Source organism: Macaca fascicularis, chromosome 17 (assembly GCF_037993035.2).
Source record: "Macaca fascicularis isolate 582-1 chromosome 17, T2T-MFA8v1.1".
Lineage (NCBI taxonomy): Eukaryota > Metazoa > Chordata > Mammalia > Primates > Cercopithecidae > Macaca > Macaca fascicularis.
Window position 1 is genome coordinate 78743737 of NC_088391.1, and position 60948 is coordinate 78804684.

The window sequence follows — 60948 nt, forward strand, 5'->3', positions numbered from 1 at the left end:
AAAACCAAGCGGTCAAAGAATTACAGTTAGTTTTTTATTCAGAAGGCTTCTGGTAACTATGGACCAAAGCCTGTAGCCTGGGAGCTGTTCTGTCAGACTGCTCTGGCACAGGGCATAAGTATTTCAGCTCGCTGCTTATATATAGGTAGTGGGAATTCAAAATCACACCAAATTTGCTCGGAAGTTACGTTGAAGCAGAATCACATCAAGGTTTGGAAGAGTACGTTATAGATTCTTACAACACACTGTAAGACACTTTGGTTATAGATTAGAGAAACATAATCATTAATCCCATCAGACATCATCTTATGTGAAGGAATAGGCAAGCACTACGGTTAGCTGTCAAAGGAATATAGTGATTCAAGGAAGAGATGTGGGGTGCCACGTGCTATATGCTATTTTGTCTTCAAGGCATTCCTCCAGAGAGCTGCATTTCATCACAGAGTCAGGGGTACAAGCCGAAATGAGCAAACATGGCTTCTTACATTTGCCACTTTGTCTCACAGTTGGGTTTTGTGTCAGTGGGATAAGTAAAGAGTGGCCTTTATCATAACCACATAGGGAGAAACAGTTTTAATTAGGCCAAAGGTGTGCCACTGGGTCTCAAACAACGTATGTCAGGCCTAAAAATGAATGCTAGGGCAGCAATTATATATATTAAACAAATGTATGAGAGAAAGCATTTCATACCTTACACTGTAGACAGGTAGGAACAACCTGAAACACGGGAGAAAATTGTAATTAATATTACTGTTTAAGTGGTTAGACTAACAGAATTCGAATTGGGCATTAGGTCTGTAGAACTTGATGCTTTACTGCAGTTCGTTCAGGGCATAGCGTGGTCTCTTCCAGCAGGATTCTAGCCTTGATTTTGTATTTTTGTTTTTTAAAGATTCTTTATGATAAAGCTTATATCCACATTAGAAATTATGGCATGGCTCCCCAGAGTTAACTCATTAGATTTTTTTTTCTATCCTTCCATAAAGTCTTGAAACGTTCAATTAATGCTTTGGAATAGTCAAGGGCAATAACATCTAATATACTGTGAACATTTTGCAAGTGGCAGCCACTGAAATAGCAGAAGGTTCATGAGCCTACCCATTACAATTTATCCAGAAAGGGTGAAACTAGCTCTTTGATTTGTAGATCTCATGTTGCTGAGAACTATGAACAGAGTGTCTATCCACATTATTTCAATGTCTGTACATTTATAGTCAATTTATTTTCAAAGTCTTGTTCTTATATTCTGCAGCTCCAGCTGAATTTCAGAAAAGAAAATTATTGCTGAATCTGTTAGTATTTGGTCTGTAAAGTTTCTGTTATTGTAAATGGAAAATATAATCCTAATATGAGGATGAAGTGCTTTAAATATATTTTCCCTATAGTAAATCTATCAGGTTTTGTGCCTAGATGTTATTAAGCTATATATACATACTGATGGTAAAAACATATCTCCAAATAATTTCAGATTTAATATTTTTACGTGATTAAGAAGGGTGACAAAAATTGTTGTTCTTTTCTTATAAAATGTAACTGTATTTTGAGCTTGACAAATAAAATAATTACAGTGCTGAGGCACACTGGAAAAAAGTGAAATATGCCATTTGCAGCTAATCCTTTCCATAACCTCAGTTGTGAGTAAAAGAGCAATGTGAGCCCCTTAGTGTGACTACTCAGGCATTTAAGATTGTCTTAATTAATTTGGATAAGGAAATCACCATGATAGTTCCCAGAAGCTCTTATCTGATTTGGTGGCCTGAGCCTGGAGTAGGACAATGTCAGGAAAATTTGCCAAAGGGAACTAGTTGGTGGATATTTATGAGAGCAAAGTTGTTCGTAGAAAATAAAAATCGGCATTGCTTTAGCAATAATTCATTTTCTCATTTGGAATCATGTTATGATTCTTGACCAGTAACATGTTGTAACAGCTACAGCAAAAAATGAGTTAAGGCATGTAAAAAAGCGTCAACAGAAAGACCATTGCAGATATTTTACTCGACTAGAGGTAAAAAAGCTACATTCCTTCTACAATCATCCAGTCATCTAAAGTCTAATGAACAATTCAACAATTATGGGCAAGTAATCTTTCCCTTAGGAGACAAAGAAAAATTTCCATAACTTAATGAACAATAAAAGTCGCAAGGCCAATATTTTTGAGAATGTCAGTATTAGGAAACATCAAGATAAAATATGAGATACAACTTTTTTTTTTTTTTTTTTTTTTTTTGAGACGGAGTCTCGCTCTGTCGCCCAGGCTGGAGCGCAGTGGCGCGATCTCGGCTCACTGCAAGCTCCGCCTCCCGGGTTCACGCCATTCTCCTGCCTCAGCCTCCCAGTAGCTGGGACTACAGGCGCCCGCCACCACACCCCGCTAATTTTTTGTATTTTTAGTAGAGACGGAGTTTCACCGTGTTAGCCAGGATGGTCTCGATCTCCTGACCTCGTGATCCGCCCGCCTCGGCCTCCCAAAGTGCTGGGATTACAGGCGTGAGCCACCGCGCCCGGCCGAGATAAAACTTTTTAAGAGGCCTTTATAAGAACTCATTTCAAAGTTGTACAGTGTAACCAATACTTTCAGACAATCAGAAAGTTTTTGACCATGGTCATTGAATATAAAGAAGAAAAGTTGGTAGGTGTGAGGTGAGGTTGTAGAGCTGTGCTACTGGACATATCATGAACTCAGCATTGAAAGACATGTTTGAGTCTTAGGAGAAATGCTGATGGCCTGTGTAGGGCAACTTTAGTTAGAGATAAATCTAGGCGATCGATAGAAATATGCTAATGCTACTGGTTCCAGGAAAGAAGAATAATAAGAAATTGTAGAATAATAGTGAATAAACAGTGGACAAACACAGCTTAAATAAAAACTTTCAGTCTACCTGGTTAGGCTTTCAATCTCTCTCTCTCTCTCTCTCTCTCTCTCTCTCTCTCATTATTTCCCTTATGTTATCTGGTTTGTAAACATTCTTTTGAATTTTTTCTGAATTACCTCATTTTATAGACGCTACAGATGTTGTTTAGTATGAGATGGTCTTCATTATCAAATTCCAAAATCACACCTCTAGCCTCATATCACTTTTACATCAGAATTCAATATAAAGTACAATGTAATATACAAAGTATATTGCACCCCTTGTCACATAAACTGCAATTCCGTAAACATGTCTTCGTTCCTCAGACTTGGACATGCTGCTTACTCGGAAATTCTCTCTCCACTCAAGCTCTAAAAGGAGCTGAAATCTTCATCCCCAAGATTTCATTAAAATACTACCTCTTCTCGGAATTAACCTCTGACAACTCAGGGTGAAATCTGAGTTCTTTGTGTTTCCAAGTAGATACGTTTCCTCACAGTACTAATAACTCAAGTAGATTGCACTTCTGGGATTTACTTTTTTTTTCCGTTTTTTCACTCAAGTATGAATTGTTTGAATGCAGAGACAATGTTTCATTTCCATAGCCTTGATGTCTGTATTAGAGAGTCTGAAATTGATTCAAAAGCTCAGACTACTACTCATAAAAGTTTTCTTCAAAAATCAGGGATTAATCACCAGCCATGACATGTGCCCCAAATCCCCAAATCTCTGCTTTAGAAAACCTCCAACAGTCTCTTCTTTCTGCAGATTTGGACTTTCTGTATCTTTGTTCTGCCTCTCTCAATGCAGAGTGAAAGGAAATGAAGGAGGATAAGTGAGATTTAAGTTAGGCTGTTTTGTCTCTCCAGTGGCCACGCTATTTATGTAAAAAAAATACACTCAGATGTACTCTTCCTGTATAACAACTTCCTTTCAATTGTCATTTTCAAAGACTTTTGAGAGGCATGAAGGCTTAAATGCAGTTTGATCAAGCCAGTAGGGGAGATTTTTCTCTCCGTGGGATGTTTTCTTGCAAAGACCTTTTATCTGAGCCAGCCTCTTCTCATGCATTGTGTATCGTCGTGTCTCTTTGCACAGGGAGTAGAGCAGATTCATCATACTCATGCTACCCAATATGCAACAGCACATAAAAATTTAATTTTGCTACAGTATGTATACATTGTCCTACAGGGATACAGATGCTAGGCTCAGCAGGAGAGATGCTGTGAGATGCAATAGAGCAGGAGTTCAACTTGCTGTAAGGAAGAGGTTAGAAACTGCCTTAACATGAATCAAGGCCAAAAAGTTTCCTGTATTAGCTAGAATACATTAGGACTTCGTCTCATCAATATAAAAGAGAGTGATCCCAGTTCAGTAAATAGATTTACTTCAAAAGTGGCTCATAATAAAAGACGACAAAACAAATAGTGGGATAATGGTGGATATCTTTAAACAGATTATGAGACATTTGTATACGGCAGGATAGCTCCCACTGTCATCATCAGTAAATAACTTAGCATTAACAGCTCTTAGTTCTTCAAGTACATTGCAAGAATGCTCAGAGTGAGCCACAAATACTAATTTACGTCATTAAGCCAAGGCATTATAAGAATCCTTGAGTGTAAACTAATGATCTATTTTTAGGTTGCATTTCTTTTGTATACATAGCCAAGTAATGACCACAATTACAGAATGCTTTGAGTGTTCAGGAAGCTTTCTCAAATACTATGTATAGAAATGTATATTGGTACAATCTTTCTGGAAAGCAAACTGGCTTTTTATAAAAATAATTGATAAAATATTCATTCTTTTTTTACCAGATCATTTAAATTCTAAGAATATACCCTCAGGAAATAAATAGAATTATATTCAGATTTTAATGGATGATGATAATGCTCTTCTCAGATTTATGCATAATAAAAGTATAGCTAACGTAAATGTTTAAAAGTAGAGAAATGTTTAAATAAATAATATCCAGTTATATAAAATGACTATCAGGTAAACACATCATCTTTAAAGAATATTTAATAACAGAAGAAAAGATAACAATTGGGAAAATATATTTTAAAAATTTTAAAAATTAATATTTACAATATGTACATACTTATACATACAAGTAAGCACTAGTATATACTTCCGAAGAGTAAGTTAAGAGTTAGATCGATTTTTTTACATTTCCCATATTTTCCAAATTTCCCTAATGGCCTTTATTACTGTTAGGAATAGAAAAGATGCAGTGACCTTTAGAACACTTCTACATCAAAACATCATGAAGTAGGTATAATACTTGCAAGACTGACTTCAAGTAGCAAGTAACTGGAAATATCAAAGACCATCAACTTCAGGGTAAGTATTTAAAAAGGATAAACTCTGATTAATATTTTTAAGGGTTTGTCTTTTATAAGTAAAAACATGATAGTTTGGTTACATCTTGTTTTTTAAACGTTTTTAACATGGTCATAAAACCTTGTTAAATTCCTTTTATTTTACTTTCTGCTGAACACAAATCTTAAACTGCTTTTATTTTACTTTCTGCTGAACACAAATCTTAAACAGATGACACTATTCATTTGTTTAATTACATACTTTTCATGCATTGTTCTTTCAGTGAGGCAAGCAGTTCACTTCGGGATACAAACACTATTACATGTGAATAGATCTTGGCCCTCCTATCGACACCCCAAAATAAATATTTGATTGATTCTGATTCCATTTCATACCTAAACATGCAGTTTAGGCAACACAGATTCTAAAAATGGCCCAGCATGATACCAGAAGAATTATGGTTTGGTCATGTTTTTATAGGGATAGAGTATGGCGGGTATAAAAATTAGTATGAGTTAGGAACATTAAATCCAAAATTAGAGCCAAAGTGAGGAAGAAACTGACACATTTTTGAGACGTTAGAAATGTGATCACATAAGAAACTAACTTTATTAGTTTGGATTCATTGCTGGAACGACAATTTTCAATGTCTCACATGGCAGTATGAGATCTTTATATTATAATCACTTAAAGGTGGTGATAAAATACACATATATATGTGTGTGTACATGCACACATTCTAAAGTATAATTGTATTATTCTGAATAACAATATTATTCTGAATAGCATGTATTGTTCTGGGCTGTATTATTCTTAATAATATTGTTTATTCTGGATCATAATATTGGATTATTCTGAATAATGTATAATTATGTATAACATGGGTAATAATTATTGTGTTATTCTGAATACCATGTATATACATTTAAATCTTTATTATCAGAAAAACATACTGGCTATAGTTGATAATAACCATGCTTTCCTTATATATGGCAGTATAAAGTGAACATTTGTGCTCATAATTGTTTTTAATTAGGTAAAAACAGATAGTGCAGGATGAAAGTTCATCAACATAGAGTTGATTACTAAATACAAGTGATTTTTCTAAAGATGTGTACATATGTTTGTGTGTGTGTAAGACAATTGAGGGATATAACCCTCTACAGTTGTTTAGTAACATTGCCAATGCTGGAGACTGCAGAGGAAGTTGAATCGAAATCTCCAGTGGGAAAGATAATTCAATTTGAAAATGCAAAAATCATGTAAGATCATTTTGATCTATGATATATACATATATTCTTTTGCTCCTGGAAAATGTTTTAAGTAGAAAATATAAATCCCTAAAAAAGGACATTTTTTCTTAGACTGACATTTAAAATATAGTTGTATTTAAATACACAAATATAAATTCATAAAATAATATTAAAATTAATAAACTTATATTTAATATAAATGTAAAGGTAGGTGCTTAGTTTTCTTTCTGTATTTTCATTCTGATTATATATGTACATACATGTATATATAACATATATACATTTGTGTTTCTATGTAATATATCTTACACAGGATTTTTTGATGTCACTTCGACAGCTGGAAACTTCTGTGGCTGGTGGAGTCTCTTTTCATTTGTTTCTGTCACCCTGGGCTGGCATAGCTGCCTGGCACTGGTGGATGACAAAGGGCTACAGTGTTACAGTCTTTTTCATACCCGCATTTGGAGGGTCCCAGGTTCTTGTCCCACATCCAAGAAGAATGAACTTATGCAGAAAACCAAAGAGTGGTCAAGGTGGAGAAGAAGTTTATTGAGCAACAGAAGAGCTCTTGATAACGAAAGGAGACCTAAAAGCAAATAGCTCAATGTGTGACTGAGTCTGGGTGTTTTTATGGGCTGAGAATGGGGGAGTGCATGCTGATTGGTTTGTGAGTATGCAAAAAAAAAAAAAAAGCTTAAAAAATGCACCACTCAAAGATGGACACAACAGTGCACAAAACCAATTAGGGATGGATAGGTATTTGTAGAATAGGTGAAGGGTGGGAATCAATAAGAGGGAAGTTCTCCAAACTGGAAGAGAGCTTCTCAATCCAGTCGATGGATTTATCTGAGATTTGCAGCTTGGTTTTCAGGCTTAACACTGTCTTTGGCTTGGAGATCAGATTTCACTGAGGAACAGCCCTTGTCTGCCCAGAATTTGTCTGCCTCCTGCTGCTATCATATCCACATACATTCATACACACACAGAGACACACAGAAAATGAGAAAGGCAGTAAGTTAGAAGATAGAGATTGAGAGACAAAGATACAGAAAAATCCTGAAAAGGATGTTTCTCTGTATGGATGGATTCTCCCAATGAAGAAAGGATCCTCTTCTTTATACATTATGTTCATCCATTTACTTATTCGTTATTAGGTAATTATTAATTTTATGGTATGTTATGATTTAGACTTTCGGAATATAATGAACAAAATTTTATTTCCATGATCAATACATGAGTTATAGTTTGGGAAATCAATGTGCAAATTAAATGTCAAAAACTGACTGATGCTTAAATTTTCCAAATAAACAAAATAGGTCATATTTTAAGTATTATTTACTTACATAATATATCACATACACATGTATGTGGAAATAGATCTAAAATTTACTATAACTATTTTTCTATTTTGTAAACTCAGATTATCATATTTGTTGTAAATGTATCTGCAGTTAGGACTTCAGTATATATTTGTGCCCAAGTGTAGATATGAATTCTCACTTTAGTTTGTTAAAGTTAATGTTAGAACTATTAGAAAGCTAACCCAAGGGAAATTCTCTCTGTAAACAATTGAATAGATTACAACATGATATGCCAAGTAGCGCTAGTTATCAATTCATCACTTCTTGCCTCCAAATCCAAGTTAAACTGGCAGTTCTGCAAAACTGGGGGTAGGCCTCTAAATATATATGCATGTACGCCCACACATATGTATTTGCCATATGGCTAGATATTAACCTTTGTCAAAAAAGGAGGATGTAGCAACAGCACTGGACCTTCTCTCCAGGTTCTAGTGTGCTCCCGTTGGCACCAAGGGGCTTTTCTGGTGCCTTCAGTAAAATGCATTCCTCGTCCAGTGCTCCACACCTGCAGCATGTGTGACTTTCTTGTATTCTTGCAGAAGGGCAGCTTCTCCAAAACCTGTATCCTCTCTCTAGGTCTGGGATCCCACAGAGAAAGCAACTGTGCCATCGTCCAACTTCTTCAGTACACAGTTTACAGAACTCAGAGGCCAACAGATTCCTCTGGCACTCTTTCTGGGGTGGTTTTGGAGTAAAGTGGTTTGGAGTAAAGTGCCATCAGCGCGACATGCTCTCATGAGGAGCTTTTTCTGGCACCCTGGAGAGCAGATTTCCTGCCAGTTCTGCCATCAGAGAACGACTGACACCTCTGCGATATTCAGTGAGCCATGGCCATGCACTCTTCTACAGAGGCTGGATCTAAGTCCTGGAGAAGGAGCAGGTTTGCCTCGCATGTTCCAGCCCAGTCCAGAAAGCAGTGGTTGTACTTTCTGTCTGTGGTCTCATGTTCTTTTTTTTTTTTTTTTTTTAAATTTATTTATTATTATTATACTTTAAGTTGTAGGGTACATGTGCATAACGTGCAGGTTTGTTACATATGTATACTTGTGCCATGTTGGTGTGCTGCACCCATCAACTCGTCATTTACATCAGGTATAACTCCCAATGCAATCCCTCCCCCTTCCCCCCTCCCCATGATAGGCCCCGGTGTGTGATGTTCCCCTTCCTGAGTCCAAGTGATCTCATTGTTCAGTTCCCACCTATGAGTGAGAACATGCGGTGTTTGGTTTTCTGTTCTTGTGATAGTTTGCTAAGAATGATGGTTTCCAGCTGCATCCATGTCCCTACAAAGGACACAAACTCATCCTTTTTGATGGCTGCATAGTATTCCATGGTGTATATGTATAACATTTTCTTTATCCAATCTGTCACTGATGGACATTTGGGTTGATTCCAAGTCTTTGCTATTGTGAATAGTGCTGCAATAAACATATGTGTGCATGTGTCTTTATAGCAGCATGATTTATAATCCTTTGGGTATTACCCAGTAATGGGATGGCTGGGTCATATGGTACATCTAGCTCTAGATCCTTGAGGAATCGCCATACTGTTTTCCATAATGGTTGAACTAGTTTACAATCCCACCAACAGTGTAAAAGCATTCCTATTTCTCCACATCCTCTCCAGCACCTGTTGTTTCCTGACTTTTTAATGATCGCCATTCTAACTGGTGTGAGATGGTATCTCATTGTGGTTTTGATTTGCATTTCTCTGATGGCCAGTGATGATGAGAATTTTTTCATGTGTCTGTTGGCTGTATGAATGTCTTCTTTTGAGAAATGTCTGTTCATATCCTTTGCCCACTTTTTGATGGGGTTGTTTGTTTTTTTCTTGTAAATTTATTTGAGTTCTTTGTAGGTTCTGGATATTAGCCCTTTGTCAGATGTGTAGATTGCAAAAATTTTCTCCCATTCTGTAGGTTGCCTGTTCACTCTGATGGTAGTTTCTTTTGCTGTGCAGAAGCTCTTTAGTTTAATTAGATCCCATTTGTCAATTTTGGCTTTTGCTGCTGTTGCTTTTGGTGTTTTAGACATGAAGTCTTTGCCCATGCCTATGTCCTGAATGGTACTACCTAGGTTTTCCTCTAGGATTTTTATGGTATTAGGTCTAACATTTAAGTCTCTAATCCATCTTGAATTAAATTTCGTATAAGGAAAGGATCCAGTTTCAGCTTTCTACTTATGGCTAGCCAATTTTCCCAGCACCATTTATTAAATAGGGAATCCTTTCCCCATTTCTTGTTTCTCTCAGGTTTGTCAAAGATCAGATGGCTGTAGATGTGTGGTATTATTTCTGAGCACTCTGTTCTGTTCCATTGGTCTATATCTCTGTTTTGGTACCAGTACCATGCTGTTTTGGTTACTGTAGCCTTGTAGTATAGTTTGAAGTCAGGTAGCGTGATGCCTCCAGCTTTGTTCTTTTGACTTAGGATTGTCTTGGAGATGCGGGCTCTTTTTTGGTTCCATATGAACTTTAAAGCAGTTTTTTCCAATTCTGTGAAGAAACTCATTGGTAGCTTGATGGGGATGGCATTGAATCTATAAATTACCTTGGGCAGTATGGCCATTTTCACGACATTGATTCTTCCTATCCATAAGCATGGCATGTTCTTCCATTTGTTTGTGTCCTCTTTTATTTCACTGAGCAGTGGTTTGTAGTTCTCCTTGAAGAGGTCCTTTACATCCCTTGGAAGTTGGATTCCTAGGTATTTTATTCTCTTTGAAGCAATTGTGAATGGAAGTTCATTCCTGATTTGGCTCTCTGTTTGTCTGTTACTGGTGTATAAGAATGCTTGTGATTTTTGCACATTAATTTTGTATCCTGAGACTTTGCTGAAGTTTTGTATCAGCTTAAGGAGATTTTGGGCTGAGACAATGGGGTTTTCTAAATATACAATCATGTCATCTGCAAACAGGGACAATTTGACTTCTTCTTTTCCTAACTGAATACCCTTGATTTCTTTCTCTTGCCTAATTGCCCTAGGCAGAACTTCCAACACTATGTTGAATAGGAGTGGTGAGAGAGGGCATCCCTATCTTGTGCCAGTTTTCAAAGGCAATTTTTCCAGTTTTTGCCCATTCAGTATGATATTGGCTGTGGGTTTGTCATAAATAGCTCTTATTATTTTGAGGTACGTTCCATCAATACCGAATTTATTGAGCGTTTTTAGCATGAAGGGCTGTTGAATTTTGTCAAAAGCCTTTTCTGCATCTATTGAGATAATCATGTGGTTCTTGTCTTTGGTTCTGTTTATATGCTGGATTATGTTTATTGATTTGCGAATGTTGAACCAGCCTTGCATCCCAGGGATGAAGCCCACTTGATCATGGTGGATAAGCTTTTTGATGTGTTGCTGAATCCGGTTTGCCAGTATTTTATCGAGGATTTTTGCATCGATGTTCATCAGGGATATTGGTCTAAAATTCTCTTTCTTTGTTGTGTCTCTGCCAGGCTTTGGTATCAGGATGATGTTGGCCTCATAAAATGAGTTAGGGAGGATTCCCTCTTTTTCTATTGATTGGAATAGTTTCAGAAGGAATGGTACCAACTCCTCCTTGTACCTCTGGTAGAATTCAGCTGTGAATCCATCTGGTCCTGGACTCTTTTTGGTTGGTAGGCTATTAATTATTGCCTCAATTTCAGAGCCTGCTATTGGTCTATTCAGGGATTCAACTTCTTCCTGGTTTAGTCTTGGAAGAGTGTAAGTGTCCAGGAAATTATCCATTTCTTCTAGATTTTCCAGTTTATTTGCGTAGAGGTGTTTATAGTATTCTCTGATGGTAGTTTGTATTTCTGTGGGGTCGGTGGTGATATCCCCTTTATCATTTTTAATTGCATCGATTTGATTCTTCTCTCTTTTCTTCTTTATTAGTCTTGCTAGTGGTCTGTCAATTTTGTTGATCTTTTCAAAAAACCAACTCCGGGATTCATTGATTTTTTGGAGGGTTTTTTGTGTCTCTTATCTCCTTCAGTTCTGCTCTGATCTTGGTTATTTCTTGCCTTCTGCTAGCTTTAGAATGTGTTTGCTCTTGCTTCTCTAGTTCTTTTAATTGTGATGTTAGAGTGTCAATTTTAGATCTTTCCTGCTTTCTCTTGTGGGCATTTAGTGCTATAAATTTCCCTCTACACACTGCTTTAAATGTGTCCCAGAGATTCTGGTATGTTGTATCTTTGTTCTCATTGGTTTCAAAGAACATCTTTATTTCTGCCTTCATTTCATTATGTACCCGGTAGTCTTTCAGGAGCAGGTTGTTCAGTTTCCATGTAGTTGAGCGGTTTTGATTGAGTTTCTTAGTCCTGAGTTCTAGTTTGATTGCACTGTGGTCTGAGAGACAGTTTGTTATAATTTCTGTTCTTGTACATTTGCTGAGGAGTGCTTTACTTCCAATTACGTGGTCAATTTTGGAGTAAGTACGATGTCGTGCTGAGAAGAATGTATATTCTGTTGATTTGGGGTGGAGAGTTCTATAGATGTCTATTAGGTCTGCTTGCTGCAGAGATGAGTTCAATTCCTGGATATCCTTGTTAACTTTCTGTCTCGTTGATCTGTTTAATGTTGACAGTGGAGTGTTGAAGTCTCCCATTATTATTGTATGGGAGTCTAAGTCTCTTTGTAAGTCTCTAAGGACTTGCTTGATGAATCTGGGTGCTCCTGTATTGGGTGCATCTATATTTAGGATAGTTAACTCTTCCTGTTGAATTGATCCCTTTACCATTATGTAATGGCCTTCTTTGTCTCTTTTGATCTTTGATGGTTTAAAGTCTGTTTTATCAGAGACTAGTATTGCAACCCCCGCTTTTTTTTGTTCTCCATTTGCTTGGTAAATCTTCCTCCATCCCTTTATTTTGAGCCTATGTATGTCTCTGCGTGTGAGATGGGTCTCCTGAATACAGCAGACTGATGGGTCTTGACTCTTTATCCAGTTTGCCAGTCTATGTCTTTTAATTGGAGCATTTAGTCCATTTACATTTAAGGTTAAGATTGTTATGTGTGAACTTGATCCTGCCATTATATTAACTGGTTATTTTGCTCGTTAGTTGATGCAGTTTCTTCCTAGCCTCGATGGTCTTTACATTTTGGCATGTTTTTGCAATGGCTGGTACCAGTTGTTCCTTTCCATGTTTAGTGCTTCCTTCAGGGTCTCTTGTAAGGCAGGCCTAGTGGTGACAAAATCTCTAAGCATTTGCTTATCTGTAAAGGATTGTATTTCTCCTTCACTTATGAAACTTAGTTTGGCTGGATATGAAATTTTGGGTTTAAAATTCTTTTCTTTAAGAATGTTGAATATTGTCCCCCACTCTCTTCTGGCTTGGAGAGTTTCTGCCGAGAGATCTGCTGTTAGTCTGATGGGCTTCCCTTTGTGGGTAACCCGACCTTTCTCTCTGGCTGCCCTTAAGATTTTTTCCTTCATTTCAACTTTGGTGAATCTGGCAATTATGTGTCTTGGAGTTGCTCTTCTAGAGGAGTATCTTTGTGGCGTTCTCTGTATTTCCTGGATTTGAATGTTGGCCTGCCCTACTAGGTTGGGGAAGTTCTCCTGGATGATATCCTGAAGAGTATTTTCCAACTTGGTTCCATTTTCCCCCTCACTTTCAGGCACCCCAATCAGACGTAGATTTGGTCTTTTTACATAATCCCATACTTCTTGCAGGCTTTGTTCATTTCTTTTTTTTTTTTCTTTTGGTTTCTCTTCTCGCTTCATTTCATTCATTTGATCCTCAATCGCAGATACTCTTTCTTCCAGTTGATCGAGTCGGTTACTGAAGCTTGTGCATTTGTCACGTATTTCTCGTGTCATGGTTTTCATCTCTTTCATTTCGTTTATGACCTTCTCTGCATTAATTACTCTAGCCATCAATTCTTCCACTTTTTTTTCAAGATTTTTAGTTTCTTTGCGCTGGGTACGTAATTCCTCCTTTAGCTCTGAGAAATTTGATGGACTGAAGCCTTCTTCTCTCATCTCGTCAAAGTCGTTCTCTGTCCAGCTTTGATCCGTTGCTGGCGATGAGCTGCGCTCTTTGCCGGGGGAGATGCGCTCTTATTTTTTGAATTTCCAGCTTTTCTGCCCTGCTTTTTCCCCATCCTTGTGGTTTTATCTGCCTCTGGTCTTTGATGATGGTGATGTACTGATGGGGTTTTGGTATAGGTGTCCTTCCTGTTTGATAGTTTTCCTTCTAACAGTCAGGACCCTCAGCTGTAGGTCTGCTGGAGATTGCTTGAGGTCCACTCCAGACCCTGTTTGCCTGGGTATCAGCAGCAGAGGCTGCAGAAGATAGAATATTTCTGAACAGCAAGTGTACCTGTCTGATTCTTGCTTTGGAAGCTTCCTCTCAGGGGTGTACTCCACCCTGTGAGGTGTGGGGTGTCAGACTGCCTCTAGTGGGGAATGTCTCCCAGTTAGGCTACTCAGGGGTCAGGGACCCACTTGAGCAGGGAGTCTGTCCCTTCTCAGATCTCAACCTCCGTGTTGGGAGATCCACTGCTCTCTTCAAAGCTGTCAGACAGAGTCGTTTGCATCTGCAGAGGCTTCTGCTGTGTTTGTTATTGTTTACTGTGCCCTGTCCCCAGAGGTGGAGTCTACAGAGACAGGCAGGTTTCCTTGAGCTGCTGTGAGCTCCACCCAGTACGAGCTTCCCAGCAGCTTTGTTTACCTACTTAAGCCTCAGCAATGGCGGGCGCCCCTCCCGCAGCCTCGCTGCTGCCTTGCCGGTAGATCACAGACTGCTGTGCTAGCAATGAGGGAGGCTCCGTGGGCGTGGGACCCTCCCGGCCAGGTGTGGGATATGATCTCCTGGTGTGCCTGTTTGCTTAAAGCGCAGTATTGGGGTGGGAGTTACCCGATTTTCCAGGTGTTGTGTGTCTCAGTTCCCCTGGCTAGGAAAAGGGATTCCCTTCCCCCTTGCGCTTCCCAGGTGAGGCAATGCCTCGCCCTGCTTCAGCTCTCGCTGGTCGGGCTGCAGCAGCTGACCAGCACCGATCGTCCGGCACTCCCCAGTGAGATGAACCCAGTACCTCAGTTGAAAATGCAGAAATCACCGGTCTTCTGTGTGGCTCGCGCTGGGAGTTGGAGACTGGAGCTGTTCCTATTCCGCCATCTTGCTCCGCCCCCTGTGCACTCATGTTCTTTGCAGTTCTCTTTACCACTCTCTACACCTTACTAATCAATACCTCTTTATTCCAACTGCCTGTTATAGTTATTCATTCTTTATCTCAAACTTTCCTTGTTCAAATTACTATGTGGTTTCTCAAATGAAATAGATATATTATTGAATAATTAGAATATAATAACAGACTAAAAATGATGATGTGGTTAAGTTCTGTTTACTGATGTTATTTCACTTTCCTTATACTAGACAAGTCATAAAACATGGAACCTGAGAAAATTACAATCACTTCAGCACCCATATATGTATTTTAAAAACAAGATTGTTGAATGAAGAAGCCCTGTTGATGGTGGTCACAATGGTGGCCATCTCCAAACCAAAATATATAGTTGGACAATTCAGGATGTTTCTCTGGAAAACTTAGAAAGACGTATCTATCTTCAAATATTTGAAGCTTTATTATATGTCTGAAAAATAAGATTTGCTGTAGAATTCCATGAAGGGAGCAGTGGGTAGTACTTACAGAAAGACAAATGTTGCCATAATAATAAGGAAGAACTTCTAATAATTGTCTGGGTTAAAATGCAGTAATACTTTCTCTGTCACTAGGAATGTTTAAATTAACTCAAGGTGCTTGCTCCTCTTAGCTATTATTGAAGCACAATTTATATTATAAAATATATAACATTATAATAATTTTTCAACTATAAAAATCATGAATCTATACATCTTTTGTCATAATGTGATTGATAATTATAAAGTGCAATTTGTGGTTTGTGAAAGATTTTAGCTTTATCTTTGAGTTTGTATATAATTTACAATTTTGGTTGACATCTATCTATTTCTTCTGATCAGTTTAGGTTATGCAGGTAAATGAAAAGAGCATTTATTCAAGTGTAGTTTTGTAACTGAAGTTACTTTACTTGAAATAAATAGGTGTTCAATAGTAACAACAATAAAATCAGAAGAAAAGACTCATTTAGGATTTATATAATAGGATGTTATGGTACAATGACAAAGCTTCTCTTTCTGAATATTACAGTCTTTGTGTAATCTCATATAAAATTATTTTTCTTTACTCTACATTTTTCTGTTATCATCTTTGGGAAAATGGGCACTGATAGATCTCATGAGACATGTAACTACTGCCTAAAGTGTAAGCTAACAATTCAAGCAAAATAGTGTTTGACTCTAAACTTTAGAAGTAATTTAAGGATACTGAATAAAATGAACTAAGTTGGCATCTGTCCCAGGAACTGGAGTGACATGAGAGCTTCACTGAACACAGTCAGTTGGGAATCTGATTTCACTTTTCATCCTTGCCACTTATGCCATTTTTTTTTAAATTATAGTTTAAGTTCTAGGGTACATGTGCACAATGTGCAGGGTTTTGTTATATATGTATACATGTGCCATGTTGGTGTGCTGCACCCATTAACCTGTCATTTGCATTAGGTATATCTCCTGATGCTATCCCTCCCCGCTCCTCCAACCCCATGACAGGCCCCAGTGTGTGATGTTCCCCTTCCTGTGTCCAAGTGTTCTCATTGTTCAGTTCCCAACTATGAGTGAGAACATGCGGTGTTTGGTTTTTTGGTCCTTGCGATAGTTTGCTGAGAATGATGGTTTCCAGCTGCATCCATGTCCCTACAAAGGACATGAACTCATCCTTTTTTATGGCTGCACACTTATGCCAGTTTAATCACTGTATCATCCCTGGGTATTAGTGCATTTCTGACCTTTATGAAAATGCACCATCTTATAATTCACCAGTACTATGATGTACTTCCCTTAAGTGTGCTTTAAATCTATTTCCTTTTTTATTGTTAAATTAAAAAATTTAGTACTTTCCCGTGTGTGTATCTATTTCAACTAAGGCATCTGTACCACACTAAGCAGGTAGAGACGTTTGACTTTGCTTGTCAAGTTTTTCCAAATCAATGACCAACTTAATAATTCAAGGCCCACAAAATATTTCTAAACTGTATTGCATGCACCCATATATATATTTACTTACTCATAGAAATATTCAATCAATCTTTACTTAATGACTGCTACATGTTAAGAATTTTGTTAAGTACAGGTTATACAATTTAATTAAGTACTGGTTTTATACATACGCAAAATTATGTTTGTCTTTTTCTTGAATACAAAGTCCCATCTAGTTTGGATAACTGTTGTAAAGGCTGAATTATAGAAAAATAGTGGTAGAAGTGTTATGTTTAATTTGCTATGAAATAGAGAGAAAAGGTAAATATGACCAGTGTCACAAGGCCAAGGTGTCATTTAAACAGACTTTAAGTAGACTATTTGGAGAAGGTATAAGACAGAGAGAACCTTATGGATAAAATATTGTGCATGCAAAAAATATGGCTACATTTAGCCTGCTATGACTGGAACCTGAGGTAGAAGTGAGAAAGTGAGATGAGATAAATCTAGATATGTAGAGAGGTGTTAGAAAGTGAAACACCATCAGTTCTGGACCAGACCTGATACTGAATTTTTTCATGTCTTTATACAGGGAGCAACCAATATTCTATTTTATTTTAAAAACAAACAAAAAAAGCAAACCCTTGAAATCATCTTCAACTCCTTTCCATATCCTTCCTTTACTTTCACATATGTCATAGTCATAGATGGAAACAAATAGCCCACCCAAATTGAATAATTTGAAAAGCACCCAATAGAGAGATAATGTATGTAAAAGTGCAAGCGATGGATAGAGGCTGCCCATATAAAAAGTGTTGCACTCCAAGACAAGTGAGATGTAGAGATAAGCATGGCAGGGGCCTTAAGGTGAGGGGAAGAGTCAGGCCGAAGGATGAAGATGGGGAATGCATAACTCAACTCACCCTACATCCTACCACGTACCTATTAACAGTGCTACCCTTCTACTCATTAGCTAAATTGTTATGGTCTGAATGTCTGTGTCCTCCCAAAAGGTAAATGCTGAAAGTTAAAACCCAAGATGATGGTATTAGGACATTGGACCACTGGGAGAAGAATAGATTATGAGGGTAAAGCCTTTGTGAATGAGATTAGTACCTCTATCAAAGAGATGGCAGAGAACTAGCTAGCCCCCTGTGCCTTGTGAGGTGACAGTGAAGACTGATGTCTAGGAAATGGGCCTTCATCAGACATTGAACCTGCCAGTGCCTTGGTCTTGGTGTTCCCAGCCTCGAGAATTGGTAGAAATAAGTTACTGTTGTTTATAAGCTGCTCAGTTTATGGTAGTTTGTTATAGCAGCCTCAATGAACTGGGACATAAGCTCAACAGGAAACCAACGGACAAAGGGTCTAATGACCATGATTGTTCACTTCCACTGCATAGAACCTGCTAGAAGATTGTGAAGACTGATCCAGAAGGGCAAGCAGAAGACATGCAGTGCCTTGTCCTGCACATCCAAACCCACAAGAATTTTTAAATTTGTCCCATAAATTTATCTATTATCTTTGCAAACATACATGTGCATAGTTATTTGAATTTTATTCTATACAAAATGGGGTTCACTGAAGGTCTTCTACAAAGAAAACCACATCATCTGATTTCTATTATAAAATCAGAGATTATATTATAAAATCAGAGATTATAATCTCTATAATGTGGAGAATGGTTTGAGATGTAAAGCTACTTGCAGTCAATAATCCAAGGAAATGAAGTAAATCATGTAAATCATGTCAAGAGCATTGAAAATAGGCAGTAAAAAGCATATAGAAGATTATCAAGAACTAGGTGAAAGAGAGTTTGCCAAACAGTTTTTGTGTCTGGCCAGGCTGTAATCCCAACAATTTGGGAGGCTGAGGTGGGTGGATCATTTGAGGTTGGGAGTTCAAGACCAGCCTGGCCAACATGGTGAAATCCCATCTCTACTAAAAATACAAAAATTAGCTGAGCATGTTAGTGGGTGCCTGTAGTCTCAGCTACTTGGGTGACTGAGGCACAAGACTCACTTGAACTTGGAAGGTGGAGGTTGCAGTGAGCTGGGATCATGTCACTGCACTCCAGCCTGGGTGAAAGAGTGAGACCCTGTTTCAATAAATAAAACAAAACAAAACAAACAAACAAAAAACAGTTTGTGTCCATATCTGAATGAGAGTGTCTGTGTGAAGGATCAAGGTGTTAGTAAAGTAGGAAATTGAAACTGATTTCAAGAATTCATCTTGGAGTTATGACATTGACTTAAATACAAGGGAATAAGGGGTTCTTGGGGAGTTGAAAGTAAATTTAGTTGGGATGTTGAATTTGAGATGGCTGTGAAATGTACAGATGGTGATTAGTGATAAGTAGTCAGAAATATGTTTCTAAAGCTCAAAATCGGGGTTTGAACTGGGATATAAATTGAAGTTGAAACCATAAAAATGAATAAGGTTGCCCAGGGAGATCTATTGAAAGAAAAGAGGTCATACTTGTATCATTCACATTTCCAAATATACTAGATATAAGAAAAAGAAATAAAAGAGCTAGTGATTTAAAAGACAGAAATATAAAATTTTATTATTCACAACTGAAAAATTACTGTTTTAGAATGCCTAAAGCAGATAATTCTAAAATTGCTAGAGGAAAAATGAAACTCTAACAGATCCAAGTAATTTTATAAGTAAATTTAGAAACGTTATAGAATCAAAATCAATTATATATCTATATACTAGCAATAAAAATTTGGAAAATAAGATGTAAAGGATACCACTTATGATAGCATCCAAATACATAAGGTATTTGAGATATATTTAATGAAAGTTTTTTCAAGATTTTAAGTAAAATATTTAAAAATATGACTGAGATAAAATTTTTAAAAGTTCCCAAATAACTGAGAGATAGACAACATTCATGAATTAAAAGGCTCAAAAGTGTTACATGTTCCCCCAAATGCTCTATAGATTCAATATAATTCCAAACAAAAATCTCAAATATTTTCTTATAGTTAATAGCGAACCAATTCTAACATGTATTTAGAAATACAAAAGCTCTATTATAACCAAAACAATCTTGAAAAAGTAAACCAAAATAGAAACTTCCTCTTTCTGACTTCAAGTTTTACTATTAAGTTACAGTAAACAGCACAGTATGTTGTGAGCATAAAGACAGACAGATCAATGGAAAAGAATAGATAGTTCAAAGATAGGTCTGCACACATGTGATGACTTGTTTCAAGGATATTAAAATAATCCAATATATAAAGAAAACTATCTTTAACAAGTGTTGTTGGAATAAATGAATATCTGCATGCAAAACAAAACAAATCAAAACCCTGATCTCTAACTTACATAATACACAATTTGATTCTAGATGGATGATTTTGAATTCAATATGTAAACATTAAAGCTAAATGCAAAAAAAAAAAAAAACAAAAAACAAAAAACAAAAACCTGTCAACCTTCTAGAAGAAAACATAGAATATATTTGTGACCTAGGCAGGCAGTTTGTCTTTTCTTCCATAAAGAAATAGTTATTTCCACATCATCGTTTAAACTTGAACTGATATTTTACAAAAGGAAATAAAATGTAAATGGCAAATAAACACAGGAAACAGTTTTATATCATTAGTCTTTAAGGAAGCACTACTTAAAAGTACAATGAAATAGCATCCTTTAGAATACTAAAGAAAAAAGAGCCATTCAATATGGTCAGTGATGTGGAGCCACTAGAAATCTCAGACACACTGTGGTAGAATGTAAAATGGTACAACTATTTTGAAAAAATAAAGTGTCCATTTTGTACAAAGATCCATTCTATGACAAGCAAGTTCATTCCTATGCACTTAGCTAAAATAAGTGAAAACATGTGCTTATAAAAAGCATTGTGCTGTAATATTTATGGTAATTGTACTCATAATTGCCCTAAATTGGAAAGAACTCAGATATCTATTGACAGGAGAATGGGTAAGCACCTATTGTAGTGCAGACCCATTCATGGAATAATATTCTACAATTCAAATACCAAAATACCAACACTCTGCAACAACATAGACATAGTTCATAAAGAGTCACTTGAGTGAAAGAAGTCAGACAAAAAATGGAATATTTTTTATGATTATTTTTATATAACATTCAATAGGAATCATGTCAGAGGTTGCCCAGAGTGGGTAGAGTGAATTTGCTAGAAGGCAACACAAAGAAACTTTCTGAGGTGATAAAAATTATTTTGATACAGGTATGAGTTACAAAAATGTACACATTTGGCAAGTTTATCTAACTATACACTAAATAGCCATCACATTGTATGAAAACTACACTTCAAATACAAAATTAAATGAACATTTCATAGTTTATTTGGCATTTTCTGCACTAAAAAATAAAAAGCAAAAAAAAACAGCTTCTTGTATCTTGCTTACCACTCTGTACAAAGAAATAATACTCTTACTGCAAAGCAATAGATTTTTACTTTGAAAAATTATGATATAGGCACTCAGGATATATTCAGTGCCTAACAGTCATTACTTATGTATGTGCTTGGTATTACTGTTTGACATAACAAGTCAAATATAATTAATCAAAGAAAGAAACAAAATGAGTCTGATCAGCTCCAAAATATTCCCTCATATTTGTATTAAAAAAAAAAAAGAAAAAACCAGGCTGGGTGTGGTGACTTATATGTGTAACCCCAGCATTTTGGGAGGCTGAGGGAGGCAGATCACTTGAGCCCAGGAGTTTGAGACCAGCCCGGGCGACATGGCAAAATCCTGTCTTTACAAAAACATGCAAAAATTATAGGTGTGTTGGTGCACACCTATAGTCCCAGCTACCTGGGAGGCAGAGCTGGAAGGATTGCTTGAGCCTGAGAGGTTGAGGCTGCAGTGGGCAGAGATCATACCACTGCACTCCAGCCTGGGTGACAGAACAAAACTTGTCTCAAAGAAAAAGAAAAGAAAAAAAGAAAAGAAAAAAAAAGCCAAAGTTGGTAAATACGCTGTATATCAATGTGTTTTCAAAATGTCATTAGAATATTGGTTGCTGTCATTATAATCATACTTTCTTGTCAAAGAGAAATCTGGATTTCAAATTCAAAACATGACAGAAGATGGAGGGACTTAACAATTTTTAAATAGTTTATTAAAAGAAATTTTAATATATTCTGATGAATATTTTGTGCTAGATGTCAAGGAAGTAAAAAAGCATAGTTAATATTCATAATTTATTTTCTCCATAAACAAACAATAAATAGCTTTATCATGGGATTGCCATTACTGCTTTGAGGTGAGGTGTTGTGTTGATCATTGATTGGCTCCATCTTTGTGAACAATATACATTCTTCCAGACTGTCTTTCTTTTTTGTAACTATACAATACTGTAATAATGCATGCCAACAATAATTACCTATTTGTTAAATATCATATCTGGAGGTTAAGGACTTTGAGAGGGCAGTATTAGCACTGGTAGGCAGACTTCAATTACATAAGATAAAGAAGAAATTTAGGACAAATTCTGAGGGTGTATTTGAAGTGCCAGTAAAATAAAGAATCAGAGTTGGGTTTGACTAAAATTTCTTCTGCAAATATTGTTTCTAATTGAGAGATAAGAGAAAGATAAAAAGATTTACCAGTAGTGGTGATGGTAAATTTTACTTGTCAACTTGGCTGGACCACAGGGTACATGGATATGGTCAAACATTACTTTAGGTGTGTCTGTGAGGAAGTTTTTGGATGATATTAACATTTAAATCTTTAGACCGAGTAGAACATTGACTTCCCAGCATGAGTAGCCCTTGTTCAATCAGCTGAAACCTTGACAAGAACAAAAATGTTGGTCTTCTCATAAAAAAGAAGGAACTCCTTCACTCTGACGGCTTTGAGCTGCGACACCTGTATTTTCTGACCTTCAAACTTGAACTGAAGTATTGGCTCTTCTTGTGTCTTGAAGCTGCTGACTTTAGACTAAAACTACATTGTGAGTCCTCTTGGCACTCAGGCCTTCCTCCTGGGTCTCTAACTTGCCTACTGCAAATCCTGGGACTTCTCAGTCTCCAAAATTGTGTGATCAAATTTCTAATAATAAATCTCTTTCTACATATGCATATGCATCCTGTTGGTTCTGTTTCTCTGGAGAACCCCAAGTAATGCATCAGTAATATTTCCAAACAGCAAAATCCTGTACTAGAGATGAAAGAGGAAGACCGTCTACTTCTCAAGAGCAAATTCTAACACTATTGTTCCTGGTACTTCCCACCTTAAAACAGATTCATAGATAAGAATGTGATCTATTTCTCTTCTTTACCCAAGTCTCAAGAAGGGTGATGATGGAGGTATAAAACAGAAGTCAGGGAGAAACTTAAATAGTTATTCACACAGAAGGGATAAATGTTAACTGAAACATCCCTAGTGTTCCTTAGAATAATTTGAAAGTTTGTTCAGACATATGTTGACACATTGCAGCAGTCCTTCCTTCAGAGTTAGTGTTTATGAAAGTTATTTAATGAGGGTGACCTTGGCTTTTATTTAGTTATTTTGAAATAGATAAGTACATACAAGATATAGAAAATAAAGTAACAATTATAATCATGGTACCCAGATTAAAAAATAAAGTTAAAGTCAAATTCCCCAGTGTTTTTCTCCCAATCCACGTTATCCTTCTCCTCCCACTTATCTGAAATTTGGTATGCATCTGTCCCATAGGTGTTTTCAAATGTTTTTATGTATTTATCACAAAACAACACAGAGTATGGTTTTGGTTGTTCTTAATCCTTGAAATGAATTTTATTATATTGCTCATATGCTTTTGTAACTTGCTATTTTTCACTCAATACAACGTCAGGGAAATCCTTCCATGTTGACACATGCTGCTTTGGTGCACTCATTTTCTCCATCTTAATTTTGCCTAACAGTTGATAGGGATAAGATGGTGAACTTCCATTTTGATCATTTTGCCTTTTTTCTTTTCTCTTTTAGCAAAATTGAAAGTACCCTGATGAGTATTTCAGGCAGTTTCTGGGTGAGAGAACTGACTTTGGCAGGAGTTTGTATGCCACAGTTGTTTTCCCCTTTCAGAGCTGAGCTGAAGTGTTAATTACTTATTCCAACTGGCAGTCTTGCAAAAATTTCTTTGAAAGCAAGGGCTGAAATTGTGGAGATAGTAGCTGTGAAATAAGAGCATGGTAACCCGCATTCATACCAAACAAGGTAAAAGAAACAGATTGAAGCGGTGTCCCTAAAACTGACCCAAAGTCTTAAACAGAACAAAAGAAAATATATACAGATGCGAATGTGATTGACAGTGGTATAGATGACATATGCTTCTATCATTCTTCCATTTAATCCAAATAGAGGGATGATACTCTTTTCTCAGCTCACAGAATGTTGGAGGTTTTCAGAGATAGAACCAAAAAAGTCTGCGTCAAGAATTCTCTGGCCTCCATCTGTATGCCCAAATAGTGTAAGATTTCTGTGCATAAATGGACTGATGATGATAATAATAATAATAATAGCATTATTTGAGTGCTTATCCTGAGTCCAGTAACATTGTAAAAACTAACATATAACCAATTTATTTTTCACAATAGTCTTATGAAATAAAAACTATTATTGTTTTTTTCCAATTTACAAGTGAGGAACTTGAGCACAAAGAGATAAACTACTCTGCCCAAGAATGAAAATCTTTAAAAAAAAATAAAAGCCAAATTTAAAATCCATGCTCAATAATGTGCTCATTTTTTTCAGATACTATTGACTGATGCATTACTACTTACCATTTCTGTTAATCCTTTAGGAGGAATTCTATACAGTAGACATAATCTCATTTAGAACCCCTTCCAACCTGTTCAAATATAGGTCCCTTAGATGTTCTGAAGACTGAGACAGTTTTTCCAGATTAAGTAAAAAGAGCTTGACCTTGATTAGACATGACTTTGTTGTAAATATACATCTATCATTTACTAAGACTGACCATCAATTTTCTCAGTTTTAGAATGGAACAACAGAAGTACTTCATACATTGTTGTGATAACTAAGTTAATATATACAAAGTTGTATTGGGTGAGACCCACAGTTGAGAACACAAATGTGTGAAGGTCCCAATGTTGTGAGTTTAGGAAACTATCAGCTATTAGATCTAGCTAAAGTCCCAGAGATAGTCTTGGAGTATCATTTCAACAGAAACAACCCTGCCACCACCTCTGTCACCACCTGAAGGAAAACAAGTGTAAAAATAATGGCGATCATTAAACACTCAGGACACAATAGACACTGGAGAGGATGTGGAGAAATAGGAACACTTTTACATTGTTAGTGAGAATGTAAATTAGTTCAACCATTGTGGAAGACAGTGTGGCAATTACTCAAGGATCTAGAACCAGAAATACCATTTGATCCTGCAATCCCATTACTGGGTATATACCCAAAGGATTATAAATCATTCTACTATAAAGACACATGTACATGTATATTCATTGCAACACTACTCACAATAGCAAAGACTTGCAACCAACCCAAATGCCCATCAATGATAGAATAGATAAAGAAAATGTGGCACATATACACCATGGAATACTATGCAGCCATGAAAAAGGATGAATTCATGTCCTTTGCAGGGACATGGATGAACTTGGAAACATCATTCTCAGCAAACTAATGCAGGAACAGAAAACCAAACACCTCATGTTCTCATTCATAACTGAGAGTTGAACAATGAAAACACATGGACACAGGGAGGGGAACATCACACATAGGGGCCTATCAGGGGGTGGAGGTCTAGAGGAGGGATAGCATTAGGAGAAATTAAAACAAAATCATAAGGGGCTAGGGACAGCATTTGAGTGGGGCACAGTTGATAAAAAGAAGCAATTCCCTCACATTTCCTTCTATAAAGGTTCAAAATATCAAAAGAAGATGTCATGAAGTCTGTAGCAGACTGCACAAAGAGTCTATCTTTACTCCCCAGTTGAATGTTTGCTTATTTAAGAAGTATGCTGATTCTTCTCAGGGCTTCCAGATATGATCAAAAACGTGGAGAAGACTTGGCAGGCAGGATGGCCAGGGGAAAGGAGAGCAAAAACAGCTACTGCCAAACCCCAATCACGAAAACTCACAGATAATTGATCCATTTCTCCTCCACAGGATTCAAGGTTGTAGGTCATAAAGGGGAGTAACAATAGGTTTATGGGTGACAAAACAAGCAGCGAGCTAAAAAACAAGTGTCTCTGAATTTGTCACTTTATTTGACATGGCACTTCCAGCTGGGGCAGTCAGACATTTGTTCAAACTGTCAATGAGCCAGTAATATCCGGTTAGAAGAGTTAGGATTCAGCTTTTATCATCAGGACTCTCTTATGATCATCAGTTCACCATCAGTTCACTGAAGCCATAGAGAATGAAACCACAGCACAGTCATTATGAGCCAACAAGGATCAGACCTCAAATTTATTAGAGAGAGCCACAGAAGGAGATGATGTTTGTTTTCCCTCAAAAGCTTCCCTTCCACAACCTGAATGGGAACCATAGGGAGAAAGGGGGGCATGGGAAGGAGCAGATTTTGACTCCCATCATGCTCCAGGTTGCTCTCCCGCTGTTTAGTTTGCGCTGGTGGGTGGTGGGGAATTGATGCTGAGAAAGGAAAGTTTCAAACAAAATGAGAATTTGAAATATGAAACAAAATGACAATTCTGTAAGACCTAAAACTATCCGTTTCAATAATCTTAAGTACCTGAAATGTATAGAACTACACTGAGATGCCGTTAAGGAACTCAGCTACCCAGTGGTAAAGCTGGTAAAGCTGGGAGGATTGATGGAACATTGCTGGTAGCCATCACTAGAGAAGTAACAACATAAGTGAATCTTCAAACACCTGCAAGTTAAAATTGCATACTTAATCAGTATTCCCGTTATTAAGCTGACTTTCACTCTTAAATTGGCTTTCCTTTTTTTTTTTTTTTTTTTTTTTGAGATGTAGTCTCGCTCTGTCACCCAGGCTGGAGTGCAGTGGCGCGATCTCAGCTCACTGCAAGCTCCGCCTCCCAGGTTCAAGTGATTCTACTGCCTCAGCCTCCCGCGTAGCTGGGACTACAGGCACCCGCCATCATGCCCAGCTAATTTTTGTATTTTTAGTAGAGACAGGGTTTCACCAGGTTGGCAAGGTTGGTCTCAAACTCCTGACCCCAGGTGATCCACCCGCCTCCGTCTCCTGAAGTGCTGGGATTACAGGCATGAGCCACCGCACCTGGTCTGAACTTGGCTTTCTAAACTCCATTTTGTGTTATTGAGACTTGGACTATGGAAACCTCAGTCTCTCATTTGACAACTGGTTCCTTGCAATGTTCTACCGACAGGGAGACATAGAAAGAGATGGAAAGATGAAAAAGAAAAGACATGCCCCGTTTGTTTGTTATGCTTGTCACATTGCCTCTGCAATATCCCTTCAACTTTTTACTAATTCCGATTCTAGCTTTTTTGGTATTCTAGGCACCAGCTGGACAATGCCACCCCCATACCCCCAGAGGTAAGAGCCACAGATCCATGGGACACCTCCCAGCTTCTAGTTTCTAATAATCTCAAATTCTTACCTTTCTTCTTCCAGCTTTAGGGATGATATTTGGTTGTTAAAGTTACTGTGACTGTGTTAACCTGTGTTCATTTTTCTTTTCCAGTTTTCCAACACTAGTTTAAGCTTTTTACATTAATAGTTCTCTTAAAATATCTGATGTTTCTTTTGCTTTCTTGATTGGCCACTGATTGATAAAACCTGGTAAAAGTAGCTACAGGCTTGATAGATAGTAGGTACTCAGCAAATATCAGTTCTTTTTCCCTGGTTGTTGGTGAAAGTGGAAGTTGGAATTCTACTCCTTAAATAATTTTGATATGATAGTGAATGTGTGTATTCTCTATAGATAATACATATTATCTGTCACATTATACACACCACTATATATGTATGTATCAATGGGTGGACCCAGACACATGTATGTTAAGTATATGAGTGTATGTATATGGGCAAGAGCAAAGAAAATAAGGGAGCATTAATTTTAATAATGGCAAAAATATTTTTTTCTTAAGATTTCTATAGTGTGCTTAGACAAACGGTGTTAAAAAGTCATGTATTATTTAATAATCAGAGATTTAATAGTTCCTGCATTTTAAAATCTTATTTCTAGTGACAGTAGCAATGTACATTTCTATGCCTTAAAAATCACTACATAGGTCATTCAGTAACCACCTTAAGGTTTCATCCAGATGTAGGAAAATGCAAGGAATGTGCTTTGGAATCATGCCTCTGAACTTGGTACCTGTCTTCTGTCAGATTTCATGGCCCACTCTTGTGCCATTGAAGAGCTTGGCTACATCTACATAAAAGCTTTCTGATTCAGGGATGTGGATTTCCTGATATTATATTTTTATGTTCAACCATTTTAGTTTGATTTTATTTCCTGCCTGAATTTCTTTTTCTGTTTCACCTTATCATAATTGTTCTTTTTATTCTGATGATTTCACCTTCCTTGATGAATAGCTCAGACATCTCCTGAGAATGATATGAACTCCAGTTATTTAACAAAGTTGAAATTTCATTCTGTAACAGAGAGACAGATGCTGCTTATGTTGCCCCAGTGAATCTGAAATCTGTAATCTTTGAGCATTTTAGGTTTTGGTACCTGGAACCCCTGGGTAACAATTAGTTTATAACAATGTACTTCAATCTTCTTATAGCAATCTCTGATCACTCATAATTTCTATCTGTTCTCATAGAACAACAAATAAAAGTGAAATAGACCTGCCTTTCACTACCTGTAACCTCCAAAGGAGCAAATTTTTGACTTTCTACTGTCCTGAGGCTTCTTACAACAGAAATAAATATTCACTTAACTTGTTGCAGAGGGTTATGTGGTGGCGGGGTAGAGGGGTGGCAGTGGGAGAAACGTCAGTGGTGTCAATGGATAAAACAAGAAAAAAACAACAAAACAATAAAGAGAGGAGAAAGAAACTTGAAAGCCAAAGATCATTTGTTATCATATAAAAATATATATGCATCTCTGAAAGAGATCCACATATACAAATATATGTAGATATGTGTGTGCAAAATATAATTTTTTTTTCATTTTCTATGTGCTTTGGCACAACTAATATGGATCAAATACTAGAATCTACTATCTGACATTTGTGGAAATATGTTAACCTTTTTTAGTATTCTCTCTCAGGGGTGCATTGTGAGGTATGTGAAAGCAAGTCCTAGGGCCTATAGGGTAGTAATTATATTAATACATATGTATATAGAGAGATGAATTATATGTAGGAAAAACATATATTATGATTGAATAAACCTACAGGTTGCCTGTTGACTATTAATTCATTCATTTATTTGTCATATATATTTTAAGTACCTAATTTTTGCAAGGCATTGTAAATAGAGCAGGAAAAGAATTCAACAATAACAAAAACACGGACCAAAACTCACTGCCTTCATGATGCGTATATTCCAATTGGATTATATGGACACTATCAAATATGTCATTGAAATATGTAGTGTATCAGATAGTAATGAATGTCACTGAGAAGAACAAGGCAAGTAAGGTGGATAGGGTGTGTATGTGTGTTTGTGTGTCTGTGTGTGGTGGGTGTAATTTTTAAAAGGAGTCATGGAGACCTCATTGAGAAGAGGCTTTTGAATAATCACCTAAGGAGATGGAAACAAAATGGGTCTTGTAAATAAAGGTAAAGGAAAGGGCAAGGAAAACAGCCTTGAGGCATCAGTGTGTCAGGAGGGCTTAAGAACCAGGAGGAGGTCCATGCATCTGAGGTTGAATGAGCTAGAGGAGGGTACAGTAGAAAATATGACCAGAGGGGCAATTGGAACCTAGCTCTGTAGTTTTCTGTTAGCATTACAATGACTGCAGATTTTATTCAAAATAAATATGGAAACCACTGGAAAGTTTTGAGCAGAGGAGACTAATCAGATTAAGGGTGGAAGCAAAAGCCTGGGTAAAAGGCTATTATTGCTTGATAATACAATGTCACAGGATATTATAAAAATTGTGAGATTCTGTGGCATCTTGAAGGTACTTCTGACAGGATTTGGTTATGGGTATGAAGTGGGCTATGAGGGAAGGAAATGAATCAAGAGATATAAATGTTAATAAACAGTGATGAACTTATCACTGTTTTAAGTGTTTTACTTGTATTATCTAATTTAATTTTATAAAGAAAATATAGTATTAGAAAATAATGGTAGAATTCATTATTTTTCTCATTTTACAGATGACGAAATTAAGATATGTAGAGGGACAGTATCTTGCCCCAGTCAGATGCTTATACTTGACAGATCATGGATTCCAATGCAGGCAGTCAGGTTCCACTGTCTAATTCTCAATAACAAGGTTCTGCTGCTTCTCTACAATGGCATTTAGAGTGTTAGTTTTGAGAAAATGAAAGAATATTCCCTAGGGAGTATTATGTGCAAAACTAAAAAAATACTTTAGGGAGAAATTTAAGCATTGGGTTCTGGAGACGTTAAATTTGAGAGGTCATAAAGGAAGTTGGACATACAGGTAAAAATGGGGGTTCCAGTTGTAGAGATTAAAGGTGGCATCCTCAGACTGCAGAGTTAAGCTAATAGGTTTAGGAATAGGAATGAAAAGGAAGTGAGTCCAGATAGACTGTTCTGTTGCTTCATTTTACTATTTTACTGTTTAAAGCCAGATGAAGATTTAAGAACAATAGCAATCACAACCATACAGAAGCAGAAACAGCATTTGGAGCATATTATTATCTATAGTATTAGAAATGTTCTCCCTTGTGCATATTTTATGGATCTGTTCTTTGTCATGCTTCCTGTAGCTTAAATGGTTAAGAGCAATTGTGACCAATAAGTGCCTGCTTATTCTCTTTTATTTTGATATATTAAAATAAAATCATTTTGAAAGTAAAATTAAGTTTTTACTTTGATATTTATAAGAATGAAAAGGCAGAGCTTTTCTTTCTAACAATGATAAAATAATTTGAAAGCAAATACATCATCTCACACAATGAATGAGCTGTGGAATTCAATATAAGGTTAATTCTTATGCAACATCCATTAGGCATGTACGTCACAGAAATATGAGAAAATCTGACTGTAGCACTGTTTTATTTACCATGCAATTTATTACCTAATGAATATGCAAAAAAAGGAATAAATCTGCACTGAAATTCTTTTAGTTAACCAATATATCATAGTACATATGCTGTGCCAATCATTGTCTAAGCAATTTAAACATATTAACTCATTTCACCCTCCGACATTCCTCTATGGTAGAAACTCTATTATTATTAATTCAAAGGTGAATAAAGGGAGATACAGAGACAATAAGCATGCTTAGAGACAAATATCTAGCAACTTGTGCTGCCAGGATTGGAAGTCAGGCAGACTGACACTGGATCCATGATTTTTACCTACATGAAAATGTTATTATAATTGATCACTGTCTTTTTTCATAATTACATTATTTATATGTTGACAACTTGGGTGTATATGTCAGATTCAGGAAGAAAGATTTTCATTTTCCTTGCTTAGTCTTTTGATGATGTATTTCTTTCACCGAAGTGCAAAACGTGATTGTATTTCTTCAGCTATTTTGGAGAAAGGCCTTGCTTTGTGTATTGATCTTTATAAATTCTCATATCTATTTATACTTAACACTTTCTCATTCCTGACCCCATCCTCTAGAAAATTGAGGAAAGTAGGTGTGGTTAACTACATTTATTTATTTATTTTTTCCATTCTGAAGAACTATCAATAGTCAAAACAGAAGCAAATTAAGATGGTTTTTCAATCCAATTTCCCAATTTTTCTTAGGAGGAAACTGAAGCAGAACATAATCCAAATCTATTCAGATAATACTTTGGTTCAATGAGGACTTAATCAAGAATAGTGTCAAAAGTCTCATTCTGTACAGGCCAGACAGTAAATATTCTTTGTGTTTTGGGTTACATATTGTCTCCCCTGTATTCTTCATTGTTTATTTTTGAGCCATTGAAATTGTAAAAATTATTCTTTCCTCTCTAGAATGTACAAAATCCATCGGGTATGGTGGCTCACACCCGTAATCCCAGCACTTTGGGAGGCCAAGGTGAGTGGATCACTTGAGGTCAGGACTTCGAGACCAGCCTAGCCAACAAGGTGAAACACTACCTCTACTAAAAATACAAAAATTAGCCACCTGTGGTAGCATGCACCTGTAATCCCAGCTACTCAGGAGGCTGAGGCAGGAGAACTGCTTGAACCTGGGAGGTGGAGGTTGCAGTGAGCTGAGATCACACCACTGCACTCCAGCCTGGGCGACACAGTGACACTCCGTCTCAAAAAAAAACAAAAAAAAAATATGTACAAAATTGGGCTGCAGGTATGACCAGCCCACAGGTAAAAGTTTGCACCCTTGTGATCTAGATGTGTATTTTTTCAAAAATTACCAATTCCAATTTCACAGTGTGATTATAACTAGAATTTTTCCCTTCCTCCATTCAACTTTCTGCAAATATTTATTAAGCACCTAAGACTCTCTGAGGCCCACCCTCAATGTTGTGGATATAGTAATGCATCAGGCTGACCAACACTCTATGCTTACTGAATTTTCCCTGCTGTAGGACAAGAAACAAGGATATCTGAAAGTAAATAGAATAATATAAATGTAGATATTAATAAGTTCATGAAGGCAACAAAACAAGGCCCTAGGGTAGGTTGAACGTGAAGTGTGGTGCCTTTTTATTTGGGTGGCCAGGGAAAGTCCCGCTGAGAAGATGTCATTCAAGTGAAGTTATAAATGAACATATCTGTAGAATAAGAAAAATGCTAGTAAATAGGGCTGTTGGCATTAGGTGAGCAATGTAACACCAAAGGCTAACACTTAAAGCTAAGTTATCTTTCTTGAGGGGCCAACCTCCTGATAGCTGTCAACGTAGAATTTTTACACTTTTAGTCTGAGTGAAAGAATTCAGTCAACAAAGAACCTGGATCAGGGTTGAAAGTGTTCAAGAAATAGGCAAGAAGCAAACTAATATCCCTGGATCATAATTAATTGAGAAGCATAATGATAAATGAGGTTGGGGAGGTGGAAATTACGCTATTATGGGATTTACAATTTATTTTAATTGCAATGGCAAATTACGGCAGGATTTAAGCAAGGGAGGAATATTATCAGATTCAGGCTTTAAAAACATTACCCTGGAGAATGCAGTATGAGAAGGCAAAAGCAACATTTGAAAATGTAGATGTAATTCCTCTAGAAAAAAGTGCAAGCAAAGGCATAAAAAACACTCTATGACATAAAATTTACTTTCAGAAATAAAGATATAAAGACTGATTTAACAATCACTGTTTGTTACACACACCAGAATTTCAGGCTTCTCTTTCAAAAATAAAAAAAAAAAAAGAGAAAAAGGGGAGCACTTTTTTGGTATAAACATGAAAAATACAGCAAGAAGAGTTTTCTTATTTTTAAGAGTGTTTCTCAAAATATTAGAAATTAGCAGATTCTGTAAACACAGGTGGTACATCAAGTTGTATTGATTTCCTTTTGGTAATTAATTTGTGTACCTTTATAAAGTACTATAAAGTACTATTTAATAATATTTTTACATAAAACTGGAAAAACTTAACAGTGGTTAAAAGGACATCTGATGTGCACTAATGATTATTCTTTGCATCCATTGATTTCTATGTTTGTAAGCATGATTAGTATATTTTGCTTAAAACAAAAATGAGGTTCTGCTTGTTTGTCTTTCCAAAATTATGCCTGCATATTAAAAGGAAATAAACAGAAAACAAATTAGAAAAAAAAAACAAGAAAAAGAAAGTAATATAAACAATATTAATCAATTTCTGACGAAAATAATTATTTAAATTGTTGTTTATGTGGGGCATGCTTGCTTGATGTACCAGTAGGAAACTAAGTATCTACTCGTTGTCAGATACATTTCATTTTAGAAAAACTGACTTTAAGCCTGTAACCTGTCTAGTGTTTTTCCATCAGTAAGACTCCTAAGAGGTCTAGCTGCTTCTATTCCCTTCCTCAGTACGTAATAAATATACTTTATAGACACACTAGCTGCAAGCGGAGTAATCTGTTCAAAATTCAAACCAGAACTGTAAGCATTTTTGCTTAAAATTCTTCCACATCATAGATAAGCTGCTGGACAATTCAAACTCTCTACTGTAGTCTACACTCCTCAAATGAGTTCACTCCCTCCAACTCAGATTCCTTGGTTCTAAACAACACCAATTTCTTATCATTCCTGAAGTGTAGGCTGAAATACTGTATCTACAGAGAGCTTCTTGACCATGCTAGTCGAATCCCCCTTTGCTGGCTATTAGAGCATTTATTTGTATTTCCTTTGAGGTGTATTTCAATCTGTGCTTGCCTTGCACGTGAATATTTGCTTATATTGGTTGCCTCCCCTCAGTATATGAAAGTTTCCCTACTGGAGTGAACACGGTTAATCTAGCGCCTTTTCACTCACTGCATAGATTAGATATATAGTAAACATTTGCCAAATGGATCAATAAGCAGGATAAGTAAAATTATATTACTGAGAACATAACATACCATTGGAAAACAATATGACTTGACTTTAATAACGCTCTATTTAGAAATATAAAGGAATACATAATTACATTTGTTCAGACTTCCAGGCAGAAAGTTCACGTGAAGAATACAGTATCTAACTGACCTCTCCTCTGATTGCTCCCTCTCCCATATCCATATATCAACAGCATTATGTATAATATGAACAGAAAACAAAAAACACTGAAAACTCTAGGATTGTGCTAAGCTATACAAAAGCGTCATTTGTCTATATGTCAAAAACTGAGGAATTCTTCCTATATCCTGCATTAATGAATTGAAAGCTCTGGTGTGTGGCTTCTCAGGGAAAAAACATAGCATTGCTAACAAAGAAGTGTTCTAGAACCCTGAAGAACATCACTGGAATAAATTAACTTGGAGTGATAAGGTCAGAAAATGAACACCGGTAGTGGAGAAGAGGGGAAGAACTTCATTTGAATTAACTAATGGTTGTTTCTAAAATCAGAAGTATTTGGCAAAGGCACCAAAATGCTGAGTATTTCAGTATTTCACTGAAGTGATGTACCACTATGCCCAGCAAAGTCCTTGTCATGTGATAAGAGCTTAACCCTGAAAGCGAAACACACATAAGAGTGATCTTGAACTTGCCAATTAAGGGAAATGATACAAAAGGTCAGATACAGGAAAATGCTTACTCCTTCCTAAAAATATTGCTAATAATGGAAATAATTATAATAGTGGCAAATCAGAGCACTTTTTCTAAGTAGAGCCTATTCAAAACACTTTGCATATGTATATTCATTCAAATATCACCATAGTGCAATAATATAGTAACTAACTATGTTTATCCCCATTTAGTATATTAGGAAACGTAAGCAGAGGAAAAAGAGGAAACTTTCTCCAGGCCCTGCACTACGAGATGGTGGAGTTTGGCTTCACATCCAGGCAGTGTGAACTCTCCACTACGCTATGCTCTTTGCTTGTTGGTTTAACCAAAAGAAAAAATTCAAAAGTTGCAGTGTGGCAAATAATATTCCCCTGTTGAGACTCATGGATTTTAACACCTATACTCACTTTTTGGATTATTAAAATCATTATATAAATTACAAATCTTCTGTGTGTAAGATACAGGAAAAACTTTGCTATAGCACACAGGCAGGTAACAAGAAAAGGAGAATATTATTACATAGTTCATGTCCTAGATCTGGAGTCCATTCCATGTCTAAATTGAGCAGCAAGAAAAAACAGTGAAATCAAAAACAGTGCAAATAACCCCCAAAACCAATGACATTAGGATCCAAATACACACAATTCTAACATGGAGTCAGTTAAAATTTGTGTATACTTAGCAAAGGAGAAGAAGCATTGAAGATGGGTGATAGAGAAAAAAAATTGAAAGCATTTGCCTTTACTTTAAATTATTATTATTATTATTTTTTTTTTTTTTGAGACGGAGTCTGGCTCTGTCGCCCAGGCTGGAGTGCAGTGGCCGGATCTCAGATCACTGCAAGCTCCGCCTCCCGGATTTACGCCATTCTCCCGCCTCAGCCTCCCGAGTAGCTGGGACTACAGGCGCCCGCCACCTCGCCCGGCTAGTTTTTTGTATTTTTTAGTAGAGACGGGGTTTCACCGTGTTAGCCAGGATGGTCTCGATCTCCTGACCTCGTGATCCGCCCGTCTCGGCCTCCCAAAGTGCTGGGATTACAGGCTTGAGCCACCGCGCCCGGCCATTTTTTTTTTTTAGAAGGAATCTCGCTCTGTTGCCCAGACTGAAGTGCAGTGGGACAATCTCGGCTCACTGCAACCTCCGCATCCTGGTTCAAGCGATTCTTCTGCCTCAGCCTTTTGAGTAGCAAGGACTAAAGGTGCGTGCCAACACACCCAGCTGATTTTTGTATCTTTAGTAGAGACTCTATTGGCCAGGCTGGTCTCGAACTCCTGACCTCGTGATCTGCCTGGCTCCGCCTCCCAAAGTGCTGGGATTAGAGGCGTTGAACCACCACGCCCGGCTGCTTTAAAATAAATTTTAAAAAACACTATAAAACAACATAAAACCGCAAGATAATAAATAAAAATAACAGGATACTTTGTAAGGTGCCAGGTAAAAAGAATTGGAAAAGTTATGGAAAACTGCTATAAAATCAACATACATAAAATCAAATTATCGATATTTATTATAGCCATCAAAAAACAGAGTTGTCCCTGCAGAAAGTCAAGCAAGTGATTTGTAGGAGAGATTTGATGATTTTTCTCTGATGCAGAGGACATTGGCAAAGGTTTGTAAAAAGACAAAAAGTGATATTTATGAAAGACATATAATGTTGCTTTTGGTAGTTGAGATTTAAGAAAGATACAGTAACAACTGAAATAGAAGCAATCAGTCTATGCAAAAGCTGGTAATAACATGAGAGTATGGCAAAAACCAGGAAAATTAATTTTCAAAGATACCAATGCCAGATATACCCATTTTATTTAAACAGGAAAAAAAAAGAAAAAAAAAGAACATTGATAGTACAAAAGAAAAAAAGAAATCAGGATGGTCTCAAATTTGTCTGTAACATTGTATGCCTGAAGAGAAAATAATTTAGACAGTAAGCAAATGTGACGTATAATTAGCTAGCAAAATTGTGCATCTGTATTTAAAAGCTGCAGAAATATATCTTGACATACATAAAATGCATCTTGATATTTTTAAAACACTAGCTACATACTCTTCCTGAGGGGGGAAAATAGATGTTACATTCGGAAGAATCAAGAGGCTACAGTATAAAATAAAGGTAATGGAGCATTGAAAACAGTTATTGCAAACTGAAATTAAAATAATAATTTTAAAATTTATTTCAAAATAGTATATAATGATTAAACTCAAGTTAACTGCAATTATTATTATAATTTAACTATTTGATGTTTTTAAGGGTTACAGCTGAAAGAAGTTGTTTGGAAAAGGGGACAAAGAGCCAAATAAGGATACTGAAACAAGTTTACTAACTACATTTTAAAAGAGAAAATACACTAATTTTTGGTTCAATACGTGTTGGTACAATTTTTCATGATTGAGACCACAAAATAAGTATCAATAAATTACTAAAGTAGAAATTGTGCACATTTTTTTCTCGCCATATGCATTAAAATGCATTAAAATGATAGCAATCATTTTAGTGATTTAAAATAACATTTTTACTATTAGTTAATAGTAAAAGTTAACTAATGATATGAAATTCCTTGGAAGTTAAGCTTGTGTTGAACATACACAATCTCAAGTATTATTTCTATTTTCAAAAAGAATTTAAGCCAGAATTATAGTATATTTATGGTCTAATGGCAGGTTGAATAATAGTACCAGAACTCAACAACTGAAAATGAATTAATTAAATCAATTTAGGAAGTACAAAAATAAAACTAACTAAATATTAGGAATATGGAAGGAAAGGATTACTTAAAGAAAAGCATAAAGATAATAATTTTAAAAACAGAATAGATTCTCACCTCACAGTTTAATAAGTTCCAAATGGATTAAGCATTCTAAAACAAATATAGTGCAATTTGAAGAAAATAGAAATAATATTTTCTACTTTCACAGAGAGGCTATTCTAGACAATAAGACCACACAAAAAAATCTAAGGTCTATGACTGATAGATTTGAGCATGTTATAGAAAAAAAAGTGTACATTTATGTGATTTAACAAATCATAAAGAATGATCTGGAAAATAGTTTGAAACAGAAGTGGTTGTCATCAATATTCTCTATAAAGTTTTTTCAAAAAAAAAAGGATGATGGTAAAGGCCCATAAATAGATGATCTCAACAAAAATGCAAGAATCAAATAGTTAACCATGTGCAGTGGCTCACTCCTGTAATCCCACAACTTTGGGAGGCCAAGGAGGGTGGATCATTTGAATTCAGGAGTTTGAGAGCAGACTGGCCAACATGGTGAAACATCATCTCTACTAAAAATACAAAAATTAGCAAAGCATGGTGGTGGGCACCTGTAGTCCCAACTACTTGGGTGGCTGAGGCATGAGAATTGCTTGAACCCTGGAGGTGGAGGTTGCAGTGAGCCAAGATGGCACCATTGCACTCCAGCCTGGGCGACAGAGTTAGACTCTGTCTCAAAACAAACAAAAAGAATCAAAAAGTCATTCAGCAGAATACTAAAAATGCAATGGAAAGAATAAGAGACAGTCTTTATTGTTTCTGGTTTAAATATGAAAGAAGAATATTTAAAGCTACTCACTATCAATACGGATAAAACTAATTAATGCTAGCTACTAGGAGGAAGCATGTTTGTGTTTTCATAAAATAAATTTGAAGAAAATTGGCAGCTAATTATTTGCTTACCTCTTTAATTTTTGAATTATTTGGAATACCTGTTTAGGAAAAATATTAAATTGTGAGCAAATGAGCAAGTAGATTGAAAACGAAAGTTAAAATTTTTAGATTATAATTAATAATTTTTATATTTAAATTTTAAGGGTAAAAGAGTAAGAAAGAACAAAAATGGCCCTTAAAAAATCAGTTTAAGAAACTAATGGTGACCTAAGACTTTATGTACATTTATGTTTCTATCAGAAAATTAAAAAGCAAATTATAACACAATAATTTTCAAGAAATTAAGATCAATTTTCATGGCAATAGTCATAGAAGCTATATAATGCATATGAGTACTAAAAGCCTTAGTTTTTTGGGGTTTTTTTTTCCTTTTTTTTTGGATTATTTTCTTTTCTTTTTTTTCTTTTTTATTATACTTTAAGTTCTAGGGTACATGTGCATAACGTGCAGGTTTGTTACATATGTATACTTGTGCCATGTTCATGATTGTATATTTAGAAAACCCCATTGTCTCAGCCCAAAATCTCCTTAAGCTGATACAAAACTTCAGCAAAGTCTCAGGATACAAAATTAATGTGCAAAAATCACAAGCATTCTTATACACCAGTAACAGACAAACAGAGAGCCAAATCATGAATGAACTTCCATTCACAATTGCTTCAAAGAGAATAAAATACCTAGGAATCCAACTTACAAGGGATCTAAAGGACCTCTTCAAGGAGAACTACAAACCACTGCTCAGTGAAATAAAAGAGGACATAAACAAATGGAAGAACATGCCATGCTCATGGATAGGAAGAATCAATATCGTAAAAATGGCCATACTGCCCAAGGTAATTTATAGATTCAATGCCATCCCCATCAAGCTACCAATGAGTTTCTTCACAGAATTGGAAAAAACTGCTTTAAAGTTCATATGGAACCAAAAAAGAGCCCACATCTCCAAGACAATCCTAAGTCAAAAGAACAAAGCTGGAGGCATCACGCTACCTGACTTCAAACTATACTACAAGGCTACAGTAACCAAAACAGTATGGTACTGGTACCAAAACAGAGATATAGACCAATGGAACAGAACAGAGTCCTCAGAAATAATACCACACATCTACAGCCATCTGATCTTTGATAAACCTGAGAAAAACAAGAAATGGGGAAAGGATTCCCTATTTAATAAATGGTGCTGCGATAATTGGGTAGCCATAAGTAGAAAGCTGAAACTGGATCCTTTCCTTACTCCTTATACGAAAATTAATTCAAGATGGATAAAAGCCTTAGTTTTAAATCACTTTGAATTCATCTTGAGATTGTTGGAGGAGGAAGGTATAATTACTATGCCCAACTTCTTAAAATTAAGGACATCATTTATCTTCTATCTCTCTGATAGAGGAAGTAGAATGTTTTATTACACACTGATTAATTTATTACATGATTAAAGAAACATAACAATAATGCAAAAAGTTACATAAACAATGAAGAAAAGTATTATAAGATCCATGGTGTTCTATTAAATCAAAATAAATGAGTATAAATGTGTATTATTTATACAAATTTAGCAATACTCTGTTGTATGGATATTTGGTTGTTGAATCCTTTCTGCCTTGATTTATTTTACAATTGATTGGTTTAATTTTTATGCAAAAATTATACATTTAAATTATACCATTTGTTGACAACTGTATTAGAAGCAAAGGAGGTCCAGAAAAATAAGAAACGGTCCCTAAACCCATTGTTACTTAATTTGTCAACAGAGGTACAAAATAGTAACAAAAAAGGGGGCATGATAGTGGAACTGATGAAGATAAACCAATCTGGACACTAAGTAAAATGGTAAGGACAGATTTTAATCAGGAATGTACTCTTGTGAGTATACTCAGTGTGAACTGAACTCACGTTCAGTTTGTACAGAGGTGCCTGGGAGTTTTAAAAGGAGTATTTGGGAGTAAAGAGGGGAGTGAGCAGAGACTTGGAAAGACAGGGAAGTGAAAAATTACCATGGGCTGCTCAGTGTAAATACTGATTAGATCAGCTGTGTTTGCTTGCTGGCAATTACAGAAGTTAGGATTGTATACCCACATAAAGGAATTGTTTTCAGGTCGTGAGAAAGACACTCTTTAGTTTTAGGACATATATGCATCTCAATAAACAAAAGAAGGATTTCACAATTGTATTAGTCCATTTTCATACTGCTATAATAAACTACCTGAGACCGGGTGATTTTTAAAGGAAAAAAGTTTCATTGACTCACAGTTCAGCATGGCTGAGGAGGCCTCAGCAAACTTACAATCATGGCAGAAGGCAAAGGAGAAGCAAGGCACCTTCTTCACAAGGCAGCAGGAGAAGAAGTGCGGAGCAACGGGGGAAGAGCCCCTTACAAAACCATCAGATCTCCTGAGAAATCCTTTGCTATCACCAGAAGAGCATGGGGGAAATCCACCCCCATGTTAATTACCTCCACCTGGTCTCTCCCTTGACACATGGGGATTAAAGGGATTACAATTCAAAATGAGATTTGGCTGGGGACACAAAGCCTAACCATATCAAAAATTGAAAGCTTTTTTAGTAAAGCCTTTAAGAAGTGTTGTCAGGAGTCTATCTTCAGGTATTGGCCAGAAGAAATGGTAAATTCCTTTGGCAGTCTAGAGCTTTCTTATGAACTTAAGAGAGGCTAAGTTCATTCTAGGAATATAGTCTTCAGCTGTTAGAAGCGATGTCAGTGCTTGCTTAAGTCATGTAATGTTGGAGGATGGGATGGACAAAATAATTCCTGTTGAGGATCTGGCCCAGGTGGAGGCCTCATCCAGAAGAGGATGAGGAGCCTGGCTAGAGTGTGGTCAAGGAGAGAATCTTGGTCAGAGCAAGGGCTGAAATGTCTCCAAGATTACACATTGTCTTAACACAAGACATTACAGTACTCTGATTTATGTTTGAATTGATTTGGGAAAATCCCATCTAAAATGTCAACACATATTTTTAAACACAATGAGAAAGTAAGAGTATACACAGAGACTAGCATGGTGCCTGGCATAAAGTTGCAGTGGAATAAATATTTTATTTTGAAACAAATGAAGATATTTGAACCTGAAGGCACTACTGTAAATTGCAAGATGCTTTTAAAAATGTTGATTTCTTGCCGGGCGCGGTGGCTCACGTCTGTAATCCCAGCACTTTGGGAGGCCGAGGTGGGTGGATCACCTGAGGTTGGGAGTTCGAGACCAGCCTGACCAACATGGAGAAACCCCGTCTCTACAAAAAGTACAAAATTAGCCAGGCATGGTGGCACGTGGCTATAATCCCAGCTACCACAGAGGCTGAGGCAGGAGAATTGCTTGAACCTGGGAGGCAGAGGTTGCGGTGAGCTGAGATGGTGCCATTGCACTCCAGCCTGGGCAACAAGAGTGAAACTCCGTCCCAAAAAAATAAAAAATAAATAAATAAATAAATAAAAATGTTGATTTCTCTACATATAGGTTGATAATAAAATTGAAAATATATTTTGCTTATTAATCTTATTCATAATCAAAAAGAAATGGTTACATTTACTGTTCTGATACTGTGGGAAAAGAAATCAAGTCTTTAAGGCATGCCAGGACTTCGTAGCTGCTATTTAAGATGTTGTTTTGCTGCTTACCTTTTGTTTTTCTTTTTCTTTTTAATGAACAGCTTGTTTCTGAAGTAGACACACTCAATTTGGCACAGTTCTCTACAGTTCAGCACAATATGGTTGAATTGGCAGTCTCTGCTCTGAGGAAGCCATTATTGTCTCAGCACCAAAACTTCATTAGTCAAATCCCTATAGAATGAGATCTTTACAAGGCAGGGATAAGATTAATGGCGTGAGGAGGGAACTGATATGCTAATCTTTACACTTGAAGAATGTTTACCATAAAGAAAATGTGGGTAGGTAGCTTATAATGTGTATGCTTTGCTTTGGTAATTCATTAAGAAGAAACAAAGACTTCAATTTGTTTTCAAAAAATGACTTTAATAATAAAAATTGAAAATATCTATTTATTATACACATATATTAAAGTTAATTTTAAAATACCTATTACTATGCTATCTGGAGACATGAAATATAAGTCGTTCGCAAACTAAACTTTTCAAAAATCATGTCTGTAAGATTTGTTAGTTGAATTAACCATTGTCTCTTATAAACTATTCAGCTCATCAGAATTTAATGAGAAACAAATACATCTGGATGTTAAAAATTTCTCCATATATGAAAAATTTTCTTACCAGCTTTTATGAGGGGAGGAAATCTTTCATGAATAAATGATATATTGCCTCTTTGCAAAGTATAAGAACCTGATAAATACATCTTCCTCACAACTCAATCACTATTTGAATTATATTTGTACCACATTATAAAATTATATGTTAAAAGGTTAAGTAAAATATTTTCATTTGTAGAATAAAAACCACAATAGGCCAAAATCTTTCCTAAACCTAGAAATACAAGGTATACAAGTATACACAAACACACACACACACACACACACACCAGTTTATATATACAGTTATATGTTGATTAACTGTGGGGATGCTTTCTGAGAAATTCAGCTTTAGGCAATTTTTGTCATTGTGGGAACATTATAAAGTGTACTTACACAAACCTAGATGGTATATAACCTACTACACACTTAGGCTGTGTGGTATAGCCTATTGCTCTTAAGCATCAAACCTGTAACACATGTGACTGCACTGAATAATGCAGGCAATTGTAACACATTGATAAGTATGTGTGTATCTAAGTATATCTAAACATAGAAAAGGTACAGTAAAAATACAGCATTAAAATCTATGAGACCAGTATCTTACATATGGTCTGATATTGACCAAAATGTCATTATGTGGTACATAACTGTATTTAATTTCAGGCACTGTCTATATTTAAAACTTAAAATGGGCCGGGCGTGGTGGCTCAAGCCTGTAATCCCAGCACTTTGGGAGGCCGAGACGGGCGGATCACAAGGTCAGGAGATCGAGACCAGCCTGGCTAATACGGTGAAACCCCGTCTCTACTAAAAAATACAAAAAACTAGCCGGGTGAGGTGGCGGGCGCCTGTAGTCCCAGCTACTCGGGAGGCTGAGGCAGGAGAATGGCGTAGACCCGGGAGGCGGAGCTTGCAGTGAGCTGAGATGCGGCCACCGCACTCCAGCCTGGGCGACAGAGCGAGACTCCGTCTCAAAAAAAAAAAAAAACTTAAAATGGATATTACCAAATATTTGAAAGAGCTAAAAGTTCTAGTTCTAATTCTAGTTATTATAAGAGATATATAACGTAATAGATACATAGTATAATACATATTTTTATATTTTATATATATATATATATATATATATTTTTTTTTTTTGAGGCGGAGTCTCACTCTGTCGCCCAAGCTGGAGTGCAGTGGCACGATCTCGGCTCACTGCAAGCTCCACCTCCCAGGTTCACGGCATTCTCCTGCCTCAGCCTCACGAGTAGCTACGACTACAGGTGCCCGCCACCACGCCTGGCTAATTTTTCTTTTTGTACTTTTAGTGGAGACAGGGTTTCACCGTGTTAGCCAGGATGGTCTCGATTTCCTGACCTCGTGATCCGCCCACCTCGGCTTCCCAGAGTGCAGGGATTACAGGCGTGAGCCACCTCGCCCGGCATATATTTTATATAATATAAATATATCTATATATAAGTTCTAATTCTAATTCTAGTTCTAATTCTGAATTTTATTGCAGATTATTAGGCGATGTGTCACTGAATCAATAATATATTATGTAAAGAAAAATTGCATGTAATGTGTATATAAAATGTAAAATGTACAACATGATTTAGAACATTTAAAATGAGAACAAAAAAATTAAGGTATTTAAAAGTGTTGTCAATAGTAAGCTCCAGTAGAGGTATGCTAACCATATGGGGAGCATTCAATAAATACCTTACTAATTTTTTATATGATTTCATATTTTGAATGGAATTCTAGAGTGTTCAAATTAGATAATTTATAAGAAAATTGTTTAAAATTTCTAATATAAGTATATCTGAGTAATTAAATTGTTATTCTAAATGGTATAATTCACTTTATGTTTTTAATATTGACAAGTGGCAAAAGGATTACTTCATGTCAAAACTGTTCATGTGATTTTTAAATTTTGATTTACATTCTGTTACTTTTTAAAAACTTAGCTCCTCAAGATCATTCACAAATATAGAATATATATTTCTTGTCTGAATTTTTTTTTGTATTTAATACTAAAATTTTTACATAACAGGCATTCCTAAATTATTTACCCTTTAGTTGTTTTATCAAAACATAATTAATTGGTGTACTGTTATATTATTAACAATTACATAACAAGAACATAAAATATATGGTGTAATCAGTCAGATAAATATTAATTTTTCTATGTTAAATTATTAGAATAAGGACAAAATATCTGTGACGATGTCAAGTTTTAACAAATGAATACATAGTTTGATTAAATATATGGAGCATGGGAATCTGATATTTACTGGAGAAAACTTTCATAATTACTATCAGAATCAACCAGTTTTAGATATCTTGCAAACCTAATAGGAAACATAATGTCAAAGTATACATTGCTTGACAAAAACACCATAATTCCTCTGTATCTTTAAGGTTCCTGGTGATCTAATTTGTGTTTACTGTATAAGCTTTTTCAGTTCAGTAACTACTTTGAAGTTTTAATCTATGCAACTTTTTTTAAAATTACAGAATAAATATTTCTTCTATTTGAATTTTTCATTTGAATCAGCAATTGGGGCCTCCAATAGTCTCCTCTAGGAACTGCATTATTGAACAGAAACTGGAGATACTATTGGCATTCTGCCCATATTCTTGATCTTCCCTGGGTGGCCATCTATTGACAGTTCTTTCTGTGCAAGAACATCCGTTGGAAGCAGCGGCATCTTTTCCTTCCCCTCCAAAGCCAAGTGGAGCATTAGTAATGCTGGGGTATATTCTATACAGCTTTTTAAAGGGTCTCTAGAGGAATTGAAACCAGTTTCCCACAGTGGTTAGCCAGTCACAGGAATATTGGCTTTCGTTCCTTCTCTGTCCATTTCATATAACATTTCTGTATGTTTGTTTTCACACTGCTATAAAGACATACCCAAGAGTGGGTAATTTATAAAGGGAAGAGGTTTAATTGACTCACAGTTCCACGTGAATGGAGAGGCCTCAGGAAACTTACAATCGTGACAGAAGGGGAAGCAGGCACCTTCTTCCCATGTTAGACAGAGAGAGCCTGTGAAGGAGGAAATGTCAAATATTTATAAAACCATCAGCTCTCATGAGAACTTACTCACTATCATGAGAACTGCAGGGGGAATCTGCCCCCATGATCCAATCACCTCCCACCAGGTCCCCTCCTCAACACGTGGGGGTTATGGGAGTTACAATTCAAGGTGAGATTTGGGTGGGGACACAGAGCCAAACCATATGAATTTCCCTCCATAGTACTTCTGATTGTTTCCTGATTGAAATGCTTATGTCCAAATTTGTTACCAGAAGTTGTTCTAGAGCGAAAGTTTTCAAGATAGGTTTCTAGAATGATTGCTCGCCTCCCAGGTGGGAATGAAGATTTCATTATTGTATAAAATAAATGTGATAGCTCTTGATACACTATAACTTCATAATTACTAAGAATCTCACCTGTAGTTAATTAGATTGGACATAACTGAAATGGAAGTACTAGCTTGTGCAACATGTCTAAGAGTTGAAATATACAGGGCAATGGTAATTAGAAAGACTGAAGTTGGCTGGGTTTTGCTTACCCTCATAGAAGTCTTGAGAAAGAAGAAGATAGTTTTAGGTCATCCAATTATTAATTCAGACTTTGCCATGAAAGCCAAACCTTGAATCACATTGTTTAAAAGAGCCATATTCTCCTGCATATGCTGAAAATAGGCTCAATATTTTACCATAATATTGGCAAAATCAGTACCCTGATAAGAAAGATGAGAAAATAGTGTGAGTCTGAGAGAATATATGGGGACTTTTGGTTGGATGTACTAATAAACCTTGAATCCACATGTTCATGTAAATGCTTAGGCTAATAGAAGCAATCCCTTCACTTTTCTTGACTAGAGTATCCTCAAAAGTCTGGAGATGATGCAAAGACCACCCCTGAGGAGGATGCCATATATGTTGATGTTTCGCATCTTCAAGTTTTACCTGTCTCCTGTTCTCATTGTTTCTGGATCAATAATTAAGATTGACTTGACATGGCTCAAATGAAGAAATGAAAGGAAATGGATCATAACCCAAAGGATCTGCAGAACTTTGCTAATATTTACCAGAAGTAACCAGGAGGATATGTAAGTGAGTGCTTCTTAAAAACATTAGAGCAGGGATATGCAAATAAAAGGCCGCATTAGGGAGAGTGAATTTATATGGAAAGAGACTCTTTTATGACTCAGGATTTAATTTCCTGGTAAGGATGCCAAAATGGAAATTTGAATCCTGAAGATCGAATGGCTTACAGTAAATGAGTGGACCTGCTAGAACAGCCTTGGCACAGTATTTAGACAGAGGTCAGAGACACAGAGATATAGGCATGATAGAATAGATTTAGTATGTGAGGCCAGAGAAAAGGCCCAGAAAACTCCCTTCACTAAGGAAACGAGGAATATGCTAGTGAGTACTGGAACTTCAAAAAGGTTGGTGGCGACAGTCCACCATAGCCCAGACTGTATTATGACAGATAAAGCTATGAACCCATGCTTACTGGTGTAAATGTGAATGATAATATTCTGGTAAAGCAGAGGACAAACGGTAGCATCTCACCTTGTCAGAAACAAGTTGGGTTTAATTCCAGTATGTGTAGCAAGTCTGAAACAGCAATCAAGGACCTTACCTATAGGGATCTGTAGCAGTGGCTAATAAACTATGGTATTCCTAGGGGCCAGATAGGCAGCCAATAAAGATATTGGCTTGGATTATACATGTTAAATAGATAAAGAATTGTTCAAGAGAAGAATAATGATGGCAGCTATAAGAGAAAATCATGATTCCTTTCCCAGTTTCTATACCTAGGATAATTCCTAGACAATAAGATCATCCATTAAAAAGGAGACTGGATCTTCTTGAGGAAAGATCCTGCAGTGCCAACATTGTTTTTATAACAGATATTTCTGAACCTTTTCCAATGGAACCTATGGCAATTTACCAAAGTAATTATGTGCCAGGGGAAATGTAACTAATAGATATTTGAAAGAATGTTGATTAGAGGATCTTACGTGGCACTGATACTAGGGATCCCAAATGTCATCATAGTACCCTTTTAGAGTGGGGTCATATGGAGGCAAGGTAATAAATGAAGTCCTGGTCCAAGCCCATCTCATGACAAATGAATTTGGGGTATCACTGTGTTGTCCTTTCTCCATGCTTTAAGCTGAATACTCAGGGTGAATATACAGTCATAATGACATTTCAATCAACATTGGATGGTGTTCCTATAAAGCTATAAAATTATATTTTTACTGTACTCTTTCTATGCTTAGATACACGCATATTTTCCATTGTGTTAAAATTCAGGTTTTCAGCCTAACAGCAACGTGCTATACCATATAGCCTAGCTGCACCACTTAGGTTTATGTAAGTATACTCCATGTTGTTCGCATAACAAAAGCACCTAATGATGCATTTCTCAGAACATATTCCCATTTGTTAACTGATGCATGACTGTACATATCAGCTGCAGAAACCTTATATTGGCTTCCCACTCTAAAGAACAAAAACTTTCATAACAAAGACCAAGTGAGAGTACTTTCAAACCATTGGCCAATTCGCCTGCCCAAGTTAATCAGAAGCAATAGCCATACCCTAAGTAGAATAGTAAAGAGTTATAACATATCCAAAGACTTAATACTTGCAGAATTGCTGCTTTATGTGCCCCCACAAACTCTGGATGGATAATGGCAGATGATATAAATTAGCATAACCTTAACCTAGTGGTAACCTCAATCGTATCTGCTGTGGAAAACTTCTATATGTTTTTTGAAAGAGATTAATACAAACTCTGACACCTGATTTGTGGTTATCCATATGATGACTGCATTCTTTTTATTTCCCATCAGAGCATCAGTACAAACGCCTTAACTCTCCTGTTCTCTACTACAATTTACATATTGCCTTAAGGCCTTGATTTTTCAGACATTCCAGAAAGCCTTATGCTGGTCTAATATATTGATACTACCAAGTTAATTAGACCTGGTAAGCAGGAAATGGCAGGTTCTCTAGATGTCTTGTGGAGAAATGTATGGGCAAGTGATTAGAAGAAAAACACTCTGAAGATTCAGGTTTCTGCCACATCAGTGAGGCAATTAGATTTGCCTAAAAGGAATAAGAAGCTATTTTCTCAGAGTAACAAGGGAACGTCAAAGGAGTAAAAATCTATTTTCTCTGAGTAACAAGGGAATGTCAAGAGATATCCAGGTGCAGGAACTACACTATAGAGTATAAACATTCAGAGAACCAGGATGAAAAGGTTCACCTGCCAGGAATGCTGGCATCATCCAAAGCCTTCCCGTCTCTGTGCAGGTTAGCCATTTCCCATTGAACGGGCCCTCCACTGAAATATCAAAAGGGGGAATTAATCCAGCCTCCAGCACCCTCCAGATTTGCTTCTCATAAATGTGAAAATGTATTATATTACATATTGCAGAATTTCTCTTTAAGTGCTTGTATCAGCTTCTACTCCTAACAACAGAATTATGAGGGTTCTCTCTGGTCTGCATCATCACCAACACTTGGTATTGTCAGACTATTTAAAATTTGCCAGTATAATATGTTTGAAAATATCTCACTGTGGCCTTAATTTCTCCAGTTTCTATTGAGCTTAGCACTTTTCTTATCTTTATTGGCCATTCAGATCTCCTCCTCTCTAAATTGCATGCCCATATCTTTCACCATTTTTTAAAAAGCCAATTACTCTTATAGTTTTATTTTTAAACGTCTTTGTATATATTGCAATAAAATCATGTCCTTTGCAGCAACATGGATGCATCCGAAGGCCAATATCCTAAGTGAAATAACTCAGAAGCAGAAAATCAAATACAGATTGTTCTCACTTATAAGAGGGAGCTAATGAATGGGTACACATGGACATAAAGACGAAAACAATAGATGCTGGGGACTCCAAAAGTGGGGATGGTGGAGTGGGGGTGATGACTTAAAAATTACTTATTACTGAGTACTATGTTCACTGTTTGTGTGATGGGTTCACTAGAAACCCAAAACATTGCATTATTCAATATACCCATGTAACAAATCTGCACAAGTACCCATGAATCTGCAATATAAATAAATAATTTTTAAAATACAAATTTAAAAATACTTTACATATTTTAACTGTGAATATTTCTCAACTATAGGCATTATAAACATCTTATAGTCTGTAGTTTGCATTTTAATATATCTATAAAATATTTGGATGCACAGAAGAATATTATTAATGCAAATTTTAGAAATATTTTTTATTTTTAATTTTTTGCTTTATATAAAAATTATTTCTGTTATCAATGCCATATAATCACATACATTTTCTTCTACATTTAGTCTTTAATGCATAAGGAATCTATTTTTGAATTTAGTATATTGTAGAAATCTATTCTGTTTCTCCTATTCATAACTAGGTTTCTTTTCATCACATTATTCGAGGAATCATTGCTTTCTTCTAAAATTTATAGGTCCAGGCAGGGTTCTCACGCTTGTAATACCAGTACTATGGGAGGCCGCAACCAGCCTGGGAAACATAGTGAGACCCTGTCTGTACAAAAAGAAATACAAAAATTGGTCAGGCTAGGTGGCCTGTGGTCCCAGCTACTTGGGAGGCTGAAGTGGGGGGATCACTTAAGCCTGGGAGGCAGAGGTTGCAGTGAGTCAAGGTAATGTCACTGCACTCCAGCCTTGGTGACAGAATGAAACACTGTCTCTTAGAAAAGAAAATAGAAAATTGCAAAGACAGCTCTTCATTACATCTAATTTCCATACAGACATAACTCTGCTTCTCTACTATAAACTCTATTTTACTAATAGATGTATCTTCACTGGCACCACTGTGAGGACTGTGATTACAAGAATGCATATATCATAGAGAAAATCTTCTCATCTCCTTCTTCAAGAACTTTTGGCTGTATTTAATCTTGTGTTCTTTCATTTCTATTTGAAAACCATCAAAAACTACCATGAAAACTATTTTGATTGCAATTTATTACATGTGTTTTTTAGCTTAATTTGAAGAGGATTTACATCTTTATACTGTGTTAATAGATGCTTTTTATTCATAGCCATGTTAAATTCTGTCACTTTATTTAGTATCACTTTATTTAGTATCTTAATTATTTTCTTTTCATACTGATCTTGCAAAAGCTTTTACAATAAAAATCATTTGAATCTTATTCTTCTGAAAGCCATTACCTGGTGAAAGTTTTGCATTAGATTGGGTGTTCCAGGAAGAAAGACTAAATCCTAACTACAAATCTTAGGTCAATTCTTTGATAAAAGATTGTAAAGTGTAATTATTGTTCTTTTATTTTATCCAGAATCCAGATGAAGATAGAAAACATCCATTTCAGGTTATTTTCCTTGCTGTCTAGAATTTTTGTATGTATACTCTTTCATTATGATTATGGTACCTTCTTGAGACATTAATTTTACTGTTTCTCAGCTGTGCTTTGTTTAAAGTGAAAGCTTTTTCTTATGTGCAAGAGTGACACTTAAACCCTGAATTCTAAGCGCAGTAGCTCCCTTCTGTCTCAGCCTCAACTACTAAACTGTTTGGACCATGCACAATCTCATTTTCAGTTTCCTCTTCATTTGTATCCTATGGTTAATCCTGTACCTAATTGGGAGCTCAGCTGCAAACATTTGTTTAATTTAGTTTACTCAACATTTTTTGGTAGTTGCTACTGCAAGAGTTCTCTTAGTTTCTAGTGCAACGTATTACCAGAAAAGATAAACTTTTATTTCAAGATTTTTATTATTAATATGTTCTATTCCTTAAAAAATAAGTTAGTCATTTAACTTTTCAATTTTGTGAATAATTTAAGTAGCACAAATTCATAAAGCGTTTCAAAACAGTGAAGGGGAATGCTACGGCATTTTCTTTAAGATTATTAATGCATCTGTTTTGGCACTGGAGATACAAATAATTCATATTTGAACAGTAAGAACATGGGAACGCCATGGAGCCAATATTCTACTGATGCAAATAAATACCCTCATTCACTGAGGTTAAAGACAATCCAACAGAAATTGAGAAGACGATGATGGAGATAAATTGCCGGTCATTGTCAATGATCTTAGCAATTGAAAATAGAATAATTGCAATAATTGCAGGACAATAGATATAATACACTGATTACGAGATGGTATTTTCAAAATTTATGGAAATTCAAAGCATCTATGTGTGTACATATTATGTGGGAAGTTTTGCAAAACTAAATGGCCATCGGAAGTCTTAGTGAAATTCTGCATTGGATGTAAACCTGAATATTATACTCAATTATGATCTGGGCACCTTTTACATAGGCAAAATTGAAACTAATTTACACATAAAAGATCCCCTCCGCCCCCACCACTCTGGGCAACAAATTCCCACCTGTTTGAACTGTATAATCACCATCACCCTGAAGGACAATTATTCTGGTCAACATATTTTGGTAATTAATGAATAATACTGAAAACAGTTTTACTGATTTTAGCTTTGGTTTTGTAACTTTTTAACACTACTTTGGGCAAGATTTTTAATCTATTCTAGTCTTCTTTTAAAGTAGGGTTAAAAATTGTTATTTTTTTACTCCATAAAGGACATTTTGAATTGGATGTTACTATATAATCTACTAAAGTTAGCTAGTCATTTCATGAATAATTCCCATGTTATATGATCTTGTTGAGTATTCTTACCATCCAGCATCTTGAATCACCAGTATAATGATAATTTGTGTTGATAATGAAGCTCCAAAAATGCATTCTGAATCATTAAAGAAAGACTAGATTAGGTTCAGAACAGTTTTAGTTCCAAGTGACTCATCTCTCTCATTAATCTCCAATATTAAGCCTGAAAGTCCTTCAGAGTATTTCTTCAGAGAAACCCAAACTCCATAGCAATTTTATTAAGTAGTGTTAATAGGTTACTTTTTTAAAACTTTTGGTGGCAAAGCATGCACTTTAAGATAGGCCTGCATTTTTCACTACCTACTAGATATGGCTTTCAACAATTTACACAATCTCCATAAATACTTGCCTTTACCTGTAAGACTGGTATAATAATGGTTTGCTCAAAGTATTTTTTGACAATGCATACAATATGCTTAGCTCAGGGCCTGGCAAGGTAGTAAGTACTTTCATTAACTTAAATGTCATTATTTTGTTAATGCTTTTCAGTCACTATCATAATTATGCTTCCATTGTTTCCATTAACAAAAAACAATGAATCATTATTTTTTATCGGCTCTAGTCCAAAGTTCTCCAACTTACTTTCCAACAGAGAAATAGGATATTCATGGAACAAAAAAGCCTCTTACAATTCTACAGAATGTTCTTGTATGATCTTAAGATCCTGATTCTCTGTCATTCACAATTTCTTCCTCTGATATATGAAGTCCAGGTTTACTTTAATTTTATCTCTTTTATTCTTTCCTTTCTCTTTTTTTTTCTGAGCCTCGGTTTCTTCATCTGAAGCATGAAGTTAGTGAGTCTTAGACTGAATTGCAAAGAATATTTTAGAAAATTATTTAGCACATTGTCTGAGAAATAGGTGCCTCATGTTATTAGACATCTTCTAAAGTCCCTATAGCATGACATGAACTTTTTAATTAAACCTTATTTCCCATCACTCCTTCAAAATTGCACTGGTTTACTCTTGCCACTGTCCTTTTCCTACTAATTGTCATGAATCCATTATGTCAAATGTTCATTATTATGTATTAATGAACCTTTGTCAACCTTTATGCCTGAGTAAACCGTCAAACTTTTCAAGAACAACCCCAGTTGACATTTTCATGATCTTCTTTCTTTACCGCAGTCTAAGCTGATATTTTCTTTAATTTAAATCCTGAAATTTCATTCCTGTAGTGAACACTTATTTAACAACTCTTATTTAAGAAATTTTTATTTTAAAAACTAAGATATAATACTTGCATGTGCCTGTCTTGCACTAGTCTGGCAGAAAATAGTAGGCACATGTATTAGTCTGTTCTTACACTGCAAATAAAGACATACCCAAGACTGGGTAATTTATAAAGGAAGGAGGTTACTGAACAACCTCCTCCTGAATGACTACTGGGTACATAACGAAATGAAGGCAGAAATAAAGATGTTCTTTGAAACCAATGAGAACAAAGATACAACATACCAGAATCTCTGGGACACATTTAAAGCAGTGTGTAGAGGGAAATTTATAGCACTAAATGCCCACAAGAGAAAGCAGGAAAGATCTAAAATTGACACTCTAACATCGCAATGAAAAGAACTAGAGAAGCAAGAGCAAACACATTCGAAAGCTAGCAGAAGGCAAGAAATAACCAAGATCAGAGCAGAACTGAAGGAGATAGAGACACAAAAAACCCTCCAAAAAATCAATGAATCCAGGAGTTGGTTTTTTGAAAAGATCAACAAAATTGACAGACCACTAGCAAGACTAATAAAGAAGAAAAGAGAGAAGAATCAAATCGATGCAATTAAAAATGATAAAGGGGATATCACCACCGACCCCACAGAAATACAAACTACCATCAGAGAATACTATAAACACCTCTACGCAAATAAACTGGAAAATCTAGAAGAAATGGATAATTTCCTGGACACTTACACTCTTCCAAGACTAAACCAGGAAGAAGTTGAATCCCTGAATAGACCAATAGCAGGCTCTGAAATTGAGGCAATAATTAATAGCCTACCAACCAAAAAAGTCCAGGACCAGATGGATTCACAGCTGAATTCTACCAGAGGTACAAGGAGGAGTTGGTACCATTCCTTCTGAAACTATTCCAATCAATAGAAAAAGAGAGAATCCTCCCTAACTCATTTTATGAGGCCAACATCATCCTGATACCAAAGCCTGGCAGAGACACAACAAAGAAACAGAATTTTAGACCAATATCCCTGATGAACATCGATGCAAAAATCCTCAATAAAATACTGGCAAACCGGATTCAGCAACACATCAAAAAGCTTATCCACCATGATCAAGTGGGCTTCATCCCTGGGATGCAAGGCTGGTTCAACATTCGCAAATCAATAAACATAATCCAGCATATAAACAGAACCAAAGACAAGAACCACATGATTATCTCAATAGATGCAGAAAAGGCTTTTGACAAAATTCAACAGCCCTTCATGCTAAAAACGCTCAATAAATTCGGTATTGATGGAACGTACCTCAAACTAATAAAAGCTATTTATGACAAACCCACAGCCAATATCATACTGAATGGGCAAAAACTGGAAAAATTCCCTTTGAAAACTGGCACAAGACAGGGATGCCCTCTCTCACCACTCCTATTCAACATAGTGTTGGAAGTTCTGGCTAGGGCAATTAGGCAAGAGAAAGAAATCAAGGGTATTCAGTTAGGAAAAGAAGAAGTCAAATTGTCCCTGTTTGCAGATGACATGATTGTATATTTAGAAAACCCCATTGTCTCAGCCCAAAATCTCCTTAAGCTGATAAGAAACTTCAGCAAAGTCTCAGGATACAAAATTAATGTGCAAAAATCACAAGCATTCTTATACACCAGTAACAGACAAACAGAGAGCCAAATCATGAATGAACTTCCATTCACAATTGCTTCAAAGAGAATAAAATACCTAGGAATCCAACTTACAAGGGATGTAAAGGACCTCTTCAAGGAAAACTACAAACCACTGCTCAGTGAAATAAAAGAGGACACAAACAAATGGAAGAACATACCATGCTCATGGATAGGAAGAATCAATATCGTGAAAATGGCCATACTGCCCAAGGTTATTTATAGATTCAATGCCATCCCCATCAAGCTACCAATGAGTTTCTTCACAGAATTGGAAAAAACTGCTTTAAAGTTCATATGGAACCAAAAAAGAGCCCGCATCTCCAGGACAATCCTAAGTCAAAAGAACAAAGCTGGAGGCATCACGCTACCTGACTTCAAACTATACTACAAGGCTACAGTAACCAAAACAGCATGGTACTGGTACCAAAACAGAGATATAGACCAATGGAACAGAACAGAGTCCTCAGAAATAATACCACACAACTACAGCCATCTGATCTTTGACAAACCTGAGAGAAACAAGAAATGGGGAAAGGATTCCCTATTTAATAAATGGTGCTGGGAAAATTGGCTAGCCATAAGTAGAAAGCTGAAACTGGATCCTTTCCTTACTCCTTATATGAAAATTAATTCAAGATGGATTAGAGACTTAAATGTTAGACCTAATACCATAAAAATCCTAGAGGAAAACCTAGGTAGTACCATTCAGGACATAGGCATGGGCAAAGACTTCATGTCTAAAACACCAAAAGCAACGGCAGCAAAAGCCAAAATTGACAAATGGGATCTCATTAAACTAAAGAGCTTCTGCACAGCAAAAGAAACTACCATCAGAGTGAACAGGCAACCTACAGAATGGGAGAACATTTTTGCAATCTACTCATCTGACAAAGGGCTAATATCCAGAACCTACAAAGAACTCAAACAAATTTACAAGAAAAAAACAAACAACCCCATCAAAAAGTGGGCAAAGGATATGAACAGACATTTCTCAAAAGAAGACATTCATACAGCCAACAGACACATGAAAAAATGCTCATCATCACTGGCCATCAGAGAAATGCAAATCAAAACCACAATGAGATACCATCTCACACCAGTTAGAATGGCGATCATTAAAAAGTCAGGAAACAACAGGTGCTGGAGAGGATGTGGAGAAATAGGAACACTTTTACACTGTTGGTGGGATTGTAAACTAGTTCAACCATTATGGAAAACAGTATGGCAATTTCTCAAGGATCTAGAACTAGATGTACCATATGACCCAGCCATCCCATTACTGGGTATATACCCAAAGGATTATAAATCATGCTGCTCTAAAGACACATGCACACGTATGTTTATTGCAGCACTATTCACAATAGCAAAGACTTGGAATCAACCCAAATGTCCATCAGTGACAGACTGGATTAAGAAAATGTGGCACATATACACCATGGAATACTATGCAGCCATCAAAAAGGATGAGTTTGTGTCCTTTGTAGGGACATGGATGCAGCTGGAAACCATCATTCTTAGCAAACTATCACAAGAACAGAAAACCAAACACCGCATGTTCTCACTCATAGGTGCGAACTGAACAATGAGATCACTTGGACTCGGGAAGGGGAACATCACACACTGGGGCCTATCATGGGGAGGGGGTAGGGGGGAGGGATTGCTTTGGGAGTTATACCTGATGTAAATGATGAGTTGATGGGTGCTGACGAGTTGATGACTGCAGCACACCAACATGGCACAAGTATACATATGTAACAAACCTGCACGTTATGCACATGTACCCTAGAACTCAAAGTATAATAATAATAAAAAAATAAAATAAAATAAAATAAAGGAAGGAGGTTTAATGGACTCACAGTTCCACATGGCTGAGGAGGCCTCACAATCATGGCAGAAGGCAAAAGGAGAGCAAGGGGACACATACATGGTGGCAGGCAAGATAGCTTGTGCAGAGGAACTCCCATGTATGAAACCATAAGATCTCATGAGACTGATTCACTATCATGAGAACAGCAAGGGAAAGACCCAACCCTGTGATTCAATAGCCTCCCACTGGGTCCTTCCCAAGACATGTGGGAATTATGGGAGCTACAATTCAAGATGAGATTTGGGCGGGGTCATGGTCAAACCATATCAGCATGTGTATAGATGAATTGCAATATTTTATAGAAAGTGATATGGACTGCATGTTTGTGTTTGCTCAAAATTCATATATTGAAAGACTAATAGCAAGTGTGATAGTATTTAAAGATGGGGCATTTGGGAGGTGATTAGGTCATGAAGATGGATCCCTCATGATGTGTGCCTTTATAAGAAGAAACGCTATAGGACAGTGCTTCCCCTCTCTTACTGCCCCTCTAAAATGTCAGGATACAAGGAGAAGACAACTCTGCAAACCAGGAAGAGCGTCCTCACCAGACACTGCCAGTTCCTTGATCTTGGACTTCCCAGACTCCAGAACTGTGAGAAATAAAAGTTATTTAAATTACCCGGTCTATGATATTTGTGTCATAATAGCCCAAACAAAGATAGGAGGGATATTATTAATTATATAATCATGTGTTATAATTCTTTTACATATTACATTTGTTCTATAATACACATTGTGTGTGTGTGTGTATATATATATACACACATATATATATGGTTTTTTTTTTTTTTTTTTTTTTTGAGACGGCGTCTCACTCTGTCGCCCAGGCTGGAGTGCAGTGGCCAGATCTCAGCTCACTGCAAGCTCCCCCGCCTCCCGCGTTCACGCCATTCTCCTGCCTCAGCCACCCGAGAAGCTGTGACTACAGGTGCCCGCCACCAGGCCCGGCTAATTTTTCTTTTTTTCTTTTTCTTTTTGTATTTTAAGTAGAGACGGGGTTTCACCATGTTTGCCAGGATGGTTTCAGTCTCCCGACCTCGTGATCCGCCCGCCTCGGCCTCCCAAAGTGCTGGGATTACAGGCGTGAGCCACCGCGCCCGGTCAACATTGTATATTTCTCAATGGCAAAGAGTGTCTCATGTTTCTACTTTACCATTTGTGTCAATTATTCACAATGCTAAGTGCATTATAATAGGACAAAATAATATTATGTGGGTTACTGAATAAAAGGAATGCTTATTATCATTATAACATTTTTATTTTTCAGAATATTTAATTTTGATTTCTATTTTTAAATTGTTTAAGATATTTAAAATATTACAAACGCAAAGGCAATGTTATATATGAGTTCATGAGAGAAAGTTGAAATTGTACTAAGGAAGATGAAATTTTCAAAAGAAGAGATGGGTAGAGGTTAAGGAATCAAGTAAAGAATAAAATGCTTCTAATATCTGTCCTGTACTGATGGCAAACTGTCATCATGCTAGCTTCCCCTAAAACTAGTCCAAGAGAAAATATAGAAAAGGGAAACAAATTTTTCAGGAATAAGCCAGAAACAAACAAACAAAAACCTTTGTGAAATTATTGGGTAGACTCAGTACTGTCTTGAACTGGTGACAAGGATGAGGATAAAGGTGAAGGTGTCACTAAGATGATAGGATGAAAGGAATCATTTAACTTCACCTTATTCCTATCCTTCACTTTAGTGTTTCGTACAGAAATTTTCTGCAACAGTTCATGTTCTAATAGTGGGGAGGGATGAACCCAATACAGCATAAATGCCCATTGGGTTAAGGAATCTATGAAAAATGGTGGTTGTGAACCAGTTGATCTGCCCTTGAGCATTTGTTCCTCAATTTCTCCCATTCAAAGTTCCCAGTGAAAGCTGAGGAAGCAGGTTTTTGCAATAATAATTTTTCCCAATAGTTAAATGGGAGAAAAAGTGGCAAGTAATTGCCTGGTAAGGAACCACAAATGTGAATGGTACACAATGTTTCTGTGATTTTTTTGGTTCCTTTCCCTGAGATTCTGGCTTCAGGGCTAGCCTTTAGCCCATTTCCAGAAAAGATTGCCAGATTGAGTAGCAATTACTGTCAGGGAACCTTGTACTCATGTGCCAAAAAACCAGCCATCTAAGAAACAGAAAACACTCCAAAGAAATGTTAACTATTCATCTGACACCAACTGAAGCAGAATTCTTAGAACAAATCGACAAAGACTTTATATACAAACATTTACACAGTATAGGATGAGATAAAATAAATAATAAGGTAAAATAAATTTTAATGTAAAATAAAAACCAAATTTTAAATATTAAATATAGAAAAAATTCCACACTTAAATATATAATAATGAAATGAAAAATATTAAAACTTAAGAGAAAATGCTAAAAGCACACAGAAAGCAAAGTTTAAAGAACTTTGATTTATAAAGAATTAAGAAGGAGATTGATATCAGACTTCTCATTTTCAATATTGGAAAGGGAATAATAGTTACAAGTTTCAAAGAAAAATAACTTTGTACTTAGATTAATTTCTAACCGAATTGTTGTTCAAAGATATGGGTGTAATAAAAATATTCCCAGGACTCTATGCTACCAAAGGGTTTATCTGTCAGATGAAGATCCATAGTTAAACCCTTTTTTTTTTTTTTTTTTTTGTTGAGACGGATTCTCACTCTGTCGCCCAGGCCTGAGTGCAAGGGTGCGATCTCGGCTCACTGCAACATCTGCCTCCCAGGTTCAAGCTATTCTCCTGCCTCAGCCTCACTAGCAGCTAGGATTACAGGTGCCCACCACCACACCCAGTTAATTTTTTTTTTTTTTTTTGGACTGAGTCTCCCTCAGTTGCCCAGGCTGGAGTGCAGTGGCGCGATCTTGACTCACTGCCAGCTCCGCCTCCCGGTTCACGCCGTTTTCCTGCCTCAGCCTCCTGAGTAGCTGGGATTACAGGCATGCGCCACCACGCCTGGCTATTTTTTTTTTTTTTTTCGTATTTTTAGTAGAGATGGGATTTCACTGTGTTAGCCAGGATGGTCTTTATCTCCTGACTGATACCAAGTGATCCGCCTGCCTCAGCCTCCCAAAGTAGCTGGGATTACAGTTGTGAGCCACCACAACCGGCCAGTTAAACACTTTAGTAAGAGATATTCAGTAAGAAAAGAAATCAGCCCAAGAACATACTGCAATAGATACGTAAGGTAAAGTTTAATGTTGTCTAGTGAAATCTTCATAGTGAGGAAAATAAAGGAGGAGGATAAGGCGAAGAAAGATGCAGAAGAAGAGGATGAAAAAAATCATCTCAGAACTAAAATGTTAGACATATCATCATGATGATAGACCAATGATCAAAGCAGGGGAGAGATCAAAGGAGTATGTATCCATGATATGGTATATGAATTTTATTAGGGAAAAGTGCAACTCTTATTTTTTAAATTAATAAATATAAACAGGGAACAAATATAAGAACAAAAATGGACTATATAACATATATGACCCTTAAATAAAAAGAATCTTAATATTAAAATTCAGAAAAGAAGAAAAAATACTACAAAGAAAATATTTTTAAACACCTGAAATCAGTCTTAAATTTTAGCAATACTCAAATGAAAACTAACTATACTACAGTA

General features: G+C 36.3%; 1 long non-coding RNA gene across 1 annotated transcript; it reads right to left on the bottom strand.

Annotated features, from left to right (window-relative positions):
- Positions 1–38550: 38550 nt before the first annotated feature.
- Positions 38551–46622, bottom strand: LOC135968036 (uncharacterized). Its single transcript, XR_010582462.1, has 4 exons — positions 46473–46622; positions 45854–45943; positions 42324–42499; positions 38551–38733 (listed from the first exon to the last, which is right to left on the bottom strand). It is a non-coding gene; the product is annotated as an uncharacterized lncRNA (long non-coding RNA).
- Between the last annotated feature and the right edge of the window lie 14326 nt (positions 46623–60948).